General features: G+C 40.0%; 2 protein-coding genes and 1 non-coding gene across 3 annotated transcripts; 1 reads left to right on the forward strand and 2 right to left on the reverse strand.

Moving 5' to 3' along the window:
* Positions 1–19,380: 19,380 nt before the first annotated feature.
* On the reverse strand, positions 19,381–21,134 carry LOC133823225 (uncharacterized). The gene is made up of 5 exons (XM_062255881.1): positions 20,952–21,134; positions 20,830–20,888; positions 20,249–20,699; positions 19,996–20,070; positions 19,381–19,863 (listed from the first exon to the last, which is right to left on the reverse strand). Exons 1-5 carry the CDS (start codon positions 21,132–21,134, stop codon positions 19,381–19,383), a joined length of 1,251 nt encoding a protein of 416 aa, XP_062111865.1.
* Positions 21,135–21,168: 34 nt separating this feature from the next.
* LOC133823230 (uncharacterized) lies at positions 21,169–22,524 on the reverse strand. The gene is made up of 2 exons (XM_062255890.1): positions 22,105–22,524; positions 21,169–21,897 (listed from the first exon to the last, which is right to left on the reverse strand). Exons 1-2 carry the CDS (start codon positions 22,522–22,524, stop codon positions 21,169–21,171), a joined length of 1,149 nt encoding a protein of 382 aa, XP_062111874.1.
* A 526-nt stretch (positions 22,525–23,050) lies between these two features.
* On the forward strand, positions 23,051–23,157 carry LOC133813545 (small nucleolar RNA R71). Its single transcript, XR_009884553.1, has one exon. It is a non-coding gene; the product is annotated as a small nucleolar RNA R71 (small nucleolar RNA).
* The last annotated feature ends 48,932 nt before the right edge of the window (positions 23,158–72,089 follow it).

Below are 72,089 nucleotides of genomic sequence, written 5' to 3' on the forward strand. Positions count from 1 at the left end.
TGAAATTAGCGTACATTTCATATATAGATCAATGATTTTAGACTTTTTTCTTCTTCTTTAAAATAGAATGATCTAAATAACTTGTTCTTTATTTATGGGATTAGTTATACATAAATAAAGATTTCCTATACATTAAATAAGTTGGTGGTATTCTTCTAAATATTGTTGGATCTTTGAAAGAATGGCATGAAAGTCAATTTAGGTTTTTAGGGGGTAGAATCAAATCAATGTTCTATTCAGATATGTGCGTGTTTATAATTTTTTATTGGTAGAAATTTGTAGGTTTGTATGATAGGAGTTATGGTTTTTGTTATTTGTTCATTCTTAGAGTTAGATTTTTCTTCATAGTTCAGGTATGATTTTAATTCTAAAATTTTTGTTATGTTTTTCTGTTGCTAAGGGATTATGCTAGTTTATATTTATTCCCTTTTTCATTTCATAATATTTTTTTATTCATTCAAATGGTGGCTTCTAGGCATAAAATCATTGTTTTTCTTACTATTCCGAGTCATTTTCGACCTGGCGACCACATTAGCGAACAATGCCATGTGGCAGATAGGGCAAGCAAGATTACCAAGAGTTCTAGCGAGGGTCACCTGTCAACATCATGATAGCGAATGGTGGTCTCGCCAACCCCAATGAGGAACGTCGATAGTCGTTGCCACCCCCCAAGTACTCGCTAGTCGGAGGACACCTAAGCCCAATGTCTCGTGACAACATCCCATGATGCCGAGGACACATCATAACGGCCTCCCGATATTCTCTTATTTTGGGGCACCACTTCTCTTGGAGATGATCCCTAGTGCCTTTTTCTTTAGAAGATTTGGGACAACCTATTTTTCAGAATAAGTCACCGTCCTCAATGACTTATGTTGGGCCGACACGTGTAATGTAATCCTTCTGCACTCTTAATATTCCCCAAAGAATGAGGGGTGATTAGTACTGTAATAAAAGCTGCCAGCCTAGCCTTTTTTCCTCGATGGTCGACTATAAATAAGACCGAAGGGGGTCATTTGTAAGAGGGAATAGTTTTACATTTTGAATATTCTCTCTGACCTTGGTGCAAGACTATCCTTTTCCTAAGCTTTAACCCTAAGGGAACTTGCTATTTTGGCAGGTTTATCAGAAATACAAGTGAATTGTGGACTAGGCCTCGCTAACGACTGAACCACGTAAAAAATATACGATTCTCAATTATTTCTCCTGAATCTTTCTTAAATTTGTTGAGTTAACATAAATTTCGACCAACATTTTGGTGCTTTAAATCATGGTGGATACACAAATCCGATCTCAAGTGAACCCTAAGGCCCCTCAACGTCAGGAGAGGGCAGAAGACTTTCCCTCCATCGCTGATCCGCCAGTGGGAGAGGAAGACGAAGTCATCGCTGAAGATAAAATTCTCGCTAATGACGACTAGTATCCTAATGATGAGTATGATGGTGATGTTCCAAAGGATGATTTCATGGACGATGCTTAGTATGTCCCTGAAGACGATATTTCTTGTATGGCGCGCCTGCAGGAGTCAAATGTGGACGATCTTCGAAACCAATGGATTGCCCGACATGCTAAACTAGAGACCCAATGGGCCAACATGGCCGCTATGATGGAAAATCTCAACCCTATGCACGTGGCCTTGGCTGTACAAGGACTCCGTGTCGTTCCGCCTACTATCGGTGCTCAATAGGCTTCGCGGGTATTCCCTGTGGTCCCCCCATGCCTAGTGCCCGAGGAAGAAAGGCCCAAAGAGAGCATGAAGAAGTCCCACCTTTGGCCCATGGGTTAGAGAATCCTCAAGTGCCATCACAACCTCGCTTGGAGGCCCAGAGAGCTGCAAGTGTACGCCGTTAGGCCCCCAAGCCTCCCGCGCGTGACCCTCAGTTTCCCAGGCAACACTCTGGCCTGGGTGCCCCCCAAGAAGCCTAAGTTTTGCTTCGCCATCAAAATATCAATGTCTCCGTGAACAACGAGTTTGCTTCCAATGACAACCTAAGCGAAGAAGAGCAGTTTGGACCTGCCGAGGACCTCTCTGACTTGCGAGAAAGACTAAACACTCGCAAGAGAGGGGCTAGACCTAGTCATGGAAAGGTTGGAAGATCCGAGCAACTTGACCTTAGAGATAACCTTAATGCACACAGGAATGCCCAACAACCTAAATGTCTTGGGGAATTATGAGATAATGTAGTTGTCGCAAACTCACCAGAATGTGACAGCAAATGGACAGGCTATTGAGACACCAAGCTGAGACTCAGTTCCGATGAGGATGGAGGCAAGCCTTGTGCTCATCACCTAGTCGAGGCGCCTATGTCGTTCAGGTTCAATATGCCAATAATGGACTCGTATGACGGGAATACGGACCCCATTGACCACTTGTCCAGATTTAATACAGATGACAGTCCACAAGGTCTCTGAGGATGCAAGCTGCACTTGTTTCCCGTTAACTTTGATGGGAGTGGCCAACGAGTGGTTTAAAAAGTATAAGTCGAGAACCATACAGTCATGGTCTCAGATATCCTCATAATTCAGAAGGCAATTTGTTGCAGATAAGAAGGTCAACTTCAAAGTCAATGCTCTCGCTAACATAAAGCATAGGATCGGAGAAACTCTGAAGCAATACATCAATCGTTTCAACCAGGAGGCTTCCCGAACAAAATGGGTAGATGAAGGGCAGCAGTTAATGGCCATACAAGCAGGAATACTCCCACGGACCCCTTTGTGGGATGATTTACAAAGAAAAGGTTGTTGGGGTGTTGGATGATTTTGCCAGAAAAGCCCAAGCTTTCATTAATTGGGATGACACGTTGATGGAATTGTAGGGAGGCTCGAGCGTGATGCCAAATTACTTCACCAAACCTCAGTATAGCAAGATGTTGACCACCAGTATTTGGGGCATTCCTTCAACTCCATATAGTCATACCACCCCACAGGCCAGGTATAGCGCCATCCCGACGGCCCAAGGCCAGCAACCCATACAAAGAAATAACCAAGGAAGTGGAAAAATGGGTAACAATGATCAATCTTGAGGAGGAAGAAAGAAAGGTAGGATGAATGAGTAGGACAACTACACCCCTCAATGCACTGAATATAGTGAGTTCGTAGAAACTCGAGAACATTGTCGTGGTGAAAGAAAGGCAAATTCCTTACCGAAAACCCCAGACGATCAGAAGGGATCGAGAGATACGAGACCCTTCAAAATTTTGCAAGTATCACAACATCGGGCACAACATCAATGAGTGCTAACAACTCTGAGATGAAATCAAAAACCTCTTGAAGTTGGGGCACCTCAACCACTATGATCAAGGACAACCTCAAGGAGCGGCCGTAGGTTTTCATCACGGACAGCAAGTCGCGAAGGGGGCGTAGATGGTGCAACCACCTCCAGTAGCACCGGATACTCCGGTGGTCTTAAGCCCTCAACCAGGTGGAAATCAAGGACAACCACTAATTCCTCAAGACCTAAAGGACGGGTAAATACCGTCTCAGGATGACCGCATCTTGGAGGCTAGTCAATGTCAGCACAGAATAAGTATGCCCGAGCCCTAAATCATGACGAAGAGATTTATGCGCTGGGACAATCCCCCTCGTAGATACTGAGAATGATTGACTAAGCAATCACTTTCACCGAGGACAATTCTCGAAGGGTGCATTTCCCCCACCATGATCCTTTAGTGATTGAATCCCAGATCTCGAACAAGATTGTGGCGCGCATTTTGGTAGACAACAGAAGTTCAGTTAATGTTCTGTTCAAGTGGGCATTCGATAAGATAGGTCTGAAAGCCCAGGATTTACATCTGTGCACTTCCACATTGTTCAGTTTCTTGGGAGAAGGGATGGTTCTAGCAAGACAAATCCAACTGCCGGTGATTGTGGGAGAGGTTCCAAGTCAGGCTTTCAACTATTGCACCTTCGTTGTCGTCGACTGCCCTTCGACATATAACATGATTTTTGGAAGACTAGCCCTAGTAGATTTCAAAGTCCTCACTTCGATTCAGCATCTCTGTATGAAGTTTCCTACCGACTCGAGAGTCGTGATAGTCCATAGAGATCAAAAGGAGGCACGACAATGTTACAATGTGTCGGTGCAAATCCCAAGTCAACCAAACCCAACATTCATGGTCATAATTGAGGATAAACCCAAAAAAGTAGCGCTAGGACCAAACGAGCATGTTCTTGAGGTCCTCTGAGATGAAGAAGATTTAGATCCGCAGTTGGGAGAGGAGCGATTAATTGTAGAACTCGAACAATAGTTTGAGGAGATGCAGCTAGATGAGAAAGACCCATCCAGAGTGATAAAGATTGGGCGAGGCCTAAGTCGGGTCCTGCGCGAGAATCTTGTTGTTTTCCTTCGCAAGAACCAAGACATTTTTGCATGGTTCCACACTGACATTGTTGGTATCAACCCACAAGTCATTAGCCACGCTCTCAATGTCAACAAAAATGCCTCTCTTATCCAACAGAAGAGAAGATTGATTAATTCTGACTGAGCCATGGCCTTGAAGACTGAAGTCCAAAAGTTGTTGGCTAACAACTTGATCCAAGAGGCTCTATACCCCGTAAATGTGGAAAATCCAATTCTAATTAGGAAGCCCAATGGAACGTGGAGGACTTGCATAGATTTCACAAATGTTAACAAAGATTTCCCAAAGGACTTTTTCCCCTACTGTGCACGACCAATTAGTCGACGCCACATCAGAGCATGAACTTCTAACTTTCATGAATGCCTACTTTGCTTACATTCAAATTGTTATGCATATCGTTGATCAACAACACACCAGTTTCTTTACAGATAAGGGAGTATACTGTTATAAGGTGATGTTGTTTGGGTTGAAGAATGCATACGTCACTTACTAGAGGTTAGTCAACTGGATGTTTAAGGATCAGCTCGGACACAATATGGATGTATATATTGATGACATGCTGGTGAATTCAAAGACCTCCAAAAATCATGTTCAAGACTTAAAAGAAGCATTTACAGTCTTATGATAGTTCAACATGAAGCTAAACCCACAAAAATATACTTTTGGCATCGCGCCTGAGAAGTTTATGGGTTTTATAGAGAGTTTGTGGGGCATAGAAGTGAACCCAGAGAAAATTAAGTCCCTTCTCCACATGCCATCCCCTTGGAAAAGGAAGGACGTTCAAAGCTTGACCAGGAGGATAGCAGCGTTAAGTCATTTTGTGTCTAAGGCAACTAACAAGCGTGTTCTTTTATTCAATATCCTCTGGGGGTCTCAACAATTTGCATGGACCGAGGAATGCGAGTGCACATTCAAGGCTCTAAAAACCCATATGGCGCAGCCACCCATTCTGTCAAAGTCGATAGAGGGTGAAGTCCTATTCCTATATTTGGCCATCTTCGAGCATGTCATCAGTGTGGCTCTGGTGTGCGAGGAAGGAAAAATGCAACATTTAGTGCATTACATTAGTAAAAGGTTGCTCATGGCCGAGTCTAGATACCCCTTGATGGAGAAATTGATGTTTTTCGTAGTAGTTGCTTCCAGGAAGCTACACCCCTATTTCCAAGAACACGCCATAAAAGTTCTGACCAATTGTAACGTCCCAAATTTTCTAATATGGCTTAGTGCCTTGATTAGTGTAATTGGATTTATATGTGAAATTAATTGAATATATGTATGATTATGTGGTATACATGATTATGGTGATATGAATATATATGCATGTTTATGTGTATTAAATATGCATGTGGGACCGTTCTTGTTAATAATGGCATATTTTTAATTTTGGTCCATTGAGGGTATAAATTTAATTATCTGTTATATGTTTGAGACCACATTATTATGTGGATATATTCACAATATTTGGCTGGAGGTGATCCTAGTGAGCAATTAGTATAAAAGTCACAACATGGTTAAATACCTAACTCGGGGTGAGCCTAGGGGTATTTTGGGAAACCCAGTGTGCAGTCGAGATTTATTGGGTGAAGGGTAGTCATTAAATGATTATTTGGGTATGTCAGGATTAATTGGGAATTTATAGTGCCATTTGAGGATTAGTGGGAAATGTGGCAAATGACAGTATTTCCCTTGGGGGCATTAAATAGCAAGTTTTTGATCTAGGGGCACTTTAGTCCCTTTTGATGCCAAGGGATAACTTAGGAAACCTTCAAGAAATAATCAGAAAACATTAGGCACACTCAATTCACCCATTCTCTCTCTCTGTCTCCCACTCTTGAGCCTTGGGAAGCTTTTGGAATTTTGGGGAATTAGTTGGGAAAATTGAAGAAGGTGAAAGCTAGGATTACTTGAGGTTCAGTTCAGAGGATGAAATCGCTATTAAGGTGGTTTATAACATATTTTTGTTGTGGATTTTCTGATTAGCTTAGGTTTGGACTGTGCTTTAATGCTAGCTTAGGCTGTTGAGTTAGGGTAAGATTTGTGTTTGGTTTTTTGGGTAATTGTGATGTCTATGTTATGTTGTTGAGAGTTCTAGATTCAGTTTTGGCTTTGAAATGTGTTTAGGGTGAGATTTGGTGACTTTTGTTCGGGGGAAAATGCAGGAGAAGTGGTGGAAATTCTAGTTTGCAGGGTTGCGTTGTAGTGCTATACTTGGAGCATCGCAGCCTGCATGAACTCAGAGGCCTAGGGGGTTTGCTGAACTGCCTTAGCATCACGGCTCTGGGTAGATTACAACGTGGCACGTGTTTAGGGAAATTCCTTAGGATGTTCTCTGACTTGTAGAGGGTCGTGGGGCCTCTGAGGAGTGCCGCTACTCAAATAGAGAATGTTGGCCGAATAAAGTTTTTAAGGTCGGGAACTCAAACCTAAGGGCTTGGGAATGACACATCACTTATAATCTAGAAACTAACCACAAGTTACTTCAGGAATCATTAGACATGGTCGAAGAATACCATGACCTTTCTCAGGTTCAGGTTGCTTCGTACTAATAGAAGGTTGCTTGGTATTTCAATTCAAAGGTCAAGGATCGAAAATTCTCGGTAAGAGATCTTGTCCTGTGACAAGTCTTTTTGGCCACTAAAGATCCAGGAGGGGGTGTGCTAGGCCCAAACTGGGAGATCCTTATCTGTAATGCTCTACTACCCAGGGACGGTTACAATATGCATTTTAAACATTTCTACACTCGCTAATTGAGTCATTTGGCCATAATCTTGTGACTAAGTATGATTAACGGTTTAGGGTTAAATTTTTTGGTTAAGATACAATGTTTCACTAAAATGTTTACTGTATACAATGGGATCCCAAAATGTAATTTAAAGGTTAATTACAGTAAAATATTTACAACCAGCCGACCTAAGTGGAAAAATAGGGTTTAACCCTAGTTCCTCTTTAAACCCTCGGTCGTGGCGGTTGAGCAGCCGCATATGTACACATCGTCACCTAAGCTCTCCAACTCAAGGATGGTCCGACTTTCTTTTGCCTTTACCTGCACCACATAGCACTCGTGATTTGAAGCTCAGCAAGAAAACTCAATATGCTCATGAACAAGTAATAACACGTCACCAAATCACAATAGGCATACCTAGTAGTAATAACCCTACTCATGCATGCAAGTAGGTACAAATAAATGTTTGTGGAGTCCTGCGCTCTGAGTAGATGACTAATAAGTCTCTCACTCTGAGGTAGATGACTAATAAGTCTCTCTGAATGGATGACTAATAAGTCATACTCTGTATAGATGACTAATAAGTCTATCCTTATGTAGATGACTGATAAGTCTTTCTCTGTATAGATGACTTATAAGTCTATCTCTGTGTAGATGACTAATAAGTCCATCTCTATATAAAAGATTGATAAGTATATCTCTGTTTAGATGACTAATAAGTCTATCCTTGTGTAGATGACTGATAAGTCCATCTCTATATAGATAACTGATAAGTCTATCTCTGTGTAGATGACTGTTAAGTCCATCTCTATATATATAACTGATAAGTCTATCTCTGTTTAGATGATTGATAAGTCTATCTCTGAGGTAAATGACTAATAAGTCTCTCTGTATAGATGACTAATAAGTCTATCCTTATGTAGATGACTGATAAGTCTATCTCTGTTAGATGGCTGATAAGTCTATCTCTGAGGTCACATGCCCTCCTAGCCATGTGACGTATCAATCACTTGAGCTTATAGCCCTGGCTCTATGTAACTAGCCTTTAGACTAGACAAGTGCTTTTAGTTTTCATCAAACTTAAGGTCGGTCAACCATTTCATGATTATGATGATAATGCTTATGTTGATTAGATCTAATATTTTCGGCTTGCGTTAAACACGCTAATACCGTTCTTGACTCATAAGCCAATACCATTTGACCAATGCTCAGTACTACTGCTGATCTTAACTGATAAGTCACAGCTTCACAATCAATACCGACACCAATGTCGATCCCTGACTAATAAGTCAGTGCTTCCTCAATGAGGTAATGCAAATAGACATATATCATATGTCAAATATCCAGATATAAGGTATTTAGCATGCTTAATCAATAATCAGAAGCATAATTATAATCATGCACAAATATAGAGACTCAAGCTCTGATCAATCTCATATTCAACATTCATGCCATGCTTTAATCTCATGTATCTTATGCATCGCATGCATCACATATTGGGTGCAATTTTCTTACCTTTGGTCTGAGCACAGGTTACCAATAATTGATCCACAAGCATAATCCTGTTTCCACGCCCCTAGCAACAACCTAGTCACAACAATAAACGGTGTTTCAATGAATTCAAGTTCCAAAACCCAATCCAAGGACCAATCCCGGGCTCTCTCTCGGGACCTCCAATCCCACCAAACACGGTGGTGAAATCATCCCCCAAGCCCTCAGTCAAAACCCCAAAAAGCACCAAAAAACCACATTATGAAGACTGAGTAGTGCTATAGCGCTACCTATGGGCACTACAGTGCTACAGGCAGAACCTCAACCCCCAAACAGAGCACCCAACGTTGTAGCACTACCACCCTAGCGCTACAACGCCCAAACTGGAATTCTGGGTTCTCAACTTCGTGTTCTTCGAGCTTCAAAGCTCCAAATCTGACCCCAATGGGTCCGTAGCCCCGCAAATCAATATTTTAATCCCCCAAAAAATTCACCCAATAGCTTAACAACATTAAAACATCAACAAATACCCAAAATCCCCATAGAAACTCATAATCCAAGTCTTGAGTTTGTAAAACTCAAGAATACCAAGAACATCGAATAAACTCATAAATTCAAAGCTTAAATAACTTCTGATTATGTCATTTCTCGCTAAATCCTGAGGCTAATAAACTTCTAATCTTTCCTAGAATTGCTATGCCTCGATCCTCGCTTGAATCAGAGTCCTAAACCTCAAGTTTCCTTCGAAAATGTGATCGGGTGTCGAAAAGGGAACGAGAGGAAGAGAGAACGTTCTGGACGTTCTTTTTATAATTCTAACAGGTTACTTCAAGCTTAAGTAACCTCAAGCAAATCCTGATGCTCGGGGTCCCGAAAACGCCCCTGAGGGTAAAATAGTCAAAATTCCCAGAATTTTTTCCTGATCTCACTAACTCCCAATTTATCATCAAATATTTATTCTCATTACCCAATAACCCGGTAATGTACTAAATACCCCTTGAGTCACTCTGAATCAAGTATAAATCCTGTTGTGACTTTCCCACTAGCTTACCTCCTAGGATCGTCTCGAGCTGAGTAACCCTAGCATAACCAAATAATAATGAAGCACCACACATATACCACATATATACCAATTATACCCGAAATGGCCAAAATATGAATTTGCCCAATTAAACAGAAATAGGCCCCCATGCATATTTAATACACATAAACATGCATATCTAGTCATATTATAATATAACTCACATATTCACATAAATATCACATAATCATATAATTCCAAGATTTTCCATCTGGCCCCCTAATCAAGGCCCTAAGCCTTAACTGGAAATTTGGGTCATTACATTATCACATTGAAGAGATCATCAGGCTAGGAACATACAAGTTGGCCCGAATGAGTGGCATATTTATGCCACATGCTTGGAATGCCGAGCACTTCCGTCGATATTACCAGTCGTGATCTTAGCAGAGTTTTTTCCTATTTTATGTTATGCCTTTACTAATTTATGTTGTAGTGTAAAAAACAATAAGAAACGTTAATGACTATCATGCCATCTTAAAACGAGATATTTAAAGAATATTTTTTTCTTTGATTATATGTACTAAATGGAGTCGAATGTGACTCACTCGAGCACCTATCAAAAGTGATTACCGATCACAAATCCCCAATCACTTGGGGGGCAGATGAGTAGGGGCTCGATTCACTCGAGAGAAACAGTTCTAGAAAATGAGACTTGGGCGATACCTAAAGTCATTTTTACTCCTAGTGTCAACAGTAAGTATGCTAGATTTTTAACACGGTCCTCTACCACTGTTCACCCACATAGACGGAGCCAAAGAGCCTGAAGTCAATGAGCGACGTTTTCTAAGCTATGAATCCTTAAATCCACTTAAAAAGAGAAATCCAAAGAAGGGCATCTCAAAGTCGAGAAGAGAATAAACTAAAGCTTAAGTAATCAAGTTAAGGCACCACCAGACCTAAGCGCATCCTAGGGCCTTAGTGTCAAACATGTAGGTACTCGAATAACTCAAAACTTGCGTAAAAAGGAAAATTTAGGTTAAGAAGCGTATTACCACAAGCGCAAGAAGAACCAAAATGTGATGGGGGTGTACGAAAAGGCTAGGAATAAAGTTTCCTAACCGCTCGAGTACCCCATTTTTGTTAGCCAAATTCTTGAAAAATAAATCTATGCTTAGAGGCCTGAGAGCATCGCGAAGCCTTAGTGCCCGAGAATTTCATAGAAAGAAATGTTAGGAAAAACATGACTAAGAGAATAAGTCATATTATATATGCAAATCCTTACAAATAAAAAGGGTTCGAGAGCAATCCCAGTTCTAAGGATCCAAAGTTCAGCAAATTAAAATATTTTTACACCATTTACAAGAAGGATGGGACAATATATAACTATCATGGGGCTAGTCCATCTTTGGTTGCAGGAGTTATCGAGGCCTAGGGGATCACCTCGTCAGACAAAATTACCACATTCTTGGTGCCCGTGGGCCCGGGGTGGTTAGAACGATGTTCTTGCGAGCTTCCTCTAACTTAAGACGCTCTTCGCAAAGCCCTTGAATGTAGGCCTCGTCATCCCCTAAGTAGTTGAGATCTAAGTCAGGGTTGCAAAGTCAGACAATGAAAATAGCATCCATCGCGATTGAGTTAGACTACTCTTAATGTGTCTTAACTTTCACCTGGCTCTCCTCGATGACTTAGGCTATCCGAGTAACCCAGACGCTAATTCTCGCATTCAACGCGGTCTCTTAATGGATGAGAGCAACCTTCTCTTCCTCCAGAATCTTAATTCTTGTTTGGGCCTCCGCGAACGCTTTCTTGACAGCCTCCTTGCGAACCTTCTCCTCTGAGAGGGCTTGCACCAACTTCCTACTCTCCTTAGGTGGTAGGGCACCCTCACCCTTCAACTTGGACAACTCCTCCTCATCTTGTTCAGAAGAGCAATGTAATTCTGGAGCTCTGTGTGCAGGCGCTGGGTGTCCAACATCAACCCCCCCACAACCTCAATTTGTTGGATGGTTAGGAGGGCCATCTACAAAAGACCAGAAAGTTCCAGCGTTAGTCCCCGAGGAAGCCATAAAAAGAATAACTACCTGAACATGAAAAGCCTACCAGAATGGAAGTGGTGCATTGACTCTGAGAGAGGTGAGAAATGTTTTGATTCTTCACTTGTGCCCACCTCCGAGGAGGGATGCTTCCCATGATGTCCCCGACCATAGCAAGCAGTCCAACACCCAGTAGGATGAGGACTTTGCTGACTCCTGATCCTTCCAAGAGGTATTCTTGGGTTCCCCTGCCAGATGGGCACGCTCCTGTGCGGCCACCAGAGTAAGAGTCGACTCTTCGGCTTCGACTTTCCCTATTTGGGCCATCCTTTCGAAGGCTTGTTGAGCTGCCGAAAGTCTCCCCACTTCTGCAAGTCGGGGTTGAGTTGGGGTCGTGGCGTTGGTAGTATTATTTGGAACCTCTCAAACGGAAACCAAAAGTCTCGTAGCCTGGGCTGCTGCAGGAATATCAAAGGCGGAAGTCTTAGCTTTGTTGTTTTTCCCCGAGGTCCCGCCTGCAATCTGCTTGTAAAGTCCCAAATTTGCTAATAAGGCTTAGTGCCTTGATTAGCGTGTCAAGAGGGCATAATTAGATTTATATGTGAATTATATGAAAATAATTGAATATATGTGGAATATGAGAGTTATATTATGATATGACTGCCTATGCATGTTTATGTGTATTCATTTTGCTTGTGTGCAAGTTTTCGTTAAAAATGGCTTTTTTGTAATTTTGACTCATTGAGGGTATAATTGTAATTATGTGTGTTATGTGATTGAGACCACATTATCATGTGGACATGTTTACGATATTCAACTTGAGTCGATCCTTTAGAGCAATTTGGTAACTTTTTATATGTGGGGTAATTATTGGAGCATTTTGGAAGAAATATTAATATTTGGATGGTTAGTAATTTAATTTGGAATTTAGGGTGTTAATTTGAGGTTTAGTGGGGTTTCGGGCAAATTGACTAAACTGGCCTTAGGTAAAATGGTCTTTTACCATGAAAATAGACAAAATTGAACTAAGCTGAAACCCGTCTCACCTTCATGTTAGTTTTCTCCTCACACTCATTTGGTTTCCTTTCTTGAGGGGTCTTGAAGCTAGGGGAATTACAAGCTAAGGTTGGAGAGTTTGGGAGAAGATTGTGCTCAAGAGGAGATTGCCAACGGCTAGGAGTGTGGTTTTGGCACAGAATTCAGGTCACAACTTAGAGGTAAAGCCATTTTACATTGTCATTCTTTTGTTTGGGTTTTCCTCATAGTTTTGATGATGTTCTTTAGAAAATAAGGTGGTTTTGAAAGTTTAATGTTTCTAGGGAGGTTTGATATTGGTATTGTTGGTGGAAAAGGGGATTGGTTGCTGATCTTCACTTGGATTTGAACTGCGATTCTCAGATTAAGGTAAGGGTTGGTTCAAAACTCAAAAGATGCAAATCTTGGCTTTAATATTTTTTTGTTCTAGTGCTGAGTGTTTTGGATGTTGGGGTTGAGTTATGTTGTTGTTTTATGGTTGATTGGGGGTGTAAATTTTCTTGTAAACTTGTTCGGGGTCGATTTTTAAGTCTGGTTTCATAAGAGAATTCGCAAGGGAAACAATTGGGAAGAACACTTGAATTTCTAGGTAATTTTGGGGTTGTGGCAACTTAGCGCAACCGCGCTAGCTTGTGGCACGACCGCAATAGGGTCCTAGAACCTTAGGAAATGGTTTTTGATTTAGGGTTTCAAGGTTTGAGGCACGACTGCGCTGGGCAGGGCGTGACTGTGCCAATACCTCAGAAACCCCAAACTATTTGTGGGCGGGACCGTGCCAGGTGCCACAAAAGTTGGTTTCTGCTGATTTTAGGATTAGGGCTCAAGTGGTTGTTGCGAAATTTATCGCTACGCAAGTGCACGTATCGCTTCCAGTAATAAAATCTTGGCAAAACCAAGTATTGTCCCACGAGGACTGAATCAGCAATTACCAGTCAATTAATTCTTAGTTTCTATTTGGTCAAACAATAATTGATTTCCTTGTAACAAGGAGAAATAAAATTGCATAAATAATAAACAAAACACTAATAAAACAAATAGCAATGGAAAACCTTAGGATAAAACAATAAGAGAACAATTAGGGCAGTTAATATCATCAACTATCCTCCCTATTAATCGCTAGTACAATTTACCACATTCTTCTTCTTCTTGTTTCAATTAACGAATTGACAAGAGTAGTTTATAATCATATTATGAATTACAAACCCAACCTAAGTGAAAATTCCCTATATTTCTATGGCAAATTTAATCACAAAGGAATAATTAACCAAAACAACTCAAAGTATTACACAATTAATCTAGATACTTTCGTCCTAAATTATAGAATTGCGTCCTAACAACCAAAGCAAATTCAAATCGCACTTTTCAGATTTTTTATTCAAATTCATATAAGTAATAATTATGGATGGCCAATCAATAATTAATCAATAAACATAGATTGCAAGGAACAATAGATGAAGAAGAAATAGAAATTGCATGAATTCATAATTAGGGATTCAAGCGATTCAATTAACAGCCCTAAACAGGAAATTAGTTCATAATTGTCATTCTAAACATAAAGAAATTAAAAAATAAACATGAAAAATAAAGAGTAGATAATGAAAAAAAGGAATTGATGAAGCCTCCAATGGTATTCTCCAAGGTTCCAGCCGCCCAAAACTCTCTCTCCCTTCCCCCTTCTCCTTTTTTCTTTTTGAAAGGAGGCGGGTCGTGGCCCTACTTATACCATGCCTTGGCCCGTGTCCTATTTTCACGGAGAATTTTTTTCTTCCCAGTCGCAGCCCTCCAAAGCCATGCCGCGGCCCGTATCCTGACTCCAAAACATCGCTTCTATGAAGGGGCTGGACGTGGTTCCAAATTGCTCAAGCCGTGGCCCTTAATGAATTCTTCAAATTTTGCAATTTTAAACCCGAAAATCATCAATTCCTTCAAATTGTGCCGAGATCCATCCTTTATTGAAAACAACACTGAACTTGGGTTTTTTTTCTTCTCTTTTTGAATCAATTTCCTCCAAGTATTAAAATCTTCCTTTTTACGCACTAAAACTGAAGAAAAAAAAAACAAAAGCGTAAAACCACACTAAATGAAATAAAAGTAACATAAAAGACTACCTAAAACACCACCTAAATATGACATAAACTAGACTCAACGAATTCCCCCAAACTTAACATTTACTCGCCCCCGAGTAAAGATTGACACTAAACTTAAACATAACACACCAACATAAAGTTAAGCCTCCACATTATTCACATCGCATTGTCATCACTCACAAAATATCAACAACATTTTAAAACCAGAATTTCAATCCAATCACTCCAACAATTAACCTAAATGCCTCAATTGGAAATTAGAATATGATTTGCAAATTACAAAATGAACAATTAGAACACATCATACATGTCTCACTCATACCAACAATCCACTAACCAATATTCAATAAGCTTGCACACTTGACTTTATCCACTAATGTCAACAACACATGCTTTATAATCAATAGGACTTTTAAGGTTCAAAGCATTTTGGCTTAGGTAAAGGTAGTTGAAAAGTCATTTAGGCTTCATTATACCATAAGCATGCCAAAAACCAATTCAAGCAAACCATATTACATTCAATGCCCATCCCCAATTCACTAACATTATGATTTAGAGAAATCACAAAATAATGCTCCAATATCACTTTATTTAACTAATCAATTCCTTCTTCTTCTTTTTTTTTTTTTTGAAGAAATACATTTTTAATAATTACAAACTAGTGATGTTATAAAACTTTATACATTTTCTCTCAATCATAAAAATACAATATTTACCCACGCATAACACCAATCTTCCCCAAATACAATCCTTCCCCCAAACTTATTCCTAAGCTTATGGCATAAATCAAAGGTCAAGGGAAGATAATAATAGGTATATTTTGGGCTCAAATATGTGGTTAAACAACAAATAACAAGTTAAGGCACAATGGGGAAAACTAAGGACAAAATAATAATAGTAAGCTTGAAAGGCTTAAACGTTCAAACAAAATTGCCTAGATCATTTTCCAACACACGTATCATCAAGGATTTCGCCTCAAAAAAACAAGCACAACAAGTTTTATCCTTTTCCATAATTCTTACCACAAACCCAAGTAAAATTCTAATTATCCACATTTACAAAACATACTAAAATTCAAACACGACATTAAAATTAATCCAAGGAGCAATCAAATCAAGCACATGGTTATTCACACAATCTCTATTCCACAAGTGATGACGAAGGACATTATTAAAGAAATTTCATCGACTTAACTTTTCGACACTAAAGACAAAACTAAAATAAAAACATTAAACTAAAAGGAAAACAAAAACGAAGCAAAAACAATAAGCCCCTCCCCCAAACTAAAATTTCACATTGTCTCCAAGGTGACATGAAAACCAAGAGAGAAAACTTACCTCAAAAGACACGCCACATAAGTATGGCGGTGGTGGTGGTGGTGGGTTGTATGGATGAAACTGTGGTGGAGCGGTGAAGTATTGTTCATCCGCATAACTCATCATCCACCAGTTACCAAAGCATTCAATTCTTCCACATGAACACGCCCATACTCATTATCTTGTACCATGTAATCATTGTAATGCTGATGTTGCGCTTGATGTGACTGGATCAAATACTGATTTTGGCGGATGATATAATCCAGCCGATCATGCGTACGCTGAGCGTGATCATCAATAGGCCCACCAAGTGCCAAAAGTGATGTGGGGTTACTGGAACCTGCACCATCAGCCCCCTCCTCATCCACAGGGTCAGTGTCTACTGCCTCATTGGCTCTTCAATGCTTATAATGCTTCCCAGGTGGTGGTGGCACAAGAGAGGCCGGAGGAAAGGCATCAAACAGAGTTCGATTAATTGGCCCTATGGGCTTCCAAACCATATCACTTGCAAAGACTGGTACATCATAAGTTTCACACAGGGCAGTGATAAAAGTACCATGAGCAACGTCAGCAGTGGTGTTGAACTTACTGATATTGGGGATGCTATAATGAATGACTCAGCCCACATCAACTGTCATCTTTGTCATGATAACATACACCAACAAACAATGCTCCCTATCAATAGTAGATAAGTGAGAAGTAGGCAACATGTGGGAACTAACAAAATAAACCCAAGCCTTGGCAATCGGATTAAGTTGCCATCAGTACATATCTTTGGCCTTACCATGCTGATAATTAAAACGAACCCCCTCCATACTCAAAGTTTCAGCCACTACATTATAGTCTAGCTCGCTAAAGTGAGCCAATTGCCAATGCTCATCGTCAAGTACAGACAAAGTAGGGAGGTGCATCAATGAATTAAATGAAGAAATTCATGTAGGAACCATCTTACCATGAATAAATTTTTGTTGTTTCGCATCAAGATAAGAAAAATTGGCATAAAACTCAAACATCTATGAATAATTTGCCATGTTAACGCGGGCGGAGCTGCAGAAAACACCACAATTTCTTCTCACTATCTCAGCACGAATGAGATCATAGGTGGGATTATTTTCAAATGGTTCCTCTTGAAACTCTAACCCTCTCTCCCTAACCACAGATTTCTCATGAATTCTTTTGAACATATCGGCCGCATGCTTATTGGCAAATAAATCAGTATCATAATCAGCAGGAGGTGGCGGTGGTGGGTTTTGGTCTCAGAAGGTTGAAGCATCCTTTTTCTGGGCAGCTCGGGGTGTGTTTCTTTTAGGTTCAGTGGCCATAACAATTCTTCAACAATTTCTCAACTTCCCACGTTCCTAAAACAATTTGGGCAGCACCTCTCCTTGATTTCCCACTCCCCAAAATTACCAAATCACTATGAACAAGCAACCCAAACACTTAGACCAAACAAAACCCCTTAATTTCTCAATAAAAATTCTCAAAACAGTCCAAATCATCAATCCAATAATTAAAAGCCACCCAAGATGCTCCAAACATGCCCCACTAGTTTCTACACAGCCAAATATCAATTTTTTCCAAGTTTGTAATAAGAAATCACCAAAAAGGTTATGTGCACTTACTTGAATGTGAGACCTTCATACATTGTCTTCTTCTTCTTGTCTCCTTGCCAAGTGAAACAATCAAAACTCCATGGAAGAGTGGGTTTCTCTTTTCTTTTCTTTTTTTTTTTTTTTTTGAAATAAAGGGTATGAGATGAAGAAATTGCTATTAGAAAATGAAGAGAAGGGAGAAATTATTGGAATGGAAAAAAAAATTTGGCTGAGAATGAAAATTAAGGAGGTTAGGGTGAGAAAGAGAAGAAAATGAAGAAAAGGAGAAAAAATTGGGGATTTTACCCTGTCTGCGTGACACGGGCCGCGACTTTGCCTTTTAAATGCTGCGACCTGCATCGCATTTTCTGGAAATCCTGAGGAGCCAGGGCCGCGGCCCAACTCTATCATACTGCAACCCGCATCAAATTTTCTGGGCATCCTCGACTCCTCATGCCGCGACTCACCCTAACCATTCTGCGACCTTTAACAATTTTGTTTTTTTTCTTTTCTTTGAGTTTTCACGCTTTCCAACGGTTCTCAATTATAGGAAAAAAATAAAAACAAAAACAACACTGTTCAAAAGTAAACAAAACAACAGAAAACAGTAAAAGTTAGGGTGCCTCCCATTAGCGCTGTCGTTAACGTCATTTAGCCGGACGATGAACTCGTTTAGATTGGCTTCAACAGTTTGATTGACTTGGCTTGGTCAAAGGAACCATCCAAGTATGGCTTCAATCGCTGCCCATTCACCTTGAAAGGATTTCCATTCTTTCCTTGCACTTCCACTGAGCCATATGGAAACACTCTCACAACAGTAAAAGGACCTGACCATCTTGACTTCAATTTTCCATGAAATAGTCTCAACCTTGAATTAAAAAGAAGCACCTACTACCCAGGTTGAAACTCTTTTCTGGCTAAGTTCTTTTCATGCCAAGCTTTGGTGCGCTCCTTATAGATTTTTGCATTTTTGTATGCCTCATTACAAAATTCATCAAGCTCATTCAGTTGCAAAATTCTATTCTCACTAGCAGCATTCCAATCAAAGTTTAACATTTTCATTGCCCAATATGCCCTGTGCTCTAATTCAACTGGAAGATGACAAACTTTTCCAAAAACTAATCGATATGGAGACATACCTATAGGTGTTTTAAACGCGATTTTGTAAGCCCATAGTGCATCATCTAACTTTTTTGACCAGTTTTTCCATGATCTATCCACAGTCTTCTCAAGGATACTTTTCACCTCTCTGTTTAAAATTTTAGCTTGGCCATTTGATTGGGGATGATATGGCAATGCAGTGCGGTGGTATACACCATAGCAAGCTAGAAGTGTATCAAGTTGTTTGTTGACAAAATGACTCCCTTCATCGCTAATGAGAGCTCGAGGTGTACCAAAGCGAGTGAAAATATGTTTATGTAGAAAGTTCAACATAGTTTTATCGTCATTGGTCTTCTTAGCAGCAACTTCCACCAATTTTGACACATAATCAACTACTAACATGATGTACTCATTATTGTAAGATGGTGAAAATGGACCCATGAAGTCAATGCCCTAAACATTAAAAAGCTCAACTTCCAAAATCACATTGAGGGGCATCTCATTTCTCCTTGAGATATTACGTGTGCCCTGACAATGATCACAAGCTTTCACAAAAGAATTGGCATCTTTAAATAGGGTAGGCCAATAGAAACCACTTTGAAATACCTTAGCTGTTGTTCTTGTGGCTCAAAAATTCCCACCACATTGTAAATTGTGACAATGGGCAAGAATAGAATGCATCTCATCCTCAGGTACACAACGACGAATGACTTGGTCAACACAATGCCTATAGAGAATAGGCTCTTCCCAATAGTAATGCTTCACCTCAGAGTAAAATTTCTTCAACTGTTGCCTCGTCATCTCAGGAGGCACAATCTTTGCAACAAGGAAATTCATAAAATCAGCAAACCAAGGCACAATAGAATTTTCACTCCCCCCAAATAACTGTTCATCTAGAAAGAAATCATTAATCTGCACAACTTTCTCATTCTGACTCTCTTCTACTTCAAGTCTTGACAAGTGATCAGATACTAGGTTTTCAGTACCCTTTTTGTCACGAATCTCCATATCAAACTCTTGTAGCAATAGAACCAATCTAATTAAGAGAGGCATTGCATCTTTCTTAGTCATCAAATACTTGATAGCAAAGTGATCAATATACACAATCACCTTGTTACCAATCAGATAAGGTTTGAACTTGTTAAAATAAAATACTATGGCTAGAAATTATTTTTTCTGTTGCAGCATAATTCAACTACGCATCATTGAGAGTTCTACTGGCATAGTAAATTGAGTGAATACCTTGTCAATACGCTGCCCCAAGACTGCACCCACAACATGATCACTAGCATCACACATCAATTGAAACGGTAAGTCCTAGTTTGGAGCCACAACAATAGGTGCAGATATCAGCTTCTCCTTTAGTACCTTGAAAGCATGAAGGCACTCCTCATTGAAAGAAAAAACCACACCATTCATCAACAGTGTAAAGAGAGGTTCAGACACTTTAGAAAAATCTTTGATAAAACCCTGCATGGCCAAGGAAACTTCTTACACCCTTCACTGACACCGGAGGTAGTAATTTCTCAATTGTTGCAATTTTGGCTCTATCCACCTCAATACCATCTCTAGAGATCTTGTATCCCACAACAATTACTTCTCTCACCATGAAGTGACACTTCTCCCAGTTAAGAACTAGAAGAGACTCCTCACACCGCTGCATAACTGCATCCAGATTTCTCAAGCACACATCAAATGAAGACCCAAAAATAGAAAAGTCATCCATAAAGATCTCAATAGTCTTCTCCACCATATCAGAAAAAATAGCCATCATGCAACATTGAAAAGTAGTAAGAGCATTGCATAACCCGAATGGCATTCTCCAGAAAGAAAAAGTACCATAAGGACACGTGAAAGTTGTCTTCCCTTGGTCTTCTGGAGCAATAGCAATCTGATGGTACCCTGAATACCCATCCAAGAAGCAGTAGTAGTTGTGGCCTGCTTGTCTGTCAAGCATTTGATCAAGGAAAGGCAAAGGAAAATAATCCTTCCTTGTTGCCTTGTTGAGCTTGCGGTAATCAATACAAATTCTTCACCCCATCACAGTTCTAGTTGGGATGAGTTCATTGTTCTCACTCTTCAACACAGTCATACCACCCTTCTTCAGTACCACTTGCACTGAACTCACCCATGCACTATCAGAAATCGGGTATACAACCCCATTACCAAGCCACTTTAAAATTTATTTTCTCACCAACCTCCTTCATAGTTGGATTCAATCTTCTCTGAGCTTCAGTAGAAGGCTTGCTGTCATCTTCAAGGCAGATTTTATGCATCACTGTAGTGGGACTAATCCCTATAATATCCACTAGAGACCATCCAATCGCAAGCTTGTGAGCCCTTAACACCCGTAACAATTTCTCAAGCTCCACACTAGACATGTGTGCTGACACAATTACTGGTAAAGTTTCATTCTCACCCATGTATACATACTTGCAAATGTTCTGGTAAAGTCTTCAACTCAAGAACTGGTGGTTTTTCAACTAATGGAGGTGATCTCTCAAATCCTTGTCCCAACTTCTCATATTTCTTTCTATAAAATGGCCCTTGAGAATTCACCCAATTCACATACTTCATGACTTCGGCGTCATTAAACTCATCATCACCAAACTGAGTTAAAGCTAACTCTAAAGCTTCAGACACTAAAGACTTCTCAGAAACAACTTGATCAACCACACTCAAAGAAAAACAACTATCACTTTCTCTTGGATACGACATAGCCTTGAACACATTAAAAACCACTTCCTCTCCCTGGACTCGGAGCTTCAACTCACCTTTTTGAACATTAATAAGCGCTTGGCCCGTGGCTAGGAATGGTCTTCCAAGAATGATAGGCAGATCTGCTTCTACCTCCATATTAAGAACAATAAAATCAGCAGGGAAAATAAACTTATCCAGTTTCACAAGAACATCTTCAATGATACCCTGTGGGTGCTCCACCGATTGATCTGCCAACTGTAGAGTAACTGTTGTTGGTCTTGCTTCACCCAAACCAAGTTTTTTGAACACAGATAAGGGCATCAGATTAATACTCGCCCCCAAATCACACAATGCATGCTTACACTCAAATTTTCCAATTGTGTAAGGTATAGTAAAGCTCCCCGGATCTCTCAACTTTTGGGCAGCTTTCTTTGCAATATTGCACTACATTATTTCAGTGAGCACCACAGTTTCATAGTCTTCCATCTTTCTTTTCTTAGACAGAATCTCTTTCATGAACTTCACATAACTAGGCATCTGCTCCAAAGCCTCAACAAAAAGGATATTGATGTGAAGCTTTTTGAACACCTCTAAAAACTTAGAAAACTGTTTATCAAGAGTAGTTTTTCTAAGCCTCTGAAGATATGGAACTCGATTTGACTGGTCAACAACAACTAGAGGAATCGTCTCTATGCTTTGGTGATCTTCATTAACCCATTGCTCAACTGTATCAGACATTTCACCCAAATCTTCATTTTGAACCACTGGTTGTTGTACACTAGACTGCTCAATTTGTTTACCATTCCTCAGAGTAATTTCCTGACATTGCTCCTTGGGATTAATTTCAGTGTTGCTAGGAAAATTTCCCTGAGGTCTATTATTCAGCATATTGGCCAATTGCCCCACTTGTGTTTCAAGATTTCTGATAGAAGATCTGGTCTCAGTCATAAACTGAGTCTGGGTGTTGGTAAAAGTCAATAGCGCAGCTTGTATTTCATTAGGCCTGTCTGGTGGAGCTTGTGGCCTAGGCTGTTGTGATGAAGAGGCTTGATTCATTTGTTGTTGAGGCATATTCTGCTAAAACTGACCCTGAAACTGAGGTTGCTGGCCTTGATTGTTTCTCCAAAAAAAGTTGGGGTGATTTCTCCACCCAACATTGTAAGTGTTGGAGAATGGATTGTTGAATTGCCTCTGAAAATTTCCCACAGCTTGAACCTGAGCTTGGTCCATAGGAATGTTATTATTATCACTAGTAGGACACTGATCAAAAGATTGAGAACCACCACAAATTTCACACCTAGACGCCATCTAAATCGCATTAGCAGACACAATATTCTGCTGCAATTGTTTCATCAGCAAGGTTACTTGTGCTGTCAAAGCAGTAATTGCATCAAGTTCATGTACCCCAGCTACCTTTATAACCCTAGACGACCTCTCATCAGACCACTGATGATTTCTTTTGGCCATGTCCTCTAACAATTCATAAGCGTCATTGGCACTCTTACTCATGAATGCCCCACCAGCTGCAGCATCAATACTTGTTCTTGTTGTACCACACAGCCCGTTGTAAAAATTGTGGACCAACATCCACTGTTCTATACCATGATGGGGACATTTTCTCAATAGCTCCTTGAAACGTTCCCAAGCATCATATAATGACTCCCCATTCATCTGGTAGAAGTTATTAATTTCTCCCCTCAATTTAGCTACCTTCGAGGGATGGAAAAACTTGGCCAACAATTTCTGAGCAAGGTCCTGCCACGTATTAATAGAGCTTGCCTGCAACGAATTCAACCAGCTCTTAGCTCTATCGCGCAGAGAAAATGGGAAGAGTTTCAACCTTATAGCATCATCACTGACCACATTGTACTTGAAGGTATCACACAACTCCAAGAAATTTTCCAAGTGCATATGGGGGTCTTCAGAAGGCAAACCACCAAATTGGACAATGGACTGCACCATTTGCAAGATCACCAGCTTAATCTCAAAATTATTGGCCTCCACAACTGGCGGTCTTATACAGTTTTGTACTCCCATAACAGTAGGTATTACATAGTCTCTCAGGCTCCTTACAGCAGGATTTGGAGCCTGACCTTGAACAACCTCGGGGACCTCACTATTCCCGACATTTTGTGCCATCTCCATAGTCTGAAGAGCCAACCTCTTGTTCTTTAGTTTTGTTTGCAAGCCTTCTCAATCTCAGGATTAACAAGAACAAGACTATCTACTCCTCTTCTGCTAAGCATATAACAAAACTACCTAAAATTTACAAAGAAACGCAGCTGAAACAGGTTAGAAACAAGACAATGAACAACCAAATTAGAAATAAAATTAATTAGACTGATATTGATAGTTTTCAGTCCCCGACAACGTCTCCAAAAACTTGTTGCGAAATTTATTGCTACGCAAATGCATGTATCACTTCCAGTTTTAAAATCTTGGCAAAACCATGTATCATCCCACAAGGACCGAATCACCAATCACCAGTCAATTAATTCTTAGTTTCTATTTGGTCAAACAATGATTGATTTCCTTGTAACAAGGAGAAATAAAATTGCATAAATAATAAACAAAACACTAATAAAACAAATAGCAATGGAAAACCTTAGGATAAAACAATAAGAGAACAATTAGGGAATTTAATATCATAAACTACCCTCCCTATTAATCACTAGTACAATTTACCATAATCTTCTTCTTCTTGTTTCAACTAACGAATCGACAAGAGTAGTTTATAATCATATTATGAATTAAAAACCCAACCTAAGTGAAAATTCCCTATATTTCTATGAAAAATTTAATCACAAAGGAAGCATTAACCAAAACAACTCAAAGTATTACACAATTAATCTAGATACTTTCGTCCTAAATTATAGAATTGCATCCTAACAACCAAAGAAAATTCAAATCGCACTTTTCAGATTATTTATTCAAATTCATATAAGTAATGATTATGGATGGCCAATCAACAATCAATCAATAAACATAGATTACAAGGAATTGAACAATTGATGAAGAAGAAATAAAAATAGCATTAATTCATAATTAGGGATTCAAACGATTCAATTAACAACCCTAAACATAAAATTAGTTCATAATTGTAATTCTAAACATAAAGAAATTAAAAAATAAACATGAAATATAAAGAGTAGATGAATGAAAAAAATAATAGATGAAGCCTCCAATGGTGTTCTCCAAGGTTCCAGCCACCCAAAACTCTCTCTCTCCTTTCACCCCTTCTCATTTTTTTCTTTCCTTTTCTTTTTATAAAACCTATTTTTTTTCTTTTTGAAAGGAGGCGGGCCACGACCCTACTTATACCATGCTGCGACCCGTGTCCTATATTCCATGAGAATTTTCTCTTCCAAGCTGCGGCCCTCCAAAGCCATGCTGCGATCCGTGTCCTGACTCCAAAGTGCTGCTTCTGTGAAGGGGCTAGCCGCAGCTCCAAATTTCTCAAGACGTGGCCCTTAATGAATTCTTCAAATTTTGCAATTTTAAACCCGAAAAATCACCAATGCCTTCAAATCGTGTCGGGATCCATCCTTTATTGAAAACAACACCAAACTTGGGCTTTTTTTATTCTCTTTTTGAACCAATTTCCTCCAAGTATTCAAATCTTCCTTTATATGCACTAAAACTGAAAAACAATCAAACAAAAGCATAAAACCGCACTAAATGAAATAAAAACAACATAAAAGACTACCTAAATCACCACCTAAACATGACATAAACTAGACTTAACAGTGATTTGGGAATCCAATTTGGAGCCCACTTAGCGAGATCAGGGGACGTTTCCAACGTCCCGACAACTGGGAATAATAGCTCTATAAGATGGGGTTTGGGGTGAGCCTCGAGATTTGGATCAAATCCCTAATAGGAATATGTTTATGTTGTGACTAGATTTTTCCAGGGCTCAAGAATGGGATAGTGTAGCATCTTGAAATTTTACTTAGTTAGATAGTAGTAGTAGCAGTAGTAGTAGTAGCTAGTAGTAGCTTGTAGTATGTTAGTTTCCGTGAATTTTTGTTCAAGCCGGGACTTAGTTGGAAACTCATAGCAACAGTTATAGGTTTTATAAGTTTAGCCTATAGTTTAGAAATATTAATTATAACATAAGGTTTGATTAATATTGTTGGTCCTAGAAATATTTTTTATCATAACCTAAGGTTTAGATAGAATTATTAAGAATATGACACTTGTCACAAGCATGTTTACTAAGGAATTATGTATTTTTGATGAATAGTTTAATTAAAAGAAAGATCTAGAAGCTCTAGAACCTTCCAGCAACTGTTAGGAGCACGTTTTACTCACTCAAAGTCGTTTTAATCCATTCAAAATATGCTAAAAAGGTGCAAATATGTGTTTGATATATCAACGTATGTCAATATATCGCAGTTATAAGGGCCGATATATAGCCTACGGGAGATACGGAAAACACGGGGACTTCGTACAAACGAAAGCACGAAGGCTCGAGGCATAGGTAGGGGTGACATATCGCCTAGGGATGTCGATATATCGGCTCCTAGAGCCATTTTTGAAATATTTGAAGAACCGAGCTAGAAACAACCCTTGACCACTTGGACTTGTTCTTGAATGATTTTGACTGAGTTCTAGGCACCTGTTGAACAAAAATTCAAATCTTTTTCATTTTATATTCATTTATTTATTCATTCTAAAAGGGGTTAGTTTCACTCCATGAACTCTATAAATAGGACCTAGTACTCAGCCATTTCCTTCATTCTTCAAGCATTCTTCAGAGCCTCCAAGATGCTAAGATTATCATAGAGAGAAACACTTGGGTTTTGGGATAAAAGCTTTTCTAGTCTAAGCTTTTCTAAAAAATTGGGAAGGAAGATATAGTGTTATTTCGGTATCGAGGTGTAGATCAAAGTCACAGTTCATCCAAGGTATTCTTATCCTTAAGTTCAGTTCTTCATGGTTCTTTAGTTTTCTTTTGTTTTTTTTTCCAGTTCCTAACTCTTTGTTATGATTCTTGGTTAGGGGTTTAAGTTCTTTGAAACTTAAGGTTTTCGGTAAGTTTCTACTTTGATGGTTTAGTCTCTTTCTCATCTCCTTTTCTTTAGGAACTCATGGTTTACTGTTTATTTTAGGAGTATTCCAAATCCCATTCTTGTCTCCATATCCCGATTTTTGGTAAGGAAAATAGGTTAGATTATATGTGTTTATATGTTTATGTTATGATATGATATGTGTTATATGTTTCGTACTCGCTTGGGCATATGACTTGCTTAGATAGCTAGCCCCAAGAATTTTTATCATTTTCGTGGTTTAGAGTTATGATTTACCCTACCTCGATTAGTAGACAGAGGACCTAGATGGATTATCATATACTATAGTTGTGATCTAACCTACCTCGATTAGTAGACTGAGGACCTAGATGGTTTTATCACATACCACGTTAATGAGTTAATGACCATTATTATTGTAGTCCTATATGATATACATTTTTATAGTCATATGTTTTATAGTATATGCATTATGATATAGTCTTATGTTTTATGATTTATGACATATAAGTTTTTAGTAGATTTTCCTTGCTGGGCAATAGGCTCATTCCTTTCTTTTTAGATGGTGCAGGAAAATGAGCATGGAAGGCGGGAAGGATCCGTGGCAGCTTGGCATGTATGTTGAGGATGAATGAATTAAATGGACTGGAAGATCGAGGATGACATTGTTTTTTAAGTCTTTTGATTTATGTTTTTATGTATTTCCGCACTTAGTATTTTAAACAATTGAATTAATGTTTATGTTTATGTTTTATAACAATGAGATCCCATACCATATTTTGTATTTGGTACAATATTTTGGGGTTTGAATAAACTTCTATTATTTATTGTCGTATGTATTTAAAGTAGTAGTTATGTCTTAGTAGTTTTTAATGGTCTGAGGTCTTAGAAATAGTCGGGGCATTATAGTTGGTATCAGAGCCCACAGTTCATATGACATGAAGTTCTCCTTGATACACACGTACAAGCTCTGAATCTAATCGCCAAATGTAAGTGTTTATGTTTATTATGTGGATGTTTATGTTTATAGCTAACGTTTTAGTCATTATGTTTTAGTTAAAATGGATTGAGTCTTGACCTATCATGATATCCGAGCCATTAAGGCATTGAAAAGGACTAGATAGCCAAGGAATACAGTAGGAGTGTTAGAAAGAATCACTCAGAGACTGATCTTATTCCACAAGGAGATAGTTCACCTTCAGAATACTAAGCAAATTATGATGAGAGCTACAAAACAATATGTCCTAGTAATTAGGGTTTTTAAAGATTTTCCTTTTCTAATTTCAACATTAGAAGAAATACGGGAGACTATAGATGATGATGATGATGATTTACCAATATCCATGAGATACTATTTTCTCAAACTTAGGTTCACCTCTAAGTTGGAATTTTAATTCACTAATGAACAAAAGCATATCATCTTTATGAATCTTCCCCGAGGAAATTTTGAGGCTCAAGATAATGATTATTATGAAGAAATAGATGATGATATGTTAAATAAAGGGTCAGATGTAGAAGATCCTAATTTTTAGGTTTACCCTAGTTGTTTTTAGTTTAGTTTTTTTTTATCTATTTGAATTTATGATTGTACTTAGTGAAAATCTTTTTCCAAATGAATATTATTGTTATTTTTTAATGACATGTATGAGCTTGATTTTTTTTACAATCATAATAAATAATAAAATCAATAAATAATGACTGAGTTCAGTGAGGGTGGATACAAATCAATGGATTGGGTTCTGTATTGAGATTTTAGGGGGCCATAGTAGTGGGAATAGTTTTACTGATCCTAGCCCTCCCTCAATATGGTTAACTTTGGAACAACGATGAGTTTTGAGCCTGATAATTAAGTCATATAGGATGATTAGAAACAGACTTAGAAAATAATAAAGATGGTTAATTTTCTAAGTATAGAAACACACCCTAATTATAAAGAAGACTTACATAATTTTTCATAAGAAATCATAACTAGTAGGTTCGAGTTATGTTTTCTTAGACTATGTCTTGCCTTAGAGCCTATTAGGGTACGTTCTAACATGTTTTTCTTGACTGCTAGAACTTTGCGAAAGATGTCGCTCAGAATGTCTGCACGCACAGCCTGAAATGCCTCCAACACCGCCAACGAGACTAACGAAGCCCCTCCAGCCCAAAGAAGGGGAATGCGTGCTACCAATGCTGCTACTAATAGAAGTGCACCACCTCCGATTGACAACACCGTTGAAATTGTCCAGCTAAGGCAACAAGTGGAAGAGCTGCTGTAGTAATAACGACAATAGACTCAGCCTCAAACTCAGCCTCAGCCTCACCCGCAACCGCAGCCTCAACCTCAGCAAGCGACTCAAGCACCCCCAACAAGTAGGTCCGTATGGGGGATGGTCAATGGCGAACTATGCGCCTTACCCAGCTTAGTACATAGAGCCAGTCTATGAGTGGTATTGTAAGCAACATGATCCAAACATTGAAGGGACAACTGACCCCTTCGAGGCGGAAGAATGGCTTAGAGATGTAGAGCCGATCCTAGCACACATGAACCTCGGCAACGTAGATCGCATATCCTGTGTTTCATCTCTTTTGAAGAAGGATTCTAGAATCTGGTTGGATTTAGTACAACAGACTCACAACGTCGCCACCATGACATGGACTAGATTTGTGGAACTATTTCACAAGAAGTACTATAACTCGACAGTCATCGCTGCGAGGGCAGAAGAATTCTCCAGTCTCAAGCAGGGCAACTGAATGGTAGCAGAGTATGCTTGACAGTTCGACCAACTAGCCAAGTTTGCAGCAGAGCTGGTCCCAACCAACTTTTGGAGGGTCACAAAGTTTGTTAGGGGACTCGGACCCAAAATTGAGCGAGGAGTCAAGCTAGCAAACCCTAGAACCACTTCTCACACTGATGCTCTAGAAACGGCTATAGAGGTAGAGAGGCTTTAGGAAAATGTTAGTAAGGAGGAGGCCAGCAAGACTGAATCTAAGCAGCAGAATCAACCTCATAATGGTTGGAACGACAACAACAACCATCAGCATAGCAACAATAATGTCCAGAAGAGAAGGTATCCTGATAGTAAGTAGGCCAACAGTGACAAAAGAACACAGACTAGTAATGGAAACAATAGGTCGGTTATGTAAAATACCCGCAGTGCTCCAAATGCCAAAAGAAACATCCTGGGAGTGTCGTGGAAACACCAAAGGATGTTACAATTGTGGCCAGAAAGGTCATCAGAAGAGGGAATGTCCACAGCTCAAGCAAGAAGAAAAAAGGGACAACAAGATGCTTCCAACCAGAGTCTTTGCATTGACCCAGGGAGAAGCTGAAGCTAGTAAGAAAGTGGTCACAGGTCAGATTCCTATCCTCGATAATATATGTTCAGTATTATTCGATTCGGGAGCAACACACTCATATATCTCATTAGGAATGATAGAGAAATTAGACAAACCTTGTGAAAGGTTTAGAACTAGGTTTGTGACTGAATTACCTTTGGGCGAAGTAGTCCTATCATCACGGATAGTACGAGGCGTACCGATCGAAATTGAGGACATAGAACTAGAAGGAGACCTGGATTGGCTAGCAAGGCATGGCACAACCATCGACTGTAGACGTAAGCAAGTGATGTTCAAAACTCCTGAAGGTTAGAGAAAATGATTTAGAGGCTATTGTGGTATGGTGGTTGAAATTCTAGTTCTGGTGTATGTTGGGCTAGATTTTGATGAATCAAGTTGGGATCAAATGCAAGAAAAATCGAGGGATTTGTGGGTTCACGGGGGCGCGTCGCGACCCTGTTCATGAGCGCCGCAGCCCGTGTGACCCAAAAGGCCCTGGGGGGCTTGTTGATTCGTGGGCCACCTACCCTTGGAGCTAGAGGTTGGCGCCTCTGAAATTGGGGGTGTGCCACGACCCTTAGGGCCAAGTTGCGGCCCGCCTAGGCAACCTTAGCCAAATTTGGTTTTTAGGCTCGGGGACTTTGACCTAAGCGCTCGGGACGAATTCTATTGCCCGTTTTAGTAGAATCCGAGGTCCCAAAGGCTAGTATTTTATTTCAAAGCATTTAATTGGGTTAGATTTTTGATAGTTATCCATTGTCGCTTGTGACTAGGGTTACTATTAAGGCTTGGGATTAAGGATCGTGCTCGCTACCGCTCCACACCTTCCGTTCAGAACTCGAGATAAGAAAATCGCACCTGAGCTGTGAATGGGGCTAAGATCCCTTGTAAATGAATATATGTGGAATTATAAATGTATTTGTGAATGGAAATATCTGGATAGGGATGTTAGCTTATGCTGCTTTTGATTTCATGCTTCGCAACGTGTATGTATGCTATGTTTGATGTGAAGTCCGACCTAAGGGAGCCAGAGCTGATGTTATGTGTACTGAATGCAGCTCCACCTAAGTGAGCCGAGATTAGCTAAATAACTAGAAAGCTCGGCCTATGTAGAGTCCCGGAACTTCACTTAGCTAGTTAGATAATAGTAGTAGCTAGTAGTAGTTATAGTATGATAGTTACTGCGGTTTTTGGTTCAAGTCGGGACTTAGTTGAACACTCGTAGAAACTGTAATGCCCCGGATTCCCTAATGTGGTTTAACGGCTGGATTTGTAGGTCGGGAGGGCCATGATTGTTTAATTAAGCCATTTAATGTGTTTATGCATGTTTATGAGAATTATATTATAATATAATGTTAATTGTATGCATGTCGGTGATATATGTTGAGACCACATTATGATGTGGGTTTTCTCGAGCTGTTCGACATAAGATGATCGTAGAATATTGATTAGCGGTTTAGTCACAACGAGATTAAGTATCGGGACTTGGGTTGAGTCTCGGGGTGATTTTGATGATTAGAGCGTTACCGGGAGATAAAGGGTAACGGGATGTGAATTGTTGGTGTTTATGATTACTGAGAATAGCGGGAATTAGAGAGCGTTAATTATGATTAACGAGTTAGGAGGGAAGTACCAAAAATGCCCTTGGGAGCCTTTAGAAAGTATTAATTGACCTAGGGGTAAAATGGACATTTCACCCCTAGGATAGATATATCACTTGTTGGCTGAAGGAAATGATGGAAAAACAGAGTATATTTTAGAGTTCTCCCGTACCTTCTTTTCTTCACTTTTCTTTGTGGTTTTTGAGCCAATTTTGAGGATTCAAGCTTAGGAAGCAAGCCTTGGGAGTTTGGGAGTGTGTTCCACTATTGAAGAGCTTCTTAAGCCAAGCTTTGGGTAAGTTTTTGACCATGATTTTCTCTGGTTTGCTCTGTTTTGGTTTTGTTTTGCAGCTGAGTTTACTAGGATGAATTCATGGTTTTTGTTGGGAGTTTTGGCTAGGGTTCCCATGCTTGTGATGTTTGGGGTGTGTTAGGATGGTTTTTGGGTTTATTTGGCATCAAGAATAGGCTTTGGAAGATTGGAAATCGAGTTGGAAACGAAGGAGATGAAGAAGGTCGGTTCAGGGATGTTTTGGGCTGGAGGTAGCGCTACAGCGCCCACCCTAGGGCGCTAGCGCTCCTCAGGAGGATTTTTGGCTTTTGGGAGGTTCTGAGTAGAGCGCTGTGGCGCTAGGGGTTGAGCGCTGTAGCGCTACCCTGTTCCTTCCAAACCCCATTTTGAGTGTTTTTAAGGGTTTTTGACTTGGGGTTTCAATCCTTAAGGCCCGGGATCGATTCTACTCACCGTGTGGGCATGTTTCGAGGTCCCGAGGATGGTGCTTAGGTTAAGACCCTATTATTGTGGATTCTCATTAATGGAGGTTATAATTGGTTGTGATTAGGTAATCGCTAAGGAACTAAAAGATCGATCGTTCTCAGGGGTCGTCTTTATCATACTTCTCACTCGAACTTGAGGTAAGAAAACAGTGTATGGATACAGTTGCACCCTGTACAGGTATATGACATGCATGGTTTGATATTAAGGCTTGTTGGTTGATATATGTGAACGTGGATTGCATATTAAATGCTAATGAATGCTGATTACCTGTTTAAGACACTGACTAGTCAGGGACCGACTCTAAAGTCGATAATCACGCATTGACTGGCTCTATGGCATGAATGCGGGATCGAACCTAAGGTCGAAGAACTTATAAGCGCTTGCCTAGTCTACGACCAGATGTCTATAGCCAAGGTATACGACCCCGGTGACCGTTAGTCACGTGGCTAAGGGACGTTGTCCATAGTTACGACTCCAGAGTCATGAGGAAGGTTATGTTGGTGACTAATCACCATACACCTATCCTGATCAGTTTATGAGAGGATCACTTATCGGTTAAGCCCTAGTGACCCTATCGTCACATGGCTAGAGGGAGCGATGCTCATTACTGTGACTTTTGGCTATTGTCACCTATTCGTTGGACTGATAGTCCTGAATGGTTATTGTGATCGTTGTTGATATTATATCATGTTTTATTGTGTTTTCTTGCTGGGCCTTGGCTCATGGGTGCTATGTGATGCAGGTAAAGGAAAGGAAAAGCTTGGCCAGCCCTGAGTGGAGAGCTTGGGCGGTGTTGTGTACATACAGGGCCGCTTGACCGCCACGGTCAAGGTGTTCTCAGAGGGACTAGGGGTTTACCCTATTTTTGCCGCATAGGCCGGCGAAGTTTGTGAATTTGGAACTGTAGCGACTCTTTTGTATTACGAACTACTTGTAAACATTTTAAAAGGCTCATGAGCAGTTTATTTACTTAATGAAAAGTACCCTTTCCTTTTTACTGGTTTTCCACCTTAACCTGATAATAACACTTAGATCACGTTTTTAACCAAAGGACTCGGGTAGCGGGTCAAATTTCCGGTTCACCGTTCACCGTAACTGTTCTGGGGTAACCAGGGCGTTACAGAAACACTTATAGATTTTATAAGTTCAACCTATAGTTTAAGAATATTAATTATAACATAAGGTTTGATTAATATAGCTGATTATAAAGATGTCATTTATTATACTATAAGGTTTAGATAGAATTAATAAGATCATGACACTTGTCGTGTGCATGTTTATTTAAGGATTTAATTATAGTTTAAATAAAAGAAAGTTCTAGAAACTCTATAATCTTCCAAGACCATTAAGAGCATGACACTTGTCACAATCTTTTTTATTTGAGGAATTAAGCATTTTTAAGTGGATAATTCAAAAATAGAAGTTTCTAGAAGCTCTAGACCCTTCCAGAACTTGCTAGAATCTCGTATTACTTAGTCAAACTTGATTAATCAAGTCAAATTAAGCTGATAAAGTGCAATTACATGTCTAATATTTCAACGTATGTCAATATATCGCAGCTATAGGGCGATATATCGCCACACGGGAGATATGAAAAACATGTCAACTTCGCACGATCGAAACCATGAGCACTCGGGACATAGGGCCAGGCGATATATCGCCTAGGGTGGGCGATATATCGTCCCTAGGACCACTTTTTCAATTGTTGTAGAAACCGAGCTTGATTCATTCCTTAACCTCTTGACTAGCCTCTGAATGTTTTGACCAAGTCTTCAGCACCTGTTGAACGAATATTCAAATATTTTTCAATAAATATTCATTATTTTATTCAAGCTAAAAGGAGGTAGTTTCACTCCTTGAACTCTATAAATAAGACCTAGTACCCAACCATTTCTCTCATTCTTCAAGCTGTGTTCAGAGCCTTCAAGTTGCTGGGATTACTATAGAGTGATAAACACTTGGGTTGGGATTAAAGCTTTATCATCTTAAGCTTTATAAACACTTGGGAAGTGAGATATAGAGTGTATTTTCACTATCGAGGTGTAGATCGGCTCTAGTACATCCAAAGGTATTTTTATTCTTAAGTTCATTTCTGTATGTTTCTTTAGTTTCCTTTAGTTTTCTTTACTAAAATCCTAACTCGTTGTTTCCATTCTTGGTTAGGTATTTAAAGTTCTTTGAACTTAAGGTTTCATTTCGGTAAGTTTCTTCTTGGTGGTTTAGTTCATTTCTTTATCATCTCTTTCTTTAGAAATATTCACATTCTTATTGTTGGTATTAGGAGTGTTCCAAATCATGTCCTTGTTCTCACATATCCCGGTGTTGGTATGGAGAATAGGATAGATTTTGTATGCTTTTATGTTTTGATATGTTTATACTATGATATATGTATGATATGTTTTTAGTTGTTTTAGCATATAATTTTTTTAGATAACAACCACATAATTTGTTTAGATAACAAACATATAACTTGTTTAGATAACAAGTCCCAATAATATATTCCTTGGGCATATGATTGTTTAGATAACGAGCCCCATAAATTTATATGACTTGTTTAGATAACTAAGCCCCGTAAATTATGGGCATATGATTGCTTCGCTGGCAAGCCCCAAGAGGTATGATGGCCATTATAATGCATGTTTTATAGTCATATGTTTTGTAGTCTTATGTTTATGTTTTATGCTATATGTGCTGGTAGATTTTCCTTGCTAGGCATTAGGCTCACTCCTTTATTTTTAATGTATGGGTGGAAGGATTCATAGTAGCTTGGTTTGTGTATTAAGGATGAAGGGATTTGATGGACTGCGTGACGATTCGAGGACGATGTTATTTTTACTCTCTTTAAATTATGTTTTTATGTATTTTCCGCATTTAGCTTTGTAAACAATTTCCTTTAGTTTAAAATTATGTTTTATTTTAAAACAATGGGATCCCATACTGCTCATTTATGTATTTCAATAATTACTTTGGAATCTTTAATAAAGTTGTGAATATTTCTTATGTATGTTTTCTCAAAAATAGTAGCTAAGTCTAGTAGTTTTTAATGGTCCAAGGTCTTAGAATTAGTTGGGTCATTACAGCCTAAGGGCACCGACACCTAATTAATTATATTAAGATTGATTTATATGATTGAATTAAACTATTATTGTTGCTTAGTTTAGTACTTGTATTCTGCTCTTAATTGAACTGGTTGATATAAAGTTTGCTATGTACACTCTGTTGTTATCTGTGCTTGTTGAGTTTGGTTTTCTTACTGAGCCTTGGCTCACGGGTGCTACGTGGTGTAGGTAAAGGCAAGGGAAAGCTGGGCCAACCATGAGTTGGAGAGCTTTGGGGGTGGGGTGTACATTGGTAGATGCTTGACCACTACGGCCGAGGGATTTATTGGGACTAGAGCCAAAATTTGTATCTTTCCATTTAGGCTAGCTTCAGTTATAATTACTTTTGAGGGTTGTAACCGCCTTGTAAACATTATTTTTGGGATCCTGTGTATCAAACTATTATTTTAATGAAAGTCAACCATTATATGATCAAAATATTTTAACCCTAACTTGTCAATTGACTCTAGAAACATGTTTATGTTGAAACGACTTAATTAGAAAGTCTTGTACTATTTTAAACACAAAGTGTAAAGGTCTTGGTTATCTAGGGCGTTACAACTTGGTATCAGAGCAGTCTAGGTTTAAGGGTTCCTGAAGATTGGCTCAGCATGTACACTCGCCGCTAAATACAAGCTCGACTTAGGGTTTGGTAACCATACATGTGATTACATGTTTGAGTGTTTAAATGAAATATAAATGTTTTATCAGCATGATTATTAGGAAGCATGAGATATACTGATAGGGCCTGGCCCGTGACTGCTATGTGAATATGATAAGGCATGTTTATTTGCATTGCTATTATATGCAAATGGTTGTTTGAATGTCTGCTTGCATTATAACTGTGTGATGTTGGTTAAGTTTCAGCGTTGGACTGTGGGATGATTATAAACCTATTATCATTGCCTGACTAGCCGGGTCGTTGATTGCAGATAAACTTGGAGAATTATGCCTCCAAGGCGATCAATTCGACTAGCTGGCATTGGGGTTTAGGCTGGGGCTGATGAGCAGGGCCAGAACCCTCCACCAATTCTTGAGAACTTACAACAGTTGCTTGCTGGCATGCTAGCTAGACTTCAGTGTCAGGAAGAAGAGATTCACCTTCTGTTGCAGCAGGCTCCGCCAGGGAGTGCTGCACCTAACTTGCCACCAGTTGTGGCACCAGTTGTACAACTTCATGAGATTGGAAATAGGTGGGAGCCACTCTACGAAATATTTAGGAAACAACATCCTCCAGCCTTTGAGGGAGAACCAGATCCACCTAGAATAGTGGATGAGTTTCATTACCTCCATCCTGTGGATGCCAAAAATCTACCAAGGAAAAAAGGTCTGGACCCTTACTGAAATAAATGGCTAAGGGTCATCGAAGGCATCAAGTACATGTTGGAGGCAGAAGGCTACTATGTGCCACCAAGAGGCCACACACCTGCAAGGCCCCCATGCCTCACGAGGTCATTCCACGACCATGTGAGATGCCCACACAAGTCCCATGCGAGATGCCCCTGCCTCGCGTGCATGCCTCCAAGTTGCGCCCCCTCGCCTCGCGCCTCTGCGACGCCACCTAACCCCATGCCTTTGTGAGGCCGTCTCGCCCCATGCCTCCATGAGGCCACCTCGCCTCACACGTCCGCAAGGCCATCTCTCCTCGTGCCTCTGCAAGGCCACCTCGCATCGCCCCTTCGTGAGGCCCACTTACCTTACACGGCTGCCTTGCACCTAAGGTCTCGCGATGTGCCCTTCACGCCTAATGTCACACCTCACATGGAGGCTTCAGCAGCCTGGATCTGTGTGGCACACGCCTGAACAACTCCTCACGCAACACACGCCCCTCGCACCCAAGATGTCATAAGGCACCCCTCGTGCCTCCAATATGTATATCCATAAAGGCAACAAGTAGTCTGATACTTAGCAAAATATAAAGTGGCTTGAGGCATAGGCACATCTTGGAAATGTGAAAACATCTATGGGGCACGCAGAACACGTAAGGGTACGAAACATACGTATTCACCAAAAGAAGAAAAAGCACGGATATGGTGTCAATGCCAGACAAGTAGTGGCAATACTATAATGGTACATAGTAAGGACTCCCCAAGCACGCCTATGACGTTTGTACCAGAAAAAGTAGTGGAGGTACGACATTGTACCAAGGCAGGAGTACTTTTACAGACCCTTAACACATACTGGAGCCGACCACCACTCCTCCAACACCACTACCACCTGTAGCCTGGATATGCAGCTCCTTGTCTCTTCAGGACCACAATCTACCAAGAGCCATTAGAGCTCGCCTATAAATAGGGTCTCACTTCATTATTGAAGGGGGTTCGAAAATTCATTGTATACTTAGGCTATTTTAAAATATACGAATTTTTACTCAATTGTTGATCTGCACTTATCTTTCCTCAAGTCTATTCTAAGTTCTTACTTAGTTATTCTCTTACTAAGCTTTGAGTTTTCTGACCTAACATAGTTGACGATTTCTCACCATCAACAGTTTGACGTCGTCTGTGGGAAGAACAACAAAAACACAATAGTTCTTCTATTAATTTCAGTAAGAAAACATGACAAGGCGTTCAAAATGCCTACAAGACCACCGAGAAGCGGAGGTTCACCTAGATGGAACCCAATTAAGGGCGTCCCTGAGGTATCCTCCTTCGTCGATGAATGGAGGTGCGATGGATCTGCCCAGAGACAATGGCGAAGAGGAAGAGGTATCATCTCCTACCATTCATCGTACACCAGAGCCTGTGCACATGCCACCGCTCTAACGAAGGGTTGTACAACTCACCCCTCGCCATGGCCACTGGTGGCCCCAAGTCTGAACCATCAGGACTCGGGTCCCTCCAAAAAAATACATGGTAAATGCCCACAAGTACACTCAGTGAGTTCAAGTTCCTGATCTCGTCGCTACGAAGAGGAAATACGTGACCTGCACTTAAAAACCAAAGCTTGCAGGCCACCGTGGAGAACATGTAAGAGGTACTCAACGCCCTCTTACACGAAAACTCTGATGCTCCCCTCTCTAAGCATAAAGAAATGGAACATGTACTAGGAGAAACCACCATACCCATGGACGATGGAAAAATGCAACTCCACTAGTCATATCCCTCGCCCAGGACACAAGGAAGATTCTACTCCAACTAAGCAACCTGGTGCGAACCCAAGACAAACTTCAAAAGAACTTCACCCAACTTGAAGGATAAACTTAACCATAAAGGGTCCGAGGTAAAAACCACACTCCCTGCATCTCCCCTGATGGGCACAACCAAAGCAAGGGCTCAACCTAAGAACCCATCAGACTATTTAAACATAAAGACAAGGGAATTAAACACCGAAATGCAAAGCCTTCGAAGCAAGATTATCACTGCACCAAGGGGGCACAGAGATGACGAAGAATTTGACCGTGAGTCACCCTTCACAAGGGAGATCCAAGTTGAGCAACTCCCCACCATCTTCAAAGAGCCTCACATGACTCAAAATATCACTTAGACACCTTCCATAATCTAATGAAGTTAAGGGGGTTCAATAGCAGAGCAAGGTGCCATTGCTTCATCGTTACACTCAAAGGAGCGGCGTACAAGTGGTTCAAGAGGATAAGGTCAGGAACAATCAGGTCATGGCAGCAGTTCTCTAGTGAATTTCTTCAGCAACACCACGCTAACATAAAAAAAGGCAAGAGTGAAAGCGTGAAGAGCTATATCCACAAATTCAATATGGAAGCAACTAAGATGGGAAGTACGACTAAAGCGGAGCTCAAGATGGCATCACAGGTGGAGTTCATCTTGGATGTAAGTTATGGGATAACATGCTCAAGAAGGAGGTTACAAACTTAGATGACTTCTTCGAAAGAACCCAAAAGTATATACATGTGGAAGAGGGCCATAAGAACTTGCATGTTGAGGGAAGCAAACCTTCCTCCAATCACCCTTCTACCAATATGTAACGCCCTAGATAACTAAGATTGTTTCACTGTGTGTTTTAAAATAGTGCAAGACTTTCTAATCAAGTCGTTTGAACAGTAATGTCATTCCTCATCCTCTTCCTGCGTCAAGGTGAACACTCGAGCTAGAGTCAAGTTGTCCACATTCCCTGATTCCTATTTCTTTGCTGTTGGGAAGTCTTTATTGAGGTGTCCCACCACCCTGCACACATAGCAGGCCTTTGCCCAACATTCACCCAGATGGCGCCTTCTGCACCTCGTATACTCTGGGCAACTTCTCCATGTCTCACGACCTCCCTGGCAGCCACCTTGAGCACCCCGACCCCTCATTTCAAGATAGGCGGTGATCGCAGTGTACGAGGTCTTCCTCTTCAAATAACTTGGGCCTCCGCCCCTACCAGACCCTGTATATTGAGGCACCACCCTGCGAACCTCCCGTCTCGCAATGTTCTCCCTCCAAATCTTATTCTCTGCCTCTTCAGTGGTAAGAGCCTTCTCAACAACCTGGGCATAAGCCGTTCCCCCAAGTACTATTGTGATTCTCACATCTCAGGCTATCATAGCATTAAGCCCTCGAATGAATCTGTCCTGTCTAGCTGCATCTGTATGCACTAAATGGGGTGCGAACTTCGAAAGCCTGTCAAACTTCAAGGCATACTTAGTAATTGTCATGTTGCCCTACAACAACCCCACAAACTCATTCACTTTCACTACCCTGACGGCAACGTTATAGTATTTCTGGATGAAAAGATCTCTAACCCATCCTAACTCAAAGTAGACACATCCCTGGTATGTGATGCCACCTCCCACCAAATACGGGCATCCTCTCTATGCATATAGATTGCACAGGCCACCCTGTCATTGCCTTCCACCCTCATAAATAGAAGTGATCATACTCATCCACTGTTTGGCCTTTAATGGATCTGGTCCTCCATCAAAGGTTGGAGGATGTTGTCTCCTGAATCGCTCATACAGTGGCTCCCACCTGTTTCCAACCTCAGGTGACTATACAACTGATGCCACAGCAGGTGGCAAAATAGGTGCAGCACTCCCTGACAGAGCATGTTGTCTCAAGAGGCAGATATGATCTTCTTGACTCTGTAACCGGGCTTGCATGTCTACAAGTATTTGCTGCCAGATCTCAAGGATTGGCGAAGGGTTCTGGCCCTGATCATCATCTCTAGCCTTAGATACTACGCCAGCTAGTCATATAGATCGCCTTGGACGCATAGATATCCAAGTTTATCTGAAATCAACAACTCGACAGTTAGGCAATGATGACAGGTTGACAATCTTTCCATAGTCCACCATTGAAACTCAATCAACCACAAGCAATCAAGATGCAAACAATCATTCAAATATTCATTCACATGCAGCAACATTGCTAATAAGCACACCTCATAATAGTCACATAGTAATCAAGGGCTAGGCCCTATCAGCATCTCATGCTCCCTATTAATCATGCAACAAAGCATTTATATTTCATTCAGACATTTAAGCATATAACCACATATACAATTAACAAACCCTGAGTCGAACTTATCTTTACCAGGGAGTGTACATGTCCAGCCAGTCTTTAGGAACCCTTGAACCTGGATCGCTCTGATACCAAGTTGTAACGCCCTGGATAACCAAGACCGTTACACTGTGTGTTTTAAAATAGTGCAAGACTTGCTAATCAAGTCGTTTGAACAATAATGTGATCCTAAGGTTAATTACCAGGTTAGGTTTAAAATATTTTGAACATAAACGGTTAATTTTCATTAAAATAGATGTTTGGTACATGGGATCCCAAAAATAGGGTTTAAGAGACAAATTTACATTTCTCAAAAGTTAAATACAACCAGTGGTCACTCTAATGGCAAAATACAAAATTTAGGCTCTGTCCATGTACTTTCCCTGAGCCGTGGCGGACGAGCAGCAGACAATGTACACCTCGCCCCTAGTGCTCTCCAACTCATGGTTGGTCCAGCTTACCCTTCCCTTTACCTGCACCACATAGCACCCGTGAACCAAGGTCTAGCAAGAAAACCATAATAGCAAATACATAATCAGTAATATCATCCAATCAATCATAAGACAATCATTCAAATGTTCAATAAATTGTAAGCATCAAACTGACAATAGTAAACATGTATATTCAAAAATATATCTCAACCAATATAAAAGTGCTCAGGATCGGCTCCCTTAGGCCAAGCCCTCTGTTTACTCAACTGACTCCGGCTCGCTTAGGCTGAGTCCTTTGTTTATCTAGCTGACCCCGGCTCACAGTGGTCGATTCGAGTCCTGTGCACAAATAATTAGCTCCGGCTCTCTTAGGCCGTTCATTTCATGTTTCGCATAACAGTATCACAGTTATAAAACACATATACTCAAATACAGGGAATCTCAGTCCTAACACAACCACACAAGGGTGCAGTTTTCTTACCTTGAATTCCGAGAGAAGGATACAGAACGGTTCCGAGCATGATCCTCAGTGTTTAGCCTTGGCGATAAACCTAGTCATAGTGGGCAATGGGTAATCATTAATTTCTAATCCAAATAAATAATTAGGAGACAAAAACTAGCCTTCAAGACCTAAATTTCTACTAAACCAGGTAGTAGAAATTGTCCCGAGCACCTAGGTTCGAACCCCCGAGACTTACCAATCTTAGAAACCATCCTAAGGCAAAATCCCCTACGCAGGTCGTGACCTAGCCCTAAGGGTCGCAGTGTGCCCCTAAGTCAGAGACTCAATTTTCAAGCATTAGGGGGAGTCGGGTCGTAACTTGCCCCTAGGGTCGCGGCGCGCCTTCAAGACAGAGAGCCACCCAGGACCATCTGGGCATGTGGGCCTTGGCGCCCCTAAGCTGGGTTGCGGCGCACCCCCACATACCCAGAAATTTTGGGTTTACTTCACCTCTTTCCAACCAAAATCCTCAATGCGTAACCCAATAATGCTTCCCACTTCCAACCAAATTGCAAGAGCAAGTTCAAGACTTCTAACCATAAATTTTAAGAAACAATTTACCCCTAGAAACCTCAACCAAATAATCCTATAAACCTTAATTCTTAATTGAAACTAAAAAAAAATCCTTACCTCAAATAGCTGCTAAGCCCTCATTTACAACCTTCAATCTTTGAGCTTAAGTACCAGCCCTTTTCTTCAGTAGCTAAAGCCTTTCTCCTTCAATTTCCTTCCAAAATTCCCAGTTTTGGGCCTAAGTTCTTATGTTCTCTTTCTTCCTTAGCTTCAAAGTATAAAGAGAGGGAGAGGGAAAAGGAAAATGTGACAAAATTCCCTAAGGTTCCTGACCGATCTCTACACATCTGAGTATATCTTAAGCCCAAAGACATTTTTCCCCTTTAAGGTTATTAACCCTCCAATAGTTTCTAAGGGTAGAATGGTCATTTTCCCTCGGTTCCTGCTAATTCCTCAAGTGTTCCTACTATTATCCAATTAACCCTGTCATGTCCAATTAATTACCAAATACTTATTCAATATCTATAAATCCCCAAAATATCCTCTCAATTCTTAAAAATACCCCTAGGCTCCCTCGAGCCGAGTATTAAACCCCACTGTGACTATTTCGCTAATCCACTCACTGAGACCATCTCGAGCCATATACTGCAAATATATCCGCATAATAATGTGGTCTCAAACATTTATCACATTTAATCACATTTATGCCCTCAATGGGCCAAAGTTACAAATATGCCCTTATAAGCTATAAAGAGCCCACATGCATATCTAATACTTGTAAACATGCATATTACATATTCATATAATCATATCAATCATGCATGCCACGTAATCACGCATTTAACCAATTAAACATACATATAAAAATTATGCCTTCCTAGCACGCTAATCAAGGCCCTAAGCCTTATTAGCAATTTTGGGTCGTTACACAATACTTATGAAGATTATGTGTAGAGGAGATCGTTGTGATTAAGGAGTCGCTGATCAAGTTGAAGATTGGAAGTGGTTTACAAGAAGGATTCAAGGAAGAACCTAGTGGGATTTATCAAGGATAACCTTTGATAAGACTCCATTTATCTATGTCGCTTAGGAACCAAAGAAGTCCTCGCAATTGGCCCCCATAAAGATCCAAAGAGGTCGCCAAGCTGACTCTAGAGATCTGGAATTGTCAAAGCATATCAGAGAGAACGAAAAACAAAGTGCTTGCAAGACAGATCCCATAAACAACTTAGGATATATCAGACCCGACCTTAACAGGCACTTAGCCATGTGCAAAATAGGTGCCTAGCCTCGCGAGCCTCAATAGGCATCAGACCAAGTGCAAAACAGATCCCATAAACAACTTAGGATATATTAGACCCGACCTTAACAGGCACTTAGCCATGTGCAAAATAGGTGCCTAGCCTCGCGAGCCTCAATAGGCATCAGACCAAGTGCAAAACAGGTGTTTGACCTTGTGAGATATCTATAAAAGTACTTATAATATATATATGTGTGTGTGTGTGTGTGAGTGGTGAACCTTATAAGACAATATTTGAATCTATAAGGACTAGCTACCCTCTAAGAAACTCAAAAGGTCCCTCAAAAGTGACCTCTTCACAAACACACCCACCTTACAAAGGGACCACGTCGCAAAACACAAAAGGGGAGCCGAAAGAGATCCCTAAGTCTAGATCGGCTGAGTTTCCTTACCAAGGGAAAATGGGCCTTAAAAGTAGGCACTTCCGAGGTTTCACAAGCACCATCTCCCCATAAGGGTCCCAACCCAAGGGGAGATCACCTCAAGGACCAAAAAGGGTCTCAAAGAAGACGCTTGCAAAAATAGTACTATGCATAATGACGAGAAGGATGCTTCTCGCACAAAATAAAACGCATGCGCAGAAATATATAAAAGGATAGCGAGAACCCAAAGGGTCAACATATCCTTACAAGTAGTCAAGGTGCACCAACAGACACGAATCACACACAATAGAGAAGTCCCAAAGGGAACCCTTTCAAAATAAAGCTATTGGAACTATGACCATGAGGACTTGCAGAAGCTCCTCACAAAAAAAAATGGCTTCTCAGAGTCCTACACCAAGGAAAACAAGGCTTCTCAAAGTCCCATACTAAAGAAAAAAGTGGGCTTCTCAAAGTCTCACACCAATGAGAGAAAGAGAAAGGGATTTACACTTCCCTTATACTTGTGTGAATATATAAGATTATCTTGTGAACTGGTACATCTGAAAGAGTTGCGAGATAAGAGGTCCTTGTGTCGTAGGCTCTTGGAAAAAGGCACCCGCAATGCGAGGCCACAATTCAGTAGCCCTCAAATGGAATGATCTCGTAATGCGAGATGCCCTTGCTATGCGATGCCGCAATTCAGTAGCCTTCAAATGGAATGTGCTCGCTATGCGAGATGCTCCCGCAATACGAGGCTGCAATGCAATGCCCTTGCATATTCACCTCCTAGATTAGAAGTGCCCGCATTACGAGGACGCAATGCAAGTCAACTTATGGATATCTCGATGCTCTCGCAATGCGATGCCGCAATGTGATGCCCTTGTATATTGACCTCCTAGCTTAGATGTGCCCACATTGTGAGGTCGCAATGCAAGTCAACTTGTGGATATCTCTTTAGTAACACCCACCTCACAAAACGAGAGGCATCTCAACTCATAGTTTACCAATTGTGAATGATGAAAATTCTCCCTCGACCTTGGCTCCCAATTGAGTTCACTTCCTGCCTTACACATTCCTTATAGCATCACCAAGTAAAGATGTCCAAAATGAATAGCTCAAGTCTACTAAGGGACAAGACACCTCACACCTTGCGAGACGGTCTCACATAGCAAGGGCACCCTCCTTCAACAAGGTTTCCTTCAACCTTCTAACTCAATCAGGCTCAACTCCTTCATTGGAAATCTATATAAATGCCACCCTGTAGATATAAATGAAGTCACAGAGACACAAAATGAGGCTAAGAGGCCTCGCACAACGAGAAGGCCCTTGCATAGCGAGACCAACTATAGCCTACTACTTCCAAACATTCTTGTCTAAGTGTTTAACGTGCCCCTAAGCCTCATATAAGCCTTATCCTTGAAAGGAAGGTCGATGAAGGTCCCGAGATGTCAACAGATGAAGCACGAAGAGAAGGAGGCAAGCCTCACCATGTGAGAGGGTCTTGCTATGCGAGACCATCTCGCATAGCAAAGTATTCATCGCCCAATAGTGTGGAATGACTTCCTTCGCTACCTTATATGCCTCCAAGCATAATGCAAGTATCACATTCATGAAAAAAGTGACAAGCAAAAGCCTTCACATGTTGACAGATGAAGGTTGAAGACTCGAAGGCACGAAGGAAGGTCACCCTCCTGAATGACTTTGTTTGTGGCCTCACATGTCCATGCTTAGTTCTTTTCACCTAGCACTCGATCCAGAGAGTGTTCTCGAGTGCCATGCACTTCATCTATGCATAGTAATCCTATAAGGCCTCACGAGACAATAACACCATGCCATGATGCTCGACAACTCCCCCATGGAGGTAATGCACACCTGAATATCGGTTAGATGTCTTTCCACTCATGTGGCCATGACAGCCTGGAGTATGCTACCATTGTCACTAGCATCATGAACTTCGTTGATGAGTTCTCACCGTCAACAACTTGGCTTACAAGAAGGCACATAGAATTACCATCAGAGCATAGTAAGTGTAGCATCATAATAAGTCTACAAAGACGCCTAAAGACCTCCTCATAGATTGGGGGAAAGGGTGGATGCCAAAAATCTGCCAAGGAAAAAAGGTTTGGTCCCTTACTGAAATAAATCTCTAAGGGTCACCGAAGGCATCAAGTACATGTTGGAGGCAGAAGGCTACTATGTGCCACCAACAGGCCACACACCCGTGAAGCCACCATACCTCACGAGGTCTTTCCACGCCCATCCAAGATTATGCCCCTGCCTCGCATGCATGCCTTCAAGTTGCGCCCCCTCGCCTCGCTCCTCCACGATGCCACCTCACCCCATTCCTCCGCGAGGCCATCTTGCCCCATGCCTCCATGAGGCCACCTCGCCTCATGCCTCTGTGAGGCCATCTTGCCTCCTGCCTCCATGAGGCCACCTCGCCTTGCGCCTCTGCGAGGCCCACTTACCTTACACGACTGCCTCGCTCCTAACGTCTTGCATGGCGCCCCTCTCGCCTAATGTCACGCCTTGCACAGAGGCTCCAGCTACATGGATCCACGTGGCACACACCTTACCAACGCCTCGCGCAACACATGCCCCTCGCACCCAAGATCTCGCGAGGCACCCCTCGCGCCTCCCATATGTATATCGACAAAGGCAATAAGTAGTCTGATACTTACCAAAATATAAAGTGGCTTGAGGAATTTGCACATCTTGGAAAGGTGAAAACATCTACGGGGCACGTGGAACACGTTCGGGTACAGAACATACGTATCCACCAAAAGAAGAAAAAGCATGGATATGGTGTCCATGCTAGACAAGTAGTGGCAGTACTAGAATGGTACATAGTAAGGACTCCCCAAGCACGCCTATGAAGTTCGTACCCGACAAGTAGTGGAGGTACGACATGGTACCAAGGTAGGAGTACTTTTGCAGACCCCTGACACAGACTAGAGTCGACCACCACTCCTCCAATACCACTACCACCTGCATCCTGGACATGCAACTCATTCTCTCTTCAGGACCACAATGTACCAAGAGCCATTAGAGCTCACCTATAAATAGGGCATCATTTCATCATTGAAGGGGGTTGGAAATTCATTGTATACTCAGGCTATTTAGAAATATACGAACTTGTACTCCATTGTTGATCTGCACTTATCTTTCCTCAAGTTTATTCTAAGTTCTTACTTAGTTATTCTCTTACTAAGCTTTGAGTTTTTTGACCTAACATAGTTGACGAGTTCTCACCATCAACACATCTTGGACTTCATGAGGGTGGAAGGTAACGACAGGGTGTCCTGTGCCACCTATATGCTTCGAGATGATGCCCGCATCTGGTGGGAGGTAGCGTCACAAACTCTGGATACCAACCAAAATTATCCCCTTGTAGACATTTTTTTATACGGCTTATTAGCATTGCTACTATATGCTAGCACTATTGAAATTCTTATTAGCATATTGGTTTCTTGTATCTACTTAATGGTTGGTGTTGGACAGTGGGGTGACGTCTAAAACATGTTACCATTGTCTGATAAGTCGAGTCGTTGATTGCAAATATACTTGGAGAGTTTTTCCTCCAAGGAGATTAGTTCGACTAGCCGATGCTGAGATCGAAGATAGAGATGATAATTGAGGTCAGAACCCTCCGCCAGCCCCTGAGAACTGGCAACAAGTGCTTGCTGATATGTAAGCCAGACTTCAATGTCAAGAGGAGTAGATTTGGTTATTGAGACAGCAGGTTTCGTCAGGGGACACTGCACCAGTGATGCCACCCTCTATGGTACCAGTGGTACATTGGCCTGAGGTTGAAAATAGGTGGGAACCGTTGTACGAAAGATTCAGGAAACAACACCCTCCAACCTTTGAGGGAGGTCTGGATCCACTCAAGGCTGAGCAGTGGTTGAGCCTGGCTACCTCCATCTTGGATTTTATAAGGATGGTACGAAAGATCTTGCGCCGCCTTTATGTTTCGAGATGATGCCCGTGTCTGGTGGGAGGTGGCATCCCAAACTCGAAATGTCACTACTATGAGTTGGGATGAGTTCTGAAACTTTTTTAATCAGAAGTACTACAGTAGTGCAGTTAAAGCGACAAAGGTGAATGAGTTAACCAGTTTGGTGCAAGGTAGTATGTCAGTTACCGAGTATGCCTTGAAATTTGATAGGCTGGATAAATTTGCACCTGACTTAGTGCCTACATACACAGCTAGGCAAGATAGATTTGTTTGGGGGCAGAATGCCATTATAGTCCGGGAGGTTCAGATTACATTTGTACCTGGGGAAACTACTTATGCTTAGGTAGTTGAAATATCCTTCACAGCTGAGGAGGCAGAGAATAAGATATGGAGGGAGAGTGCTACACGACGTGATGTTCGGAGGGCAATGCCTTCATTTGTCGGATCTGGTAGGGGACAAGGCCCTAACGATCAGAAGATGAAGACCCTTGACACCTCGACCACTGCAGGTTCTCATCCATTATAAATAGGGCTATGAGTTGGGCTTCCATTGTGAAAGGATTTTTGGACCTCTGAGACTTTTTGATCCTACTCATTGTACTCAGATCAATATATACGTTGCATGAGAAATCTCCATTGAAGCTTGACATCTCAAGCTTCAAGAACACAAATACTAATGCCTCGTGTACTAGGGTTATTTTATGACCCAAACCACGTAAAACCCATGTCTCTTTCTTGAATTTCTTTAAGTTCTTATTTAATTAGTTGATATAAAAAATGGCAGTCAAAATTTTGGTGCTCTTATTGAAAGCTTGAAGAAAGCTTTGAAGATTAAATCATGGTGACCACCAAAAGAAACGCTCTAGATACACTGCTCCTCCCACCAGAGCTGACGAAGGAGAACCCAGCTGACCACCTTCGCGAGAATACCCAAAGGTGCCCAAGAGGATTATGACGAAAAGGTCGAGTACAACGATGAAGATGACGAGTTTTATGAGGATGATTATCCTCAGCCCATGTACATGGAGGAACCTCTAGAAGTGGTGGCTCTTAGAGGCAAAGTTGCCACCCTCAGTAGAAAATCAATGCTGAAGAGGGGAATATGCCCGCCCTACAAGAAACGATTAACTCCATGAGGGCTACTCTGGTGACCCAAGGGTTGTGAGTGGACCCTCATGGCTAGATACCACCTAGGTAGCCAGTTGGCGTGCCACCTGTGCACCCAGTTGGAGTTTCACCTATTGAACTAGTGGGTGTGCCTCCCGTGCATCCCACTGACACGATGCAAGATCTGCCAGCTGGCGTGCCACCTCCGCACCCAACTAGAGTTGGAGCCCCGCCTACACCACAAAATCGTGGTAAAGGAAAAGTTGATGAAGATCCCGCTCAGGGACAGAAGAGAACTGATCTGACTTCTAGTCCAATGCAGGCCCCGAGACAGGAAAATGATTACCAAGGGCCTGGAGCCCAATGACACCGTAAGACCGCTACCGTCTGTGGAGCCCAAGGCTTTCTACCCAGGCGCGCTGCGACAAACCGCGTTAGGTCTAGAGGTGGTGTCCCACCAACCTCCAAGAAATTCGGGCCATGAGGCCAACAGGAGAATGTCTCTGCCAACCAAGGACAAGGAGTCAGTGTTTCAGTCAATAATGAGTACATCGACTCTGAGGGGGAAATAGAAGTAGGATACTCTGAGGACGTTTGTCACCACCAAGCACAACCTGACCTGCGAGATAACTTGAACGCTCGCAGGGGTAGGGCTGCTCTCGAGGACAATCCCAGGAGAAGAAATCAACCAGACCTCTGAGATGACCTTAATTCTCGGAGGAGAGAACACCTGACATAGAGTGCCAACCAAGACCGCAATCCTCTCTGAGCAAAGTTGGAGAGTTTGAAGAGAATAATGCTTAGAATAGTCATGAGCAAGGCCATGACTCTGACTCGAAGGATGAAGATGGGGAGCCTTCTGCTCCTCACATTGTGGAAGCCCCATTACCTCGAGGCTTCAAGATGGTAGACATCACGACGTACAGGGGGGAGCAGATCCCACCGACCATCTCTCATAGTTCAATAGATTGATGTCAGTCTACCGTGTCTCCGAGGACGCCAAGTGCCACGTCTCCTTGTTGAATTTTACGGGACAAGCAGATGAGTGTTTCAAGAAGCACAAGCTATGATCTATTCACTCCTTGCACCAACTCTCCTCCTCCTTTCGAAGACAATTCATAGCTGTTCGAAAGGAGAACTTTGAGGTCAATGCTTTGGCCAACATAAAACAGGGACCACTTGAGACCCTCAAAGCCTACATCAAATGCTTTAAGGAGTAAGCAGCAAGGATCAAGAGGGTCGGAGATGGCCAACATCTGATGGTCCTACAAACTACAATCCAGGCAGGTTCCCCACTATGGAATGACCTCCAACAAAGAAGATGTCACAGGCTCAACAACTTCATACGTCGAGCCCATGTGTGTATCAATTGGGATGATGCTTAGATTGGAGCATTTGGGGGACCATTGATCCCAAATTTCATGGCTCTGTTGCCTAGTACTATGAGCGCTCCAAGGTTTAGTCCAGTTGTTCAACCTGATGGCTTCAGCATCATGCCAAATGCTGGTTTTAGTGTCACCCCAACAGGCTATAGAGTAGCTTCCACTGGATACAGTGCTTTTCAACCTGCATTCAGTGTGGAACTATGGCTCCAGCCTAGTTTGCTGCGCCCAACGAGGCCCCCAGCAGGAGCAAACATGGGGGAAAGGGCAAGGGCAAGAAGCCCAAGAGATCTGGAGTAGATCTTGATGAGAAGTACACTTCACAATACTCCAGGTACATGGACTTGGTGGATACTCAAGAGAAAAAAAATTTGGCCACAGAACAGTAGGTCCACTACCTGAAATCGCAGCCTATCCTGAGGGATCGGGAGAGAAGAGATTCCCCAATTTTTTTTTTCCAGTTCCACAATGATGTGGGGCACCACACCTACGAGTGCAGGAAAATTAGATATGAAATTGAGAATCTCATCAAACTGGGGCACCTCCACCAGTATGCTAGGGTCGGAGCATGCCTAGCCCAGGCTCTAGCCACAAAATTGCCTCCATAGTAGGGGTTCCTAAGGCTCCGAGCCAAGTGTCTGAAATCGTGCAGCAGCATGTAGCCCATGGACCTCCCCTGGTGAACGGGAGAGTAGGAACTATCTTTAGTGGACCCCACTTAGGGGGCTCATAGAATCGCTATGCACAGGCCCTAAACCATGATGATGAAGTGTTGGTTCTAGCCCAACTGCCAGCACAAATGCCTCAAATGATAGATCAAGTCATCAAATTCTCCTAGGACGATGCTCGCAGGGTGCATTTTCCCCACCATGACCCTTTAGTGGTCGAGAGACAAATTTCCAACAAGATGGTGGCTCGAATCCTGGTGGATAATGCAAGTTGTATTAACATCTTGTTCAAGTCAGTTTTTGAGAAGAATGGGCTGACTTCTAGTGACTTATCCCCTTGCACCTCCACTCTTTATGGCTTCTCGGGAGAAGGTCTCATTCCAATGGGGAAGATCAAGCTTCCAGCGACACTCGAAGAAGTGCCTCGCCAGACCTTCAAGTACTACACATTGATAGTCGTAGACTGCTCCTTTGCTTACAATGCCATTCTGGGATGTCCAGTCTTGGTGGAGTTTGGAGCTGTCACCTTAATACGCCACTTATGCATGAAGTTCCCCATTGTGGCGGGAATAGGCACAGTTTGCGGAGATCAAAATGAGACCCGCCAATGCTACAATGTGTCCCTCAAACATCTAGTAATGGTTATTAAGTCAGAAACCCCCGAGCAGCCTCCTCCCGAGGAGATGGAGGTCCAGGTTGTTCGGGAGGAAAAGGAGTCCAATGAGTTGGACCCCAAAGTTCAAGAAAAAAGGTCTATCAAGCCCATGGAGTAGGCCAAGGAGGTTACCCTTGACACCTCCAATCCATGTAGGAAAACCAAGATCGGGAAAAATCTCAAGGCTCGAGAGGGCTTGGTGGGCTTTCTCAAGGAGAACTAGAATGTATTCGCCTGGTCTCACTCTAACATGATGAGCATTGACCCAAACATCAAATGACATGCCATCCAGATGTTGCCCCGATGCAACAGAATAAGAGGACCATTTACCTGACCAGGGCATTGGCCTTGAAGGTGGAAGTCGACAAGCTTCTCGCGAATGGTTTCATCTAAAATGCTCAGTACCTGAAGTGGTTGTCAAACTTGATCCTAGTGCCCAAGCATAATAGAATTTTGAGGACCTACATAGACTTCTCTGACCTTAACAAGGCTTGCCCAAAAGATTGTTTTCCTTTGCTCTCAAATGGTCGATGCCACCTTCGGGTATGAGCTTTGGTTCTTAATGGATGCGTACTTGGGGTACAACCAGATTTCCATGCATGTCGCGGACCAAGAGCACACCATCTTCCGAACAAACAAAGGTGTTTACTGCTATAAAGTAATGTTCTTTGGTCTCAAGAATGCTGGTGGCACTTATCAAAAATTAGTGAACCAGATGTTCAAAAACCAGCTTGGTAGGAACAAGGAGGTATTCTTGGACATGTTGGTGAAGTCTATGACATCCCCCAACCACGTTAAAGATCTGGCAGAAGTATTCTCGGTCCTCCGCAGGTTTGGGATGAAGTTGAATCCCTAGAAGTGCACTTTTGGAGTTTCCTCCGGGAAGTTCCTAGGCTTCATAGTCAGTGCCTGAGGAATAGAGGCACACCCCAAGAAGATCAGAGCTCTGATAGACATGCCATCCCCCAGTAAGTATAAGGATGTGCAAAGCCTAATAGGAAGGATAGTAGCCCTTAGCCATTTTGTCTTGAAAGCGTCTGACAAGTGCATCCCTTTCTTCAACATCCTCTGAGGAAGTCAAAGATTTGAAAGGATAGAGGAATGCAAGCAGGTATTGCATTAGCTAAAGGCGCACATGTCTAACCCTCCAATTTTGTTTATGCCCATAGATGTTGAGCCCCTACTCCTCTACGAAATTCCAATGTTGATGCCCTAGCAAAGCTTGCTACCACAAATTATGTTGAGTTGATCAATGTAGTTCCAATAGACTACTTGGGTGCTCCAAGCATCTCATCTCCAGAGGAGGTAGAAACAGTCTAGCCCCAGAATAGTTGGATGGAGTCTATTGTGAAGTACCTTGTCTCCTGAGAGTTACCACAGGACAAGAAGGCAGCTCAAAAGATACTTTACTAGGTACCTCTTTACGTGATCATGGACAACAAGTTGTATAGGCAAGGATATTCGTTTCCACTTCTTTAGTGTGTGCCTAAGCAAAAAGACAACCTCTTCATCTGAGAAGTGCATGGGGCTTTTTGTGGGGACCACGATAGTGGGCAGAGCCTCGCAAAGAAAATACTAAGACAAGGATACTTTTGGCCTACAATGAATGGTGACACAATGGGCTACGTTAAGAACTGCGACAAATGCCAACGCTACACCAACATACCTCGAGCTCCTTCGAATGAGCTCACGCAGAAGACAAGTCACTGGCCCTTTGCAGTCTGGGGCATTGACTTGATCGGGTTCTTTTGCATGGGAAAGGGAGGAATGAAGTACGTTATTGTGGCAGTCGGCTACTTCACAAAGTGGGTCGAGGCCTAACCTCTTGCAACAATCACATCCAAGATGGCGTTGTAATTTTTCATCAAAAACATCATTTGCCGCTATGGGCTCCCAAGGATGATAGTCTCTGCCAATAACCTGCAATTTGACAATGAGTTGTTCACAGTCTTTTGTCAAAGGCACAGAGTTATGAAGATTTTCTCCTCCGTAGCCCATCTGTAAGTAAACGGGCAAGTGGAAGCGGTCAAAAAGATTCTTAAAGGCACTTTGAAGAAAAGGCTTGATCAAGCGAAAGACGTCTGGCCTGAGGAGTTGCCTAAGGCATTGTGGAGCTATCGTACCACTGCTAGGACCTCTACTGGCCATTCTCCATTCTCCATGGCCTACGAGTATGAAGTCATGCTCCTAGTTGACGCAAAAATCTACACGCACCGACGAGATACATATGATCCGACCATAAACAATGCTTTACTTTGAGAATCTCTAGAACTTGTTGAGGAGCTCTGAGAAGCTTCACAACTATGTGTAGCGTCCTACCAACAAAAGGTCACTAGATATTTTGTAACGACCCAAAAATGCTAATAGGGTTTAGTGCCTTTATTAGAGTGTCGAGATGGCATAATTGGATATATGTGTGATTAATTGATCAAATGTGTGACTACGTGGCATGTGTTATGGGTATGAATATGAATATAATTATATGCATGTGTTATGGGTATTAAATATGCGTGTGGGCCCGTTCTTATGTATAAGGGCATATTTGTAATTTTGGCCTGTTGAGGGTATAAATGTGATTATATGCGTTAAATGATTGCGACCACAATATTATGTGGATATATTTGTAGCAGACGGCTCGAGGTGATCCTAGTGAGCAGATTAGCGGAATAGTCACAGGGGGGTTTAATACCCAGCTCAAGGTGAGCCTAGGGATATTCTAGGAACTTAGTGAATATTTGGGGAATTTATTGAGTAATGGGTAAGTATCTGGTGACTAGTGATACCAACTGCAATGACCCAGAATTTCAAGACTCGATAATGCGGAAATATAAATGTTTACATTTAACAAAATGTCTCAAAAACCTGCATAAAAAACTTTTTAAAAAGTCGTATGGCCATACTTAACATTTAATACAAACATATTTTATAAAGAGTAGAGTAAGCCTAGTTTAGAAAAATAACACAACATTTCCAAAAATAAAACGGCTTCCCAAAAGGTCGGTCCACATGTACATTCGTAAGGTAGACTCTAGCACTCACTGCTTTGCCTTGCCCTTATTCTTACCTACAACACGAAACAACTAGGTAACCGAAAATGCTGAGTAAGTTCAACTTTAAAACAAAAGCATGCAGGGAATTAGGGTTCCGGATCCATCCGGACCCTACACAATCAATTTCAAGAACGCAAAAGCGTCCTGGCAAACTTATGTTCATGCCTAATAACCAATGACAAATTATTTTATATAAACATATAAATTCATGCACTCAGAAAATCCCAAAACAAGTAGATATATTATATCACAACTATTTCTATCAACAAATAAATCCCTGCACTAAGGAAATCCCAGAGCAAGCAGATATAATATATCTCAATATAATTAGAGACCAACACTCGACAACCTCCAACAATTCAGGCATAACACGCCCTCTAGCATAAATGTTAATCTGTAAGAGGGAATCGAGTCTCAACACTAAGATCTAGCCAATAAATATCATAACAATCGTGTTACCTAGGGCATCACTACTTATCTAAGAGTAAATCCCTCACAAGGGTAACCATCAAGTTACCTAGGGCATCATTACTTATCCAAGAGTGTAATCAAAGTTACATGGGTTTACAAAGACTTCTATGTTAATCAGTGGTGCTGGTGAGCAGTTGCCCCTTGGGTGTTCAGCCTCACTCAAACTTGGCAACCCCTAGTATCTCTAGGAACTCTCACTGAATGGCCAATATTCACGGCTACTATCTGGGAATAACTTATCAAAGCACTTGCTCGGGTTCTAACCGTTCACTGATTAAGTAAGCATGATGGCCCCTAGGTCCCATTCATTTTTGGCGCCCCTAAGTTTAAACCAGCAATCCTCACCTCTTGGGCACTTGTCGTAGTAATGAATTGGACATAATAAAATCAAGCAGTGTGAAGGGGATCAGCTGTCTAGGATATGACGGATATCTACCGTTCATATTTTCTAAATCAGCACCCACTAGACTAACGTCTCTGAGCAACTTTTTATGACAGTGTATATATGTGCATGTATCTCTATACTAACATACAATACAATAGTCGTTTCATGTTGCAGCCACACAATAGAAGTTGACTTACTTGGAGTCCTTTGCTCTCAGCAGGATTTCACCCTCCAATATAAAGTCCAGTTATGCTTAGCCAATACTGTAATTATCTATATAGTATACTCAGATTAATTATGGCAGTTCATAATTCATTATTATTATTTTGGGCAGTTTGGTCATTTTCAAAATCGTCAGTAAGGATTAAAGATCCTTATTTGGTTTTAAACCCATTAAGGAAATTCATACAAAAATATTTGAGACTAAACCCTATGTGTCGGGGAGATCTATCCCATGGTTTCGATACCTAGGCTCGGGTATCACAATAATATTTTCCCAAAATCCGCTAAAAAACTTATTCTTTAAAAGTATCGCTATTAACCCATACTTTCAACAATTCGATTAAATATATAGAAGATTTTAGCCGATATTATATCCAGAAAATACTAATTAAATTCCTTAATTATTTTTCAAGAAATAAACTCTTAATTTTCCTTTTATTTTTCTTAAGGTTTTAATCTCTACAACCCGTTTTAAGAAAATAGCATAATGTTATCTTAATTAGGAAAACCGTTAAAAATTTCTCATATTGACTAGTTAATTTTTCCGAAGTCAATTAATCAACTTTACTTACTAGAAAAATAATTCACTAAATTATTTTCTCAAAATATAGGGTTTTAAACCATCTTTTAATTTATTAACGTATTAATAAATTATTTCTTTTATTTTTAGAAAGAATAAAAATTATTTAATAAAAATAACTCTCACTAAACTCAAAGTGGTATTTTAGGATAAAATATGTTTTCAAGACTTACCAAGTTTTTATCTTGCAATAAGCAAAATTTTACTTTTTACCTTAAGTTCCAAAATCTCATTTTTACACTAAGTGTTAAAACCCTACTTTTCACATTTTTAACTACATACTTTGTTAGGTCATAACTTAAAATTTACTTACCCAATTGTTACCAAAATTTCTCAATTCTATTTTTGATATGCCATTTAGGTCTTTGAAAAATCTTAGGTCAAAAGGAGTATTTTTTATTGGTGAAATTATTTTCCAACAATGAGGTAAAAATGACATTATTTTCAAGTCCTTAATTTTTCCTAACTTTGGCACTTAATAACTTTCAAACCGTTCAGTATTTTGTTACCAAATTTTACAGTGGAATAATATGTTATGCCAAGAATATATCCACCAAATTTTAGAAAAAACTGGATTGATTTTCCCTATACAGTGGCTGTCCAAACTTGGTCCCGAAATTAAGAATACGAAAAAAAAACAGTTTTTTACCTAAACTTTGAAATAGCATAACTCACTCATTTTTAAACATTTTTGAGTGTTTCAAAAGCTCAATTTTATGTACCTAATCTAAAAAACATTACAGTACAATTAAATTTTAAAAACTCAATATACAGTGGATGCTTGACCCCTTGGAAGTCACAGCTCAAAACTTGTATTTTGTTTTAGGGTTCTCACCAAAACCCTTAGGGATTTTGGTCCCTATTCTCAAAAATTAACACACAAGCATCATAAAAATTATTGAGAAACTACCATATCCTTATTACATCACCAATAAGAAACTTTAATCATTAAATATACAAAATAATGCTTAAAAATAAAAACCATACAATAACAACCATAAAAACTAAACTTTTGACCTCTTGTTGTTCTTGCTCTAGGTTTTGATGTTCCTACTAGCTTTGAGTCCTTCAAAACTCTTTCAATACCTTAACCAACTCCCCCCAACAACATAAATAGTTAGAAATTGAAAGACCTATGGTTAAAAACTTTACAAAGTCAAGGTTTTTGAAACTTTACCTTAGGGAAACCCTTCCTAGACCAAAGCTTAGGCTTCCAAGCCTTCTTAGTGTTCTTGAGGTTGAAGATGGAGAGAAAACTTGAGAGAGAGATTAATGTCAAAAAAGACTTGGGGGGTAGGATTTGGGGGGGTTAGAAGGGTTTAGACTACTCTAAAATATCCTAAAACACTTGAGTGTTTTCCTATCCACTTGCCATTAACTCTAATATTTAAAATGGGATTTAAATCTTAATTAATTTTGTTCACACCATTTAAAACCTCACATGGACGGCCACCACTCATTTTATATATGTGATCATATATATATATTTATACATAAAGGTTAATAAATATTTCCTAAGAAGAAAAATCCAATTTGAGTTCCTATAACCTCTTTCACTCTTATTAAGTTTTTTAAAAAAAATTAACACATAATAAATAAATTAAATGTCTCTCACATTTAATTTAATTAATCACACAATAAATTTTAACCTAAGGTCCATTCATGGAATAAAATTCCCCAATTCGGTAAAATTAAGCATTTAACAGAAAATGCCCTAAAATTTCCATTTTCTCTTAGGTGTATTACTTTTGACCAAACTTTAATTTTTATGAATGTATTTTATGCCCAAAATATATTAGCCATAGTTTTTCATTTTATTTTCCAAGATTTTACCCGATCAGGGTTTTTGTGTCGGTCCAAGACTTAAAGTCTTATCTTGACTTTTAAACAAAAAATTCATAATTTGGCTAGCAATAATTCATGGAAATAAATTCCAAACAAATATAATATCATTTAAAATAATATTCTTAACTCGGGGAAAACCATCCCGACCTGAGTCATTTCAAGGTACTCGAAACGCAAGACGTTACAGTATTCTCAAAGGTTGATCTTTGATCTGGTTATCACTAGCTGAGGATCAAGGACTAGGATATTTCGAAGACAGACTTCCGTACGAGGTATGGGCATTAATAGTTCCTAGTCATGTCGTTTGGATTGACCAATGCCCTAGCAGCATTTATGGATCTGATGAACAGGGTGTTCAACGATTTCTTAGATCAGTTTGTGATTGTCTTCATCGACGACATCCTGGTTTATTTTTGTTCACGGGTGCTACGTGGTGCAGGTAAAGGCAAGGGAAAGTTGGGCTAGCCATGGGTTGGAGAGCTTTGGGGGCGGATGTTCAATGGTAAATGCTCGACCACCACGGCCGAGGGATTTACATGGACTAGAGCCAAAATTTGTATTTTTCCAGTTAGGCTGGGTGCAGTTATATTTACTTTTAAGGGTTGTAATCACCTTGTAAATATTATTTTTGGGATCTCGTGTATCAAACTATTATTTTAATGAAAGTCAACCATTATACGATCAAAATCTTTTATCACTAACCTGTATGTTGACTCTAGAAACACGTTTATGTTCAAATGACTTGATTAACAAGTCTTGTACTATTTTAAACACACAGTGTAATGGTCTTGGTTATCGAGGGCATTACATATTTCAACTCTAGTGTTGCAAAGAGTCTTCTTAGCCACCCAAGACCTTGGTGTTGGAGTGTTGGGCTCTAATTGGGAAGGCCCATACCAAGTCGAGAGCATCCTATGTCTAGGGGCATACAAACTGGCCCGACTGAATGGGGAGTTGGTGCCCACACCTGGAATGCCAAGCATCTTCATCGATATTATCGATAGTATGAGAAACTTATTTTCTAAATTTTGTAATCATTTTTTAGCCTCGAGCACAATTAATGGAAACCGTGTATGCAAAACACAGTAGATGGAATTCAGAATATTTGCTTGTAGTTCTTTTAATTTGTTAAACTTTAATGTTAACTTTACTACTCATGCAGCATGACCTAGGAAACTAAGCTTGTCATGAGCAAAGTAAGCCTAGTGTCACGGCCTACGAGAGCAGAACAACCAAGGGAAATTAGTGAGATCTAGCATTGGAAAACCATAAAATATCAAACTTATGGGTGAACATGAGTTATCTTCCAAGGACTATGTACCTGAGGAGAAATAACCTGTTCTCAACTCCCGAAGAGTGATCGGAGCCCCAAGTCACCTATACTCGGGCGCAAACCTCAAGTTGCCAAAAACTTGATCACAAGGTCTGGCCTATAGGGACGGAGAACTCGACCCATTTCCTGAGGAATTAGAACCCGAGGAAAAGAAACGGGTTTCTGATTTCCCAAACCTGAGTAATCTATACTCAGAAGGAAAAACTATAATCGTGACTAACGAAAATGACCTATTGAAACCTCTCGAGGACTATGCACCAAATGAGTAAAACTTTTCCTTCGAACTCTAAGTAAATTTGACCTCCTAAGATCTGAGTTGTTGGGAATCAAGGACGTAAGGATGCGTCAAGTGTTCCCACTTAACAGCGCACTAAAGTTACTTCTGAGGACTTCGATCCCGTGTAGCAACACTAAGTGCTTATAAGAGTCAAAATACTAGGTGAGTCGACAAGACTCGAGTTACCAGGACTCGAGCACAAGTACCTAGTTGAACTCACTGGGGAAATAGAGACCTAAGTCTCGAAGATTAAGGTCCACACGTGTTGGACATGATAATGTTTCAAATTCTTGTGACATCAGATTACGTGAATTAAAATTAAAATATTTCCAACTTTAAGAACAAATTGCACAATTACTAAACGCTAAAAATGTGTTGAGTGACAATGCAATGAAGACAGATAAGTAGTGCTAGAAAAATCCATCCAGTAAAGTAAAAATATTTACAAATGTGCTCGGGGATTGAGAATGAACTTGTTTGTACCCCAAAAATTACAAGGGCCTACTTGCTCTGGGGAACCTCCATGATGAGCTCGATCACGGGAGCACAACCTGCCTCACCTGCAGACTGAGATTGAGCAGTTGCAGCCTTATCCTCTCAAAGACGCTCCTCAAACAACATCCTCATGTTGGGGTTGTCTGTGAAGGCCAAGTCCATCTCTCTATTACTTTGCCAAGCAACATAGAGGGTGTCCTCCGCCAACACATCAAGCTCCTTCTACAGCTCATGGACTTGAAGTTTCAAGCCCTCAGCCTCCGTGGCAGCAGTTTATCCCTAAAAAATGCATGCATAGCTTTCCCTTAGGCTCGGGTAGTCTTCCCAACATGCTTGGTCTCCTCCTTGTGTGCAAGACAGGTCTCCTCCTGTGTCACCTTAAGGTCCCCCTTGAACTTATGGACATCATCCTCAGTGGCCTTAGAGCACCTCGTGGCTTCCTCCACTAACCTCAAGGAAGTGTCCTCGAGTGTCGAGAGTCTCGATTGCTCCATCGCCAGACAGGTCTCTAGATCGGAGGCACAAGCATTCTCATCCTCTAGTGCCTTCCGGATCCTCGAGTGCACCTTCAGTGAGACAAAAGCCTCTCTTAGCTCCATAAGCTCGAAAGACCTCATCATGATGACATCCCAAAGCCTCTGACAAAGACCTGCAACCCACGCAAAAAAAAAAAAACAAAGTTATCTTCAAGATAAAACTTAGCTATCAAAAGAAAAGTTTTGAAAATTCAAAGTAATGCTTACCTGCAATGTGGAGTAGTGGCAGGTTGTGAGGAGGGATATCTCATTGTCTACTCCGCAATGGGTGTAACTACGAGAAGGAATCTCAGAGAGGGATCTCATCAATCCTTGAAGGAGCTCCGCTGCCAGAGGAGGTGTCGTTTCTCCAAGCCTCCTCATGAAGAGAGGCTTCAACTCTTCGTGACTGGGAGCTGGCATTGGGGTCTTCAGCCTGTCCTCGTGAAGGAACTTTGCGAGGACTTTGAATTCTTCATTTCCATCCTCCAGGAGGGCATTGAAGTACTCAACCACTTGTTGGTGCCTTTCAAGATCTTCCCCTTCAAAGTGATTCGGGAAGATGACAAGGCGAGGTGTTATGGCTGGAGGACTGTCAAGCACCTAAGAGGATGGGGGTCATTTCCCATCCTTGAAGGCCCCTCATCATGTATCAGGGACCCCCCATAAAGTTCTATGACCTCACTAGTCGCCACTAGTCTCGAGGGGGGGGGGAGGCCAATGGAGCAGCTGCCAGAGCTACAGGGACCACCGGGGCTGGAGGAACAACCATCGGAGTTTGAGGCACCACGAATGGTGCAGTCATGACTTGGAATTGAGAGGGTCCCGAAACCCTTTAGCATTTGGCCCGAATAGAGTTTGAAAAATCCATGTAGCCTGCAAAGTGACAAGAAAATGGTTAGTCTCCAGATGGAAATAAACAAAGATAGAATAAAAACGCATGCAAGATATTCTAAGTATGCATGGAAACTACTCAGGAGCCCCACTGCTAGATGACTCCTCTAGGTGAAGAATGGAATGGGAAAACTCTCGCATGAGTCTACCCATCTCCAGGGTGGTGTTCGTCTTCACCTGGCAGAACCACCTCACGTCCCTACTACAAAAATGGAATTTCCTGATAGCTTTTAACTGTCGCTATTGAGTAACAATGACAGTTGACTAACTGTTGTATTTTCCTATGCCAACGTAGGGTAGCTACACCGACAATTATTAGGTGTCATCGTTGTTGGCTACGCTGACAGTTATTAGGTGTTGCTGTTGCTGGCTACGCCGAAAGTTATTAGGTGTCGCCATTGCTGGCAACGCTGACAGTTTTTAGGTGTCGTCGTTGCTGGCAACGCCGACAGTTAATAGGTGTCGTCATTGCTGGCAACGCCGATAGATATTAGGTGTCATGATTGGCTATCTATGGTGACAATTTTTAACTGTCGCAAAGTTTCCACACCAGAGGAAATTGCAAATATGTTGTCGATTCCCCCTGGTTTCAAAATCAACGCAGCAATTGCAGTAAAATAATGCACATCAAAAATTAAATTAAATTAACATTAGTAACATTAACTTTATATTTGATTAGTTCTAACACTTTCTAAATAAAAGAAATACATAGATCCAAAAAAGTTTGTCATAAAATGAATATTTAGCACAGTATGCACCTCAAAAAGCTAAATTAACTCAACCTATAATTTGTTAGATTGATTCTGTATTTGATTAGTTCTAATAAAAGAAATACAAAGTTCCAAATATGACTAAATCCCCTCACATAGGTACTAAGCATGCATGCCATCATTTAGCAAGATGCGGGAAAATATATTTTGCCCACTCTTCTTGAACTTCATTAAGTTCAGCATCAGTATATGGTAAATCTGAATTGAACTGCAAATAATTGAAATTATAAGTTACATGTCAAATATATATGAAATTAAACTATAACTTTATTAAAGTTAAAAGTTAAACACATTTAATTATTGCATTATTCGATAGATATGCTCTGGTTCTTTGTTGTGAAATGAGATCCCTAACATACTTCATGCAATAGATACTGAACTCTGTGGTTTTTGGTTGTTGTCGGCACTATTAACATAAACAAATATAAAAGTATATTACATATACTTGTTAATATATTTATAATTTAAATCTTATGTCTTATAAAGTTGAATGTTACTTACTTTTGGACTATAATACTTACAACTCTTTTTCCTTTTTCTGTATCATATAGCGTGAAAGCACTATACATAATAAAAGTATTTTAATTAGCAAACAAGTACTATTAAAAAGATAATATACTTTAAGGAATGAAACTTATATAAACTTACAACCTAACTATATTTTTAATCTCAATGTGTAATTGAAGGTTAATGGGATCCAAGAACGCCACTGAATGTGAGTGAGGTTGAAATAGCAATAACGTCCAATGTTCACTAAAAAACAAACAATAAAATATTTAGAAGATGACTATATGAACTTAACATTTCAAAACTCAATATAAACTTACTTGTTATTCCAAGGACAAATAAGGAACTGCTTTTCGCCCATTTGAATGAATCGATCTTTAAGTGCTTGGGCACGCTTATTCTCATGACCTACACTAACTTCACCTGGATGCTGAAATGCGTACAAATGATCCAACCCATTGGTATGTAGTATATCATCCAACAACCCATTGGTAGTATATCATCCAACAACCTAGAAATTATTCATATTTAATTATAAAAGGCATGCATATAATTTAAACTTTAAATTATAAATGACATGAATATATACCTCAAATACAATATCATTGGAGTTTGCCCAATCTTGTCCATGTTGCAAAATTGTGTCACATCATCCTTGAAAAGCGTAGCAATCGTGTTGTATCCAAAAACATGCGATGGGATATTAATCTTCTTGTGGTAGTCATTATCCCATGGTGATACAAACTTCAATAAAGAGGTTAAATTGCTTGACATAGATGATGAATCATTGTGAGAGATTAACACTACCTCATGTGTCAATGGCTCTACACACAGAAGCTTTGGGGGTTGTGGATGTTGAGTGGAAGGTATCATCGCCTCAATATCTTCTTGCTTTCTCTTCTGCTTATGACCAAGGAAAAGTTAAAATAAATTAAATTTCAAAATAAAATAATTTAGGCGATAAAAACTTATAGACATTACGTGTCCCTGCTCACTTTCATCGATAATAACATGTTTATGCCATGCTACTGGTACCCCAACTACTTGACCTACCAAAGTGATCCCCACATTCAAATTAGGAAATTGTAGCCCAGCCATCTCTTTGTGGGCTACGTCAATGACTACATGAGAAACTTCTTTAGGCATCTTTTTCCATGGATATCTATACTATCAGTCTTAAGGATGTATCCCGATGCAACTATGTTGTCTCTCGTTTTGATAGCAAGCTTGCATTTAATATGTTTCATTAGAAAGAAATAATAAATATAGTACAATAGTGAAATTATTAAGCATTAACATTTGCTAAGTTTATTATGGTAATAAGAATACCTCATGCATAGTTGGTGGAACTTGTGGTTCTGGTGGAGTAAACACTAGTTGAACATGTGGTGGTGGTGGTGGTGGTGCTAGTATTGGTGGAACAAGCACTTGTTGAACATGTGGTGCTAGTGGTGGTGGTGGTGGTGCTAGTACTGGTGGAACAACATCTTGCTCAACATATGGTGCTAGTGGTGGTGGTGGTGGTGATACATTAGAGGCTGCTCTTCCCACACAAGAACGAGATGCATGCGATGACTCACTGATATTGCTTTGTGTCGATCTAAATTGCTCCATCAATTGATTTAACTTCTCCTTAGTTCGACGGTTCCTCTCATCATATTGTCGAAGTTGCTCTTCCAGCCTATTAATGCGGCTATCTTCTAAAGTAGTTACTTCGAGTTGACTTTTTCTCTTAGGCTTTGGTGTCTTAAAAAGTTGGGTAGGGGTGACACCTTTAGGCATCCCCCTAACACGTCCAGAATGCTCAAGGTTTCCCAAAGCGAAAGTTAGGACATCTTTGGATCCTTCCACCACCAAAGTTCCTTCTGCTACATTTTCTTTGTAGTCAACCTATATACAAAATCAAATTAGTTAATAATTAATACGAACTTCCATTTAAAAATATTAATTAGTAAAGAAGTAAAATTATACTCACAATCTTCTCCATAATTAATGCTACATCCTCAGTTGACTCTCCTTTTTTGTCTTTTCTTATCCTTAAACATATATATATTAATAAAAAAAATCATAACTAATAAATTTATATATTAAATTTGTTTACAATATTTTTCCAATTAATAAAACAATTTTTTTTACTAATACAAATTTTATAAATGTGTTAAAGGATAATATAATTAATTTAATTTATAAATATGTTAAAGAATAATAAATTTAAATTTTGATATAAAAATTATTATAAATACAAAAGTTAATAATATGAAAAATTTATAAATAAAAAAAAATTCTAGTTTTAAAAGTTTTTAATATATACATAATTTTTATAAATATATATTTACATATTTTACTTTATTTTTAAAATTATACTATTCATTAATTTTTTTACAATATTTTTCCAATTACTAAAACAACTCTTTTTTAACTAATACAAATTTTATAAATGTGTTAAATAATAATATAGTTAATTTTATAAATATGTTAAAGAATAATAAATTTAAATTTTGATATAGAAATTATTATAAATACAAAAGTTAATAATATGAAAAATTTAGAAACAAAAAAAATCTAGTTTTAAATTTTTTTAATAAATACATAATTTTTATAAATATATATTTACATAATTTAGTTTATTTTTAAAATCATACTATTCATTAATTTTTTTACAATATTTTTCCAATTAATAAAATAACTCTATTTTAACTAATACAAATTTTATAAATATGTTAAAGAATTATATAGTTAATAATATAATTAATTTTATAAATATGTTAAAGAATAATAAATTTAAATTTTGATATAAAAATTATTATGAATACAAAAGTTAATAATATGAAAAAATTGAGAAACAAAAAAATATATAGTTTTAAAAGTTTTTAATAAATACATAATTTTTTTTAAATATATATTTACATAATTTAGTTTATATTTTTAAAATTATACTATTCATTAATTATAATTTTTTATTTGAATTTTTGCGACATTTTATGACTGTCGGCATTGGACTTTTATTAACTATCAGCATTGGGTTCAACAGCGACACATTTTAATTGTCGGCATTGGTCTCGAATTAACTGTTGGCGTTGGGGTCAATAGCGACACCTTTTAAATGTCGACATTGGTCTCGAATTAACTGTCGGCGTTGTGGTCAATAGCGACAGTCAAAAGCAACGGTGACAGTTATTAGCTATCGGCGTTGGTCTCTATGCCTACAGTTTTTAACTGTTAGCGTAGAGTCCCGCTAAGCAATTACGACAGTCAACAGAGTTGACTGTCGTGGTTGGGTGTCGGGAAAGCCCAGTTTTGTAGTAGTGCGTGCATGGACGTCACCTCATCCACTGGTACGTACCATTGGGGTTGACCCTTCTCTTTGGGTTGTCGAGGAAGACATTAATTAGGTCTTGGTAGTCTTGGATCTCCTCTGCAGTCCAATGACGTCCTAAGATTCTCCCACACTCGAGAAGTGATGGCGAGACCCACACATGTTCTAGACTAACTCCCTCTCATACATGCGTAGCATGATATAGGATAATAGGGGATTTACCTTGAATTGTAAACAAGGATTCTATCCCCGCCTGGAGCTCCTCCTCGAGCTCCTGGTCCTCTTGGGCGTTAGTAGCGGCCTGGATGGCGAGCACGACCTCCATGTGCTCCTCTCGCATTCGTTGGTTGAATTGGAGGAGGGCTTCCCTAGCTATGTACTCTGTGTGGAGCATGGCCTCCTCGAAGGATTTCTTGGAGTTCTTGAACTAGGAGAGGTCCATCAAGCCCAGGTGTTGGTCCGCGTAGAAGAAGGTTGTACTGGCGTAAGTTCTCCTCTGTCATGAGGAGGCTTAGATTCATCTCCTCTTCGGGAAGAGCCATCATCTTCTGAAGCTGGTCGTCGTAGGCCACGACGAATTGAGTGCGGTAGTAGGGACCTACAAAAGGAAATTCCTAATAGCCAACTTTATGCGGAAGACAACCAAATGAAGGGTTTAAGGATTAGAACACTTACCAACCCTGGTGAAATCTAGGAGTAGAGTCGGGTTGGTCCGCGTGGGAAATCTACTTGTCCAGAAGAAGCAGTTTTTGTAGTCCCACGCGTGTCTCTCATTATGGCACAGAGTATTGTAGGACATGCCCAGGTACGTATACTTCATTAAAGTATAGGACCCATCAAGCTTCCCTTTCTTAGGAAGGGCCCGAAAGCTGTAAACATACATAATTTTTGTTGGAGAAGGGACGGGCAAGTTTTGCCTCTTATACAGAACGTATAGCAAGGCTATCACTTGATATCCATGCGGGGATAGAAAAAGGGGGCTATGCCGATGAACTTTAGGAAGTCAACATAATACTAGTGTAGGGGTAGGGATGTTCCCGCCTAAAGATGAGACGCACTCCAGGCCCCAAGGTCGTGGATGCTATCGTGCACCCTTTCATTCTCTTGGGATAGGCATGTCAAGATGTCCCAACCCCCACCCCTCCCCCCCCCCCCCCCCACGCCATAGTGGGTGAGTATTTTTTTTGAGTGCTCCCTGATGTCTCAGATTTCTGGGGAGATGCTCTGCTTCGAAGCCGTTCATTTCTTATCTGTTGGACCCATACATGGGACCCATGTTTACCTCCTCCTCTGACACGCCAATCTGTAGAGGCCTCTCCGCCCTTGGAGGTTCTTCCCTCACCACGAGGTCTCTACTCTGATGTGAGGCCGCCTACCTCCTCTCCTAGGGAAGTTGTTCAGCTTCCTCGTCCATCTCCAATATGTCTTGGTCAAAGCCATAGAATCCTTGCTGGTGGAGGTTGTGTAGCTCTTTGGTCATGTGAAACAACAAAACCAAGCAGTTAGCGCATTGACCATAAGAAGTAGTAGGCCACCGGAGTGTCCTCGAAACCAAAGAATCGGTACTGGAGAACACCACTGGAGTTCATGAACCTCGCCGGAATGTCCAAGGATCAAAATTACGTTAATATCTAACTCACCAAAATATACACATTAAAATCTAGTGCATACTGAGGGCGATAAAATTAATGAAATTATAATATTAGTTATCATCTAGTGATGGCCATGATCTCAAAGTCATAATCGTTTAAGAATGTAATCACCAAACCCTCATTATTATTAGTATTGACACAAGTCATACTATATTTATAAAACAATAATAAAATAAGTCATGTAAAATATCAAAGCAGTACAAGTATTGCTGATTTAAAATAGGATCCTTAGTTATGGATAAATTCTCTCTATCCATAACCCATTAACTTAGTTCAAGTGAGTATAACAAATAGCCTAAATCTCAAGCTTCTATGTCTTGACTTGTTTTCTTGGAAACCATTAATTTATTCTTCCAAAAATCCATAATGAATAAAAATAGATTACTCTTTCAATTAGAAACTTTTTCCTTTATTATAAAAATCAGAGTAATCAAGTTGTGATGATAATATCGTTCATTAGTTTACTCTATAGAAATTATTGTCATTAAAATGGTCCAAGTCCTTAAGTCTGAAAAGACTGGAATTAAACAATTTAAAAGACACTTGCTTCTTTATTTTAATCCACCCAAAATCATAGGGTAACCATTTTCCTTTTTTATAATAATTCCTATATTAGTGTGACGCCCCACGTCCCTATGGCTGCTTTCTAGAATGACGACTGGCCCTACAAGCCAACACGAGTCTTTTCAGCGTGCTTTGTCCTCACTCACATGCTTCCTAGGAAAACTTCGCAGGAGGTCACCCATCTCTAGATTACCCCAGGTCAAGCACGCTTAACTTTGGAGTTCTCAAGTGATGGGCTACCAAAAAGAAGATGCATCTTGTTGATATAGGTAGTACCCATCAATCCATTTAAGCCCTCTTCAACTGTGTAGTCCCATACCTACACAGTCTTAGAATCATCACACTTGACCTTCCCCAGGCGGTGTGGGATTGCACAGCTTACCCGGTCTTTCCCCTTACGGATCACGGGATTCTAACTGTCACAATTAGTATAAAAAGCATACCAATAATATCGTAATAAAATATTATTTGAACATAAGTTTTAATATAATTACTATTAACAATAATTATACTCAAAATAGTAAACTTATTTTCACAATTCCTTTACACAAAATCCATCTAGATGCTATTTTATTTTCAACTATTTAATTGTCCTTCATAATTTGCCTCGTTGACGCTAGATGATTTCTCGTTAAAGTGCTCGAGTCCTCAAACTTATTTATGCAATTAAAGAAATAAGTGCATAATTAAAGCAATTACTTTCTCACCAATGCAATATATGGCCGACCACTTAGGGGTAGGATTGCCATTTTGATTTTTTAATTTTGTTTTCAAAATTACCAAAAATTATATCCTTATTTATTTATTTTAAATATTAATTAATTAAATACTTGTTCAAAATAATTGTTTATATTTTGAACCTTTATTTAATTTATTTTACTAATATTAATACTAACTTATTAATATCAATAAAATTGCCCAAATGTCTATAAAACACTCTTTTGAGAATTTTCAATTAAATCCTCAAACATTCTGTTATTTCTAATTCTCACATAATATTAAGAAATAGTTAACCATTACTTATTTATGTTGACCCAGTCAACTCGATATTACTAATTGATAATTAAATCAATTATTTGAAACGATTAGATCTAATTTTAATAGAGATGGCATGAGCACCATGGATCCATGAACCCAAGCTACAATAAGTTCCCGTGAGTTTATTTATGGTAATAAATTATCTCACAACTTATTAATTCATCGTGACTCAACTATATACTCGGAATTGAACTCTTGAGTTCACAGAACATATTTTCTAAATCACAAATATGTTATCATTGTTATAACCACTACAGTTTGTCAATCCTCTATCGATGACTTATTAACGAGCTGGTTGCAAATTACCATTTTACCCCTCATTAGTATTTTATCCTTAACTCCCACTAAGTTCTTTATAAATGATATTTCGGTGAACTTAATCACATAAATGAGATCTCAATCATTTAACATTTTGAACAAAGCCATTAAGGAAATCAGCTTTTCACTTCTCATACAGAAGTTATAGATTTCATATCTATGAATAATACTCTCACTCAATTACACTACTAAATCTCCAAGATGTAAGTATGGGCTTGATCGTAGGGTAAGTTAGTAACGAACAAGTCAAAAGATTTAAATAATATAATTAGCAAAATATTATCACTCAGAATTAAGATCGACTTGACCTATGGTCAACATTGTGACATTCATTAGATTCGATAACAACGATACTTATTTACCTATCAATAATCAATATCGGCCGTAGTTCGATGTAACCAAATACATCTGATCTTATCTACTTGGTCAATTTCATGGACAAGTCATCACACCTTGAATGTGTAAGTAGAACATATCATAGATTACAAAATAAGTGAAAATCTAATGAATTGATTTAATCTTAGGACTCGTTATTTTGAACATATAATTACGATTATAATCCACTATGACCTAGTCATTATAATTGTAACTATCCATATGTTCAGAATTTTATGAATGTTTGTATTAATTGAATAAACATTTAATAAAATAGGCGAGCAATGCGATTGAATAAACAAAATAATCTCTACTTTTTTCATTGATAATAAAGACATGTTACATGAGAAATATAGTTTTATTAAGGGCACAAAACCCAATAAACTCCAACTTACCCCTTTAAAAATAAATGGGACATGTTTCTCAAACCCATTCCCTCTACATGTCTCACAAAAATGCTCTCTCCCAAAGTCTTGGTAAAAGGATCCGCTAGATTTTCTTCCGATGCTATCTTCATCACCTTGATGTCACCCTTAGCCACATGTTCCTTAATGACAGGTATTTCCTTTCTATATGCTTTCCTCTTGTATGGTTTTGCGGTTCTTTCAAATTCTCTATAGCCCTATTATCATCACAGTACAATATGAGGGATTTATCCATTCCTGGAATAACACTGAGATCTATGTAGAACTTCTTCAGCTAGCTATTTCCTTAGCTGCCTTAAACGCAGCTATGTACTCAGCCTCCATGGTGGAATCTGAAATGGCAGACTTCTTAATGCTTCTCCAAATCACAGCTCCACCCCCAAGAATAAACACCATTCAAGAAGTATACTTCATGTCATCGACATCTGTCTAAAAATTAGAATCAGTGTAGCCTATCGGCTCCAATGAACCCTCGAATAGAACAACAATTAATCCTTTGTCCTTCATAGATACTTCAGTATGTGCTTGACCACTGCCTAATGTTCTCTACCAGGATTTGGCTGGTACCTGCTTACAACTCCCATTGCATAGCAGATGTCCGGCCTAGTGCATAGCATTGCATACATAAGACTTCCAACTACGGATTCATAGGGAATCCATTTCATCTCTTCTTCCTCTTAAGGAGTCTGTGGAGACTGCTTCTTAGAAATATGAACTCCATGTCGGGATGGAAATAGTCCCTCCTTCAAGTTTGTCATAGAGAAACGTTCAAGTACATTTTCTATGTATTCTGCTTGAGATAGTGCCAACATCTTGTTCTTCTTGTCCCGAATGATCTGGATATCAAGAACGTAACTAGCTTCACCCAAATCTTTCTTCAGAAATTTGGTCCTGAGCTACTTCTTTATGTCTGTTAATTTCTTAACATTTTTGCCAATGAGCAAGATATCATCTACATAAAGTACCAGGAACACTATCACATCATTTTTCCTTAGTTGTTAAACAAAGGGTTCATCGACGCTCTACTCAAAACCATAGGTCTTTATTATTTCATTAAACCTTAATTTCCAGGAGTGCGAAGCTTGTTTAAGTCCATAAATGGACCTATTGAGATTGCAGACTTTCTTCTCTTGTCCAACTACTACAAATCCTTCTCATTGATCCATATAAATGGTCTCATCAAGAAAGCCATTGAGAAATGTTGTCTTGACGTCCATTTTCCAAATCTCATAATCAAGAGTTGCGGCTATGGATAAGAGTATGCGAATGGATTTTAACATGGCCACCGGAGAGAAAGTTTCCTCATAGTCAACTCCCTCTCTTTGGGTATAACCATTTTCCACGAGTCGAGCCTTATATGTATCGATCTTTCCATCAGCTCCTCTTTTTTACTTGTAGATCCACTTGCATCCAATGGGCCTAAAGTCCATCGTCGCTTCTACAAT

Source organism: Humulus lupulus, chromosome 1 (assembly GCF_963169125.1).
Source record: "Humulus lupulus chromosome 1, drHumLupu1.1, whole genome shotgun sequence".
NCBI lineage: Eukaryota > Viridiplantae > Streptophyta > Magnoliopsida > Rosales > Cannabaceae > Humulus > Humulus lupulus.

Bases quoted from the DNA above. Each gene is read 5' to 3' on its own strand.
- LOC133823225 (XM_062255881.1), bottom strand. From the start codon at position 21,134: ATGTCTAGTGTGGAGCTTGAGAAATTGTTACGGGTGTTAAGGGCTCAC. The intron at 20,700-20,829 runs GTGAGAACAATG...AATGCTTGACAG, and splicing joins TGGTATGACTGTGTTGAAGA to ACAAGCAGGCCACAACTACT. The intron at 20,071-20,248 runs GTAAGAAGTTTC...GCTCCAAACTAG, and splicing joins CTCCGGTGTCAGTGAAGGGT to GACTTACCGTTTCAATTGAT.
- LOC133823230 (XM_062255890.1), bottom strand. From the start codon at position 22,524: ATGCCTCAACAACAAATGAATCAAGCCTCTTCATCACAACAGCCTAGG. The intron at 21,898-22,104 runs GTTCCATATCTT...GAAATAATGTAG, and splicing joins TTGTTGACCAGTCAAATCGA to TGCAATATTGCAAAGAAAGC.